Genomic DNA, 72,089 nt, shown 5'->3' on the forward strand with positions numbered 1-72,089 from the left:
ACACATGTATCCTAGATAATATTACTAACTTTCAAGTCTTTTAGGATGACCAACACATTCTGGAGCTCATTATGTACAATGACTTATTTCAAGGACAAAAAATTGATGACAAGCTTGAACAAGACCAAGAAGAAGAAGATGAAGACCAATATGACATCATAAAATTGAAAACCAACTCTATCCTAAAAGGGGTGGTAGAATTGGAGCATATTTTTTATTGAGATTCATCAACATGCCATAAGAAAACCCTCAAAGATGGGTGTGATGTTAGAGTGTGGTTGTCATTATTCCAAGAGATTGATCTGTCAATCTGCAATACAACCACTCAACTTATAGTACATAGGAGGTGGTTAAGCCCTTGTCATGAATCTTGAGGGGAGCACTGAAAAAATTTCCAAAAATCTCCCCCTTAGTGTTACCCAAGGGTATGAGGATTCAAACCTATGACCAAGCTTTGATACTACTTGTTAGAGTGGGGTTGTCATTGCACGAAAAGACTAATCTATCAATGCATGATACAACCACTCAACTTATAGTACACAAGAGGTGATTAGTCCCTTGTTACAAACCCCAAGGGGAGCATAGAAAAAATTTCCAAAGACCAAAGGAGAAATGCACTTGTATGTCAATTATGTAATAACATTAGACACACAACAAGATTTTTTAGAATGGACAAAAGAAACTTTAATAGGAATCCTATTAATAGGAGAAACAATGATATGAATAGAAAAATAAGTGAAAATGGAAGTGAGAATAGTCAAAAGGAATAAATTAAGGAACATATTGATGAATTCAATGAAGCATTTGTCAAAGCTTGTAATCCAGAGAGCTTTAGTATAGTTTTGGAAGAATAGTTCTTTAATGCATCTAAAGGGAAGTTGAAGTCATAGATTGTTTGCCACTCATCCTATCTAAATTAAGTTATTTTAGTAGTAGCAAAGCATCAATGGGTTAGAACTAATGGTAGAGAGAGGTTGGAAGTTGTGTAGTTAACAAAAGGTAAAGAACGTAAAGAGGAAGCTATGGTCAAGTGCACAAGTCTAGATATGATCATAGTGAGTAGGAATTGAGAAATCAAGCTTATTGGTAAACATTAATAGTATTTGAATTTTTGGTAGATACACATTTAATACATAGTGTGATTTGAAATGATTTAAGGATAAAAAAAAAGATTTTGTGTACCATTTGTTCATGTGAAGTGTCTTGAGTGAATTGAAGAGCAACTTGACATCAAATTGAAGTTTGAAGTGAAGGTTATGAAGTGGAAAGTTGCAGAAGCCCTAAATCACAATTTTTAATGTATTTTACAAAGTTTGAATCTATTTTTTTCAATGTTTATATTTACAATTCAATGGATAGTCAGAATGTGTATGATGTGAGTGATAGACCATGATATGTGTTTAAGAAACATCCATTTGTCTCTCTATTGGATGACCCATGGGCACATTTTTGCAAGTTCCATAGAATGTACTATATGTTGAGGATAATAAAGTTATATCCACTACAAGATAGAGAGCATACATAATGAAGAGAGTCATCAAGACTTAGGAGTCATGTGTAACAGTGGCTTGTCCTTGAAGTCTGAGTATGTGCAACTAGAAGGATTAAATTTAGTGAAATATATGTAGTATATGGAGTTTTATAATCATGATTAGACCCAAATTATTTTGAGTAGGGTACATGATGACATGTTATGGCTAGGAGATGTACAAATTGTTATTGGAAATGACCTAATTCATAAGGTCATAGGATTGAGTAATGAAGGATACAATCCTATTAATGAGAAGAATGTAAGGAAGATGGTGGAAACAAACCTGAATACAAGGTTTGACGGGAGAAACATGAAAGTAGACTACATTCAAGACAAAGGAGTAAAGCTACTAAGGAATATATTAGAGTACAAGTTCAACCATGGATCAAGGGTTAACTCAGTACTAGCTGGATTTTTGCATGTGGCCTATGAAATGGCTATGCAAGAAATGTGATATTATTAGATTGCAATTGTTGGATAACATTGCAAAGGTGAAGAAAAAAGAGAGTGTAGTTTTTATATTTAAGTCCCTACTAGCTCATTTATTCTTCTATGTAACAAAGAAGTTTCCTAGAATGAAAAATTGGGATAGAAATGAGTGCACAATGAAGATGGTGACTCAATGCTATAGATCAAAGTTAGAAAATGTTAGAGATGATAACATTGATAGGATGATAAAGAGTTTTCAAACAAAAATGAAACAAAGGTATAAAATACCTCCATCCATGGTAAAGAAATATAAGGATGAAATATGACTCATGGTGGAGATAGATAACACTTGTATGGAAACTGTGGTACCAAGGGTTAAGTTCATAGAGCCCATGGTGTTGATATTGATGTTAAGATTGTTTATTAGTGCCTCACACTTAGTCAATTAGTTAGCAACTACCAAGATTATTTGGTTGTTTGTATTGTTAACCAAAATATCTAGTTACTACCATGTTCTATAGTTGCTACCAAGTTTCAAAATCTACATTCAGTTCAGACCAAGTAGTATCTATCAAGTTCATCAATGCCAGTGCAAATCAAGCTTCATAGAACTAACTAAGTTGCATAGTATCAACTTAATTCTCTAGTGTCTACCAAGTTCACAATATTAGTGGTTTGAACTAGTGTTGACAGAACCATGCAATGTCAACCAAGTGATTTAGTTTATATTCTGAGTTTCACAAAGTTCATCAAGTCATAAGTGCTTACCAAGTTTAGACTACTTGGAAGTGATTAGTATGAATCAAGATTCTACATCTACCAAGAGAATGATGATGTTGAGCATTTAAAATGGTTTTGAGTATCAAAGCCTTACCAATTTTTTCTTTAGAATTTAAGTGCCAATAGTTGAGGCAACTTTGTGGATTTTGGTGAAAATTGTATTGTAGCTGACTCCATTGAATTATGTTTTGGATTGATATATATGAAATGTATTGTATCACATTCAAACATGATGATAAGTAAGGATATGATGAGTAGAAGTGTGAATTAAGAAGGCTACAAGAAGTACAAGGGACAAAAAATATTTATCTATCATGGCAAGGTGATCTTTATATTTTAAAGGAATCTCAAACAAAAAATCAGAGTTGTAGATCAAATATTAGTCACTGGTTCATCCTAACAGGTGTATCAGCTAAGTCCTTTAACAAGGTAGACTTAACAATCTTTTTTAAATCTCTTTTTACTGAGTGCATACTTCATTGTATGTTTTGTGAATCCTTTCACAATGTGGACCTAGTAGTCCTTATTGCTCCTAACAAGGTAGATCATCAGAAGTGATCAATTATAATCCTTAATTGGCCAACTTTATACTATAGTACTAAAGCTTGTGGGTATCATCCCCACCCCATTTTTACTTTCTATTTGGAAGGTTTCTAGGTCACCATATCTTGTGTCAAAGTATTATGAATGTTTTATTGCTTTCATTCTTTCATCCATGCAATTAGATTAGAATATTTTATGAAGGATTAATTGGTGAAATAAGTTGAACTTTTATTAGTTCCTGATTCAAACACCCCCCCAATAACCTTCCATACCTCATATTTCCAACAATTGGTATCAAATCTTTGTGTTTCTTAGTGAAAATTTTTAGTAGCTTGAGCAAAGATCATAGGAAATGGAGCTATATAGGCTAGATAAGGCTATTGAAAATGAAAAGTTGGATTCAGAATTAGCCATTGGTCATGTGAAGAAAGCAAAGGAGCAACTCTCTCAATCATTGAAAAGAAGAAAAGATCTTGTAGTAAAAATGAATGATAATCTCTACACTAAAGAAAGAATTGAAGATATTTGTCTAGAAAGAAATTTAGTTTAAGTTGATGAAGCAATCAAAGACCTATTAGAAAATAATTGCAATATTCAAGAAGAAGTTAAAAAGCTGAAAAGAGAACAAGAAATCTAGTTAGTAAGACTATGTGAAGTCATGGAAGTAAAAGACAAAGCCAAAGAAGAGATAGAAGGAAAGAACAATGAAATTTAGCATCTATCCCTTTAGCAGGAAAACTTCATTGATTATCTTACTAATGCAAATGAAGAAATCATGAATCTAAGATCATAGATCAAAAGACTACAAAACGATCTAAATACTAAAAAGAAAACCAATGAAAGAATGTTGAAACCTCAAGAAAACATGAATCAGTTGAAAGAGAAAAGTTAGTAAAGACACAAAGGCAAAGCTGGAATAGGATACATATAAGAATGTGAATCATCCAAGCAAGTAGATAAAAATAATCAAATGCCTACTTGCAATTATTGTGGTAAGTTAGGTCACACATCAAACTAATGTTGGAGTAATGGTAAAGAAAAATTAAATGGAAAGTGTTACAACTACAATAAGCATGGTCATAGAGAAAGTGAATGTAAGGAAAAACCTAAGTTTGAAGGTAAATATCACAAGTGCAAGAAACAAGGACACAAATCTTCTAAATGCAAAACCAAGATATTGAATCCAATAGAATAGATTATGAAAACAATATTTGGATGGGACTACAACACATGGTGTAGATGCCATTATGGTGGAGAATCTAGGCACATTGGAGCAAATTGTGTGAAACATAACATGAGAAAAAGAGACACCACTAGAAGATGTTTTGTTTGTACAAAACTTAGACACCTTTCCAAGAACTGTATGAACACTGGAAGAGTTGAGGATGAAAAGAAAGATAGAGCTAACAATATTAGAAAGTAGATGAGGTAGAAATGGATTGCAAAATCTTCTAAGAATGTAAGTTTAAGTCATGAAGTAGATGTCATGCAAGAGTTGGGTGACTTAAGCATCTCAACTTGAATTCCCATGGGAATAACTAGAACTGAGACTTTGAAGCAGACATCTCGCATCAGTTCTAGCCAACTAGAAGAAGATATCCATATCAACATTCAAGATGCAAAGGGATCACCGAGTGATTATAGAAATTCAAGACCTTACTGAGCTAGGTCAGGTGGTGAGACCCTGCCAAGTGAGTTTAGGATACACTAAAACATTGTGTGGACATTGAGCTATGAATGAATCTATCAAGCATTAAGGTTGAACAAAGTGGAAGATAGTCTATCACTCAATGAGAAAACATATCAAGTATTTATGGCACTTGAAAAGTCAAAATTTTTAAAAGGAAGGAAATCAAATTCATTTTTTCACCATGAATTTTTGAGAGCTATTTACAAAGAGCAATTTCTATGCTTCCAAGCAATCTGTGTGTTTTTTGCTAAAGATTTTATTGTTTTCATAAACCCTACTAAACATGGAATCTTCCAACAGAAAAACTAGGAAAGGATCTGAGATGCTGGTTTGAGGAATTAATTTGAAGGCACTACACTTCAAGTTGAGTCCAACAATTATAGAAGCACTTGACCCAACTGGAGCTTATTGACAGATTCCAACAAAGGTATTACTCATTAATGATATTCGTTCACATTTTTTTTGTTCAATACAAGAACCTGGAAACCTAAATATGGATGAATCATTGAAAAATTTATATGTGAATGGTGTGTTGAAACTCAAGCATCAACATTTAGAGACCAACGATTTAACATACATTCTTCATATGCCCCAAGATTTTCAAACAAAATGGATCTTGTTTATCCTCATTCATGTACACAATGGGAAATTATGGTTGGAGTAGCCAATTCAAATCACAAAGAAAATTATTCATAGAATCACAAGGCTCTAAATGTTGAACAAAGCTATGACTACAAAAACCCTAAGTTGGGTAGAATTGGAAAATAAGACTCTTGTTGACTGGGATGGAAGAGGACTGAAGATCAACGGTGTAACTAACATGGAGCTGAAATTTGGAATTCATGAGATTTCCCATAAGATCTATAGCTCTAGTCATCTCAATAGTGTGTCATGTGAGGCAGTTGATCTAGCTCTCAAGGTAGTGAAGAACAACATGCCCTTCAACCTTATCGAGTTAATGCTAAACCAATTCAACAAGAACATGGAGAGCATTAGGACTTCAAAGAAAAATTCATGTAAGTTTGGTTAACTCTTAACTTGTTTATTCTTCTATGTGAAATTTTTTTTCTCTTCTAAAGGTTCATTTGAATGGAGAAAAGATGTACTAGTGTTATATCATATTAATGAATATATAGTAGAAATGGGTGAAAACTTTGTTAGTATCATGGAAAACTCTTTTGATTCATTCAAGGAAATGATGAATAGAAGATATATAATACTAAAGAAACTTGTAGAAGATTACAAGGATGATGTTTGTTTCATGGTAGACTATGACAAAGTGTACATTCAAGAAGTTAGACCTAGAGTGGTGTGGGTTAAGCATCTAAGCTATGAGGTTAACATTGATGAAACCAAGGATATCATTGAGTTACTATTGAATGTACCTATGGATCCCAAGGATACATATTTTGGAACTTATGATGAAGCCAAGCCAAGATTAGAAATTGAAAAGAGAAAGGAGATGATGTGGAAGAAGATGAAGAAAATGATGAAGCAAATCAAAGAAAGTCTAAGGAAGAAGATCCAATAAGGAAGAAAGGTAAGGTTATCATAACTAGACCTACTAAACCATCTACTACAATATTCACAAGAAGATAATCAAGATCTAGAAAGAAATTGAATTTAGGTGAGGAGGATGCTGAGGAAATTATTTTCAAAAAGCCTCTGCCTACATTCCAAGAAAAGTTAAATGAAATAGAAAGAGGATCTAGAGTGGAAAACTTCCAAGAACTCAAATATGAAACTATGACTATAGATGAGAAAAAGAAAGTTGAAGACACAATGATTTCAAAATTAGGTAAATGGAAATACTCTCCTGATTAACTTGTACAACAAATTCCAAATGAGCTTATGCAAGCAATAAAGCCAAGATGGAAAAAATGGTAAGAAGATTGCTAAAGACATTTATGAACAAAATATGAGATAATTCATGTTGATTCTTAGTGACAAAGAGGTGAAAGATTCAATGAAGAAAAAAGATGAAAAGCTCACTCTTAAGTTGAATACATGTCTTATGCTGATGAAAGACAGAATCCATCATGAAGATAACTACTACAACATGGAAGAACATTTACAAACTTCATCAACTAAGTGACTTCATTGTTCATGTTAGTGATAAAGATGATGAAGATGATAAGAAAGATGATGAAAATGATGAGGAAAAATATGTGGAAACTAAAGATGTATATGTAGATGATAAGGAGAAAGAATAGGAAGCTACAGAGGAGAATCTCCCTAAGATTCAAAGTATTGAGGAAACTAACCTCAAGAAGATAGCAAAAACAATAATGACCTCATTTCCTCATTCTCTATGAAAAGCTTTAATGACATAAAGATCAAAGAAAACTTCTATTGATTTGGTTTTGATAACCACTACAACACAAAGCACCCAACCAATCTTTGCACTTGTTCAACTGAGTACCATATTGACTAAAGTGATTAACACTTCATCTACTAAGCAACAAGTGCCTCCACCATCATTAGATTTGTCTATACAGCAACAAGTTATTTCTATTGTTAGTGCAATATCTACTTTTGTTGCTAAACCCTCTATTTCTACTACTTTTATGATTCCAAGTGTACATATAGCAAGTACAAGGATAGTTGAGAGCAAGTTTCAACCTAGTACTAAATTTTTAGATAAGGATAAAGGTAAAGAAGAAGACATTGATCTAGATGAGGATATAGTTATCCCAAATTGGAATATCTCTACTTTGAATCCTAATCAATTCAATATCATAGGTGAACTATTGTAAAAGAGATCTAAGCAACACAAGCTCAGAGAAGAGAAGAGTAGATAAAACCAAGTGCTTGAAGATGTAAAGAACATATCTGTAGATGTACTAAGTGTTGAGGTTGATAGTTAACAACCTATTCTGGTTTAGTTAGCAGAAGTTGCCCAAAAATTTAATGAAGATATCAATGGACAAGAGAAGTTTCTACAAAGAGCAGAGAGGAAATTTGAGAATAAAGTATTGGAGTAGATAGCATAGAAAATTGCAATAAATCAAGTAGAATTGTCTACTATTCTCAATTCATTGGAAACATCTAAAAATAATGTTACTTCACTATTCAATAAGTCATGTGATACATCTATCTTCACCTAGGAAATCTAGGATAAACTATCTAAGATATATGAAGACTTGAAGGAAAGTGCACACCAATTGTCACTTGACCCAAGCTATAGTTCTACTCAATATTCAAAGATCAGCTATCTGAAAAATTTGCAAGCATAATTTATAATAGAAGAAGCCAGGATAAGGGCCACACTTGTAGACATCCAAGACATGATTTTGCCAAACATGGATACATTACAAAAGTTCACTGCACATTCCAAGACTCTCATCCATGACAATAACTTCTCCATAGCTGATCACACGATGAAGTTTTCAATAGAAGTACAGATTTCATTTCATGCAAGCAAGGTCTTATAGGAAAATTGGGATAAGATAATGAAATTGATTTTGAAGGTACAATTTGACTTATTGTCACATTCTGGCATCAACATGTAGTATACACCTTGGCATTTATGTTAAAAAGGGGAAGAAAATGATATATATATATAATAAGGAGGAGTATGTATATATATTGAGGAGAAGTATAATATGTGTATAAATGATATATGTATGGGGGAAGAACATAATATTATAAAAATACATGTATAGATAATCAAAAAACATATTTTACAAAAGCAATTTTTTAGAATTTTCAAAACTAGAGTATGTTATTGAGTTGAAGACACATGATGGAGATAAAAGGAATGTTTTGACATAAAAATTTTGAGTATTGAGTTTTGGATTAATGATAAGTGTTTTTGCCACTAATGCCAAAGGGGGAGATTGTTAACATTGAGGTCAAGTTTGTCCATTAGTGACTCATACCTAGTGAACTACTTAGTAGCTATCAAGCTTATCTAGCAATTTATAGTGTTAACTAAGCAATCTAGTTACTACCATGTTCTACAGTTGCTACCAAATTTCAAAATCTACATTCAGTTCATATAGAGCAGTATCTACAAAGTTTTTTAGTGATAGTGAAAATCAAGCTTCATAGTACTAACCAAGTTGCATAGTATTAAACATGTTCTCCAGTGTCTACCGAGTTTGTAGTTGCAATGATGCAAATATAGTGTTGATTGAGCCATATAGTGTCAACCAAGTGATTCATTTTATATGTTGAGTTTTGTAGTGTTCACTGAGTCACAAGTGTTGACCCAGTTTAGACTACTTGGAAGTGTTTAGTATGAACCAATTTTCCACATCTATCAATAGCATGATGATGTTGAGTGTTGAAAATGGTTGTTGAGTATCAATACCTCACTGAGTTTGTCTTTAAAACATGAGTGCCAATAGTTGACCTGTATTGTAGCCGACTCTAGTGAATTATGTTTTGGATTGGTATATTTGTAATGTGCTATATCACATCCAAACATGATGATAAGTAAGCATATGATGAGTAGAAGTGTGAATTAAGAAGGAAAGAAGCATTATAATGGAAAAAAAAGCTTTATCTATCATGAAAAGGTAATCTTGACATTTCAAAGGAATCTCAACCAAAAAATTAGAGTTGTAGATCAGAGATCGGCCACTGGTTCATCCTAATAGTTGTATCAGCTAAATCATTTAATAGGGTAGACTTAATAGTCTTCTACAAATCTCTTTACAAAGTGCATACTTCATTGTATGTTTTGTAAATCCTTTCACAAGGTGGACCTAATAGTCGTTATTGCTCCTAATAAGGTAGATCATTAGAATTGATCAATTATAAACCTTAACTAGCCAGCTTTATACTATAGTACTAAAGCTTGTGGGTATCATCCCCACCCTATTTTTACTTTCTATTTGGAAGATTTTTGGGTCACCATATCTTGTATCAAAGCATTATTAATGTTTTTACTACTTTCATTCTTTGATGCATTCAATTAGATTAGAATATTTTATGAAAGATTAATTGGTAAAATAAGTTGAAGTTTTATTGGTTTCTTATTCACACCCCCCCCCCTCTCAATAACCTTACATACCTAATATTTCTAACACATGGGATATGAGATGAGTATTGAGCTCATAGAAGGGTATGCATAGATCATACTCCAATTAAAGAAGGACACAAAGTGTTATAGATGGGGAATAGATGAGAAGAAAATGAGAGTAATTTAGTAAGAACTACACAACAAGTAGAAAAAGAAGAAAGTGGAGAAAGTAATTGATTTCATCCTTAAGGAATCAAGAATGACCCGAGAAGAATTCAATGAGGTAAAAGGCATAGCACTAGAGATCAAGGAAAGTGTGTAGTCTAAAGTGATATCAACAACCCCAATTGTTGTTGCAGGACCTTTAGAAGCTACAACCATTGAAAAATAGAGTGTAGAAATACCTTATGTCACATTTATATAAGTACAACTAGTGAGGACAAGAAGCAAGAAACCAAGAAAGTAATAAGAGGTGGAAGCACTTGTTGCATAGAGAAAATTATAGAGATTGGTGAAGGTGAAGCAAGAAAATGCACCATCACCAAAGAAAAGGGTCAAGAAGATCACTAGTGGACTAGGAAAGAGGATGAAGATGATGCAAGTAAGTGAGTCCAAGAGTTTTGAGGATGAAGGTGGAGATAGGGAAGTAGTACAAGATGCATAGGAAGGTAGAACAACAACTAGAAAGAGAGCATGGAAACCAAAGGTAGAAAATCTAAATATGGAAATAATTAATGATGACAATTTTGTATAGTTAAATAAGTATTATAATTTGTACTATAATATAGATACAATGAAGCTAGAAAATGCATGTGTAAGAAACATGACTTTGAGATATAAGAAGTTTGAGAATATTTAGAATCAAATACCTGAAGGCCTATACAATAGGCTAATAAATAGGAAGAAGAGAGTATTGGAAGAAGATCTGAATATGAGGATCTTGATGATAAATAAACTATTTGAGGTTGAGTCTAAGGAGTACTCAGATAGAATTTTGAAGGGTATTGAACCCTTTCTAAGGAAAAAAGAAGATGAATTCTTTTGATGGGAGGAAAGTATGAGGATGTAAGGAAAGAAACAAAGGATGCAATTGCAAAATTCGTGACCTCAATGCAAGAAATGAGTGCACAATAAAATCTTGATAGCCTAATATATTTACAAGTCAGTATGCCTTCTGGTAATGAGGAATAAGAAGAGGAGACACAAAAAGCACTCTCACCACCACATATTGTTATGGGTATTGAATCTATGCAAGTGGATAGTACATAGATAATTGTAGATGCAAAAGAGAATCCTTTTGTAGTATATGGAGCCAATATTATTGGAAATATTAGAAATATTACAACATATTCTAGCTCTAATCATGATAAGGAATAAGAAAGGAAGAAACATGAAGAGAAAAGGAAAGAAGAAGAGGAGAGGAACAAAGAAGAAGAGAACAGGAAAGAAATAGAAAGGTTAGTAGAAGAAAAGAGGATAAATGAAGAAAAGAAAAAGGAAGAGGAAGAGAACAAAAAGAAAGTAGAAGAAGGGGAGAAAAAGAAAAAGGAAGAAGAATAAAATAAAAGGAAAGAAGAGGAAGAAAATAAGAAGAAAGAAGAAGAAGAAGAAACGAAGAAAGCTGAAAGATTAGAACAAGAGAAGAAGAAAGTTGAGGAAGATAAGAATAAGGGAGAATAGAAAGAAGTTTCTCTTATTCCTATAGTAACTCTAGTAGTACTAGTAGCAACAATAGTATCAATACCATCATATGATGAAGATCAAAAAGGATTGATGAGCTCACTAAGAAAGTTATTTGAAAATAATAAATCAATAAAGTCTTTGGAGAAGACACTAACTGAAGTCTTGGATAGAATGTAGAAGACAATTACTACAACTGTAAAAAATCCAAAATTATAGGTAATGGCCAAGAAGTTGGTGAAAACCTTTGATGAGGAATTCACAACTCTAGTAGAAGTAGCGTTAGTGCAAGCACATGATAAACATGATGCGACACTATTTGATGTAGTGTGGACCAATGTGAGAAATGACTTAAATGAACTTGATGAAAGCATTAAAAAATTTAGAAAAATCATTGATGAAGGAGAAAGGTTGCATGGATAGTGTACATTATCATACAAGTACCTAAAAAACTTTGAGAGTCAGATAAATGGTAAGTTGAGTGAACTTGAATAATTCATTGTGAGGTTACAACTCCTAGAGACTTAAATTTAAGAATATGGTACTAAAGTGGAGAAGATTCATAGTATGATCAAAGGCTTGGAATCTCACAAGAAGGTAGGAAAGACATTTTTTAGTCTTGGAGAAATTTTGTCACCAAAGATCAACATTTTGTAGAGGTAATTGGAGGAATTTCTTGTAGAAAAGGCTTCCTATGACAAATTTTCCTATACTAACTTGAGTGCAATTAAAGTGGAATCTTATGTACTATGTGTACTAATTAGTATTTATGATATGATGAAGGAGAATTGGAAGAAGGAAGTGGAAAGAATAAAACTTGTATATGTAGATTGCTTTTCTAGAATATCAAGTTGATCAGCAATACGCCACCCAATTTCTGTTGTTATAGTTATAGACACCTTTTCCATTAAAGACAAAGGGGGATTAATATGTAAAGGAAAATTATATATTGTATATTGTATATGTATGTTGGATACAATTGTTCAATTGTGTGTTTTCTTTGATGTCACACAAATTTCATATCAGTCATCAGATAGTGCCTACCGAACTCATAAAGTTAGAAAAGCAAAGGAAAGTGTCTATCGAGCTCAGAAGGCCAACAAGGCAATGGACAGTGTCTACCAAGCCCAAAAGGTTAGTAAAGATAGCTTGTAGTGTCTACCAAGTAGAAAGCTGGTTACTGAGCCTTCAAGGTAATCAAATAAATTTAGTTCTTACTGAGCTCACTCAATAATTGAAGAAAACATGACAAAAGTAGTTCTTACCGAACTCACTCGTTAATCGAAGAAAATATGACAAAAATAGTTCTTATCGAGTTCACTCGATCATCAAATGTAATTTGGTAAAAGCAGTTCTTATCGAGTAAACTTGGCAGCCAAAGGATTTTAAGATATTGTAATGTTAATCGAGTCAAGAAGGTTAACTCTAGAAATTCCTTGAAGTAGTATTTACCGAGCAAGGTTAGCCAGTAAAGGATATTTATTTGTTTAAGAATAATATCTATAGTCGACTGTTGAATGGTTTATTGGTAAATGTAACATGTAAATGAGCTGACTTGATAACCTAAATGATATAAGTAAGAAGTCAAGTTGTGAATTCAAAAATATGAGGTGGAATAATGTGGAATTAATATGATATGAAAACTAATTGTTGTGGAAGTAGATTCAAAGGATGATCAAAGATCATTGAGGAGTAGCAGAGCCATATTTGATCAAGAAGGATCTAATGATGCTTTATCCAGCAAATTTAGTTACATCTTGTTCAGGTCAATTCATTGTTGCTTTCTAACCATTGTAGTAGTGAATTCAAATCTCTTAATAGAGTTGGTTTAATAGCCATTTTGTAAATCCTCTAACAAGGTGACAGTTCAGTTGAATTTTTCTAAAGAGCTCTAACAAGGCCACTCCTAATAGGGTGATTAAATCCTCTAACAAGGTCACACCTAATAGTGTGTATTGTAACCTTTAACAGGGTTGGCTCCTAATATGGCTCACTTTAGAAGAGTGAAAAATTGGTGACTAGTTACTTGGTGGTTTTTCTCATATTAGGTTTCCTCGTTAAATCTGGTTTCTCTTGTGTTCACTTTATTTTCAGTTACATGCATGAATTCTTGAAAAGAAAGTAATAGTTTAATTTACCGAGTTATAGCAGTTGTTTACTGAGTAAAAGCAGTAACTAGATCATTAAGACATCTAAGGGATTTGTGAATTAATTTTTGTGAGTAAATGATTCACTCCCCTCTCAATTACTCTATCTTTAGTTCCAACATATGTAATGGGGAATACATTTATGTATCAATGTAAAGGAGTGATAAGGAATGTAATGATCCATTAAAACATGAATAAAATTGTTATGTTTTGAAGGAAATTTTGTATAGTTACTTTATTTGTTTTTTATTATACATGACATCATTTTGGGACTTAGCCAATTTTTCCAAATGTTTCTGTCAATGCCAAAGGGGAAGATTTTTGACAATATGTTCAAACATATTTCTTGATAGTTTTCATTTATGGTAACATGTATTCAACATTTCATTTATGCATTTAGAGTTAGAAAATTATCTAAGTGTTAGACAGTTTGATGTAGTACAAAGATAGATGAGATGTTTATGGATGAATCATTGAGAGTTAGCTTATGAATAGTTGAGGAAAACTCTATGAAAATGTCATGATGATGTGTGCTAGTACATAGGTGTGTATAGATAGTATGGCATGAGTTATAGTTGAAATACTAGTATGAGTATATAACAGAGCAGAATAAAGTATACTAGTAATCAGAGTTGTATGGCTTAAGGAATTATTTTGGAAAAATAATAATTAATAAGTCATGATGAGCTGACTATGGGGATATTATTCTATAAGTTATTTTATATTATGTCAAGCATGTGAAGACATGAAGGTTGATAGAAAATATTTTCTATTATGTGAGGTATAAGTAAATATCTTATCTTGCACAGTAGAAGTGTAAGTTGTATGATATGTGATCTATTGTATGAACTATCTAAAAGTTATGTAAGCCTTATGTGATGTGAGATCTGATGTATTCTCAGAAGAAGTCTGAATTATAGTACTAAGAAAGTATTGTATACATACATATTCTTGTGAAGAACTAAATTGTATAACTGCATGTTAGGGCAGTTGGATCTTCTTGCATACATTGTATTTGAAACAACTCCTAATAGGGTTGAGGCTTCTAACAAGTCCTAGTCCTCTAATAAGGACTCGAGACACTATATGTATTTCATAGACTCCTAACAAGGTCAATATCCTTAACATGATATTATTGTTTAGTGAATCATGTAGTGGGTATCATCCCCACCGGTGTTTTCCCTTCACTATATAGTTTCCTTAGTTAACAAATAATGGTTTTATGAGTTCTCTATGTGCATGGTTATATTTATTGTTCAATATTGTTAATTTAATTTTATTAACGATATTTAGTTGAGGGAAAAAGTTTTTAGAATACTAATTCACCCCCCACACCTCAATATTATCTATTTCTAACATGTGACTCATACAATCTAGGTACATTAAATTATCCTAAAATGGTCAAGATTGGAAAAATGTGAAATTCCTAGAAAAGAGATGAAATGCTACACCTCCTTGTAGAATATAGAGATATTATTGCATGGAATTATGAAGAAATAAAGACTTTTGATCCCAACAACATCACATACAATATTACCTTGAAGTCTGATGCCAAACCTTTTTATAAAATGGAAAAAACCATAAATTTGATATTTGAACTACTAATAATGAAAGAATTTTAGAAATTATTGGATGCTGAAATCACTTTCCCTATTGAACACTCCACTTGGGTTGTAATCTTTTTCCTATAAGAAAGAAGAGCAAAGAGATTTAACTTTATGTTGACTTTAGGAACCTAAACTGGGCATCTTAGAGGGATAACTTATTAGCATGAATGTTGATAGTATTCCTTTGGGGGAGTATCCTAATCATTGGAGAGACTATTAGCATGATTGACATGTTGCATTCATGACTATTTTTGTCATTGATGTCAACATAGTATTATTTCTATGAAGATTGGAAGAGTAGAAGATGAAGAATGAGGTTGAATATGGACTGTGTATTGATAATAAAGTCAAGAGAATTTTAGGATATGTTATATATTGTATCTTGGTTCTATGGAAAAGTGTGCATGGAAAGATTTGAAGACATGAGAGAGTTATTCAAGAATTATAGATGATAGTGTGTAGATAGAGTACCTAATAAGCCATTTTTGATGTTTGGATTGTATCTCTTGATAGGGATAGAATCATGATGAGTGAAGTTATATAGTAATAATAGATATCCTAATTATGACATCAACAAGTATGAAAGGTCAGAGGTTGCACATTTGAGAATTTTTAATGAGTAGGAGCCAATAGTGTTTTATATTTGTAAAAAGATGTAATATCTTAATGAATTCCTATTATAATTAATTAGGAAATCCTCAAGGCAAACTCATGGAATTATTTTAAGGCTATGGTATAAAGGAAGGATGTTTTACTTGTATTAATGTATATAAATTGTGTGATAGATGAAGTACGTGGTAAATGCGAGTAAGAGATCAAAGGGATTGTTGGATGTGAAGTTGGTGATTTGGTATTGAGGTCAAAAAAGGTTTGGTCTAGTTAAAAGGATAGAAAGTAGTTTGAGTTATTTCATTTCTATTATTCTTCAAGGAATAATATAGAAATCAATTGGATAGTGAATTTGGTGGTCTTAACCTTGAAGCTATTTGGGCAATGGGTCCTTCTACCTTCTATAACTCCTAACAGGGTTGCTAGATCTCCTAATAGGGATTCAAAGTATCCTAACAAGGAATAATATATAATGAATGTATTACAATTACTCCTAAAAGAGTCCATCATATTACAAGGAACTTTTATATTAGTACATGATCATTTTGTGGGTACCATCTATTGGAATTACAATAGGAAAAGTAAACTTTGGGGGGGGGGGGGGGGGGGGAGAGGGTGTGGGTGAGGTGAATTAGTAGTTTAAAATTGGACCCATAAAACTTTCACCACACATCCATCTCATACATTCAATGAGTAAACTAAAATAACATGTAAAGCATGTACACCTAAAACATGTAAAACATATCATCAATCATACACATATGACACCAAATATAATTACCTAGAAACCCTCCACGTGAGAAGGTAAAATTGGGGTTGGGATGAGACCTACAAATATTCACTACTATAGTAATAAAGTGTATTCAATTAGGGTTACAATGTTTTGATCATGAGTCATGATCTACCCTATGAAAGGTATGCCTTGTTAAAGGCTTACAAAGACTATTAGGTTTTGCCTTATTAGAGGATTTCAACACCATGTTAGAAGTGTGCCTTGCTAAAGGACTTTAACTCACAACTAAGTAAGCACCCTATTAAAGGATTTCATACAACCTATTAGGACTACTTTATTAAGAGATTTTGACTAAAATCACCTGTTCAAATGTTTCATCTTTGATCATGTGGTTAGCACTTGATTGCTTGATAACAGATCACCTCTAAACAATGTCTTCTTGATTCTTCTTGATCAAATCTCTCCTTGGTGTATACTCTTCTCCATCCTCTATTCTACATTGTAGCTTCACTTCATGACTTCTAAGCCACCATGAATGCTCTATTTGTGCATGCAAACTATTCTCTTTGCTCCTTCTACACCTTACAAAATTGCTAAAGAGTTTAGGGTTTTTTCTCCTTATGAAGATTTAAGTGCTTAGGGTTAGGTATGAATCTACAATTGAGATTCATCCATTTTTCCATTTAATCCTTCCCATTTTTTGATTGGCTGCATGTAATTTCATAGGGTATCCAACTTGATATTTGTCCTTATCTCCAAAATATTGAAATTCAATCTTAAGTCAATTCAAAAATGGTTTACATAGTTTTTTTTATCTTCACAAACAAATATGTCAAAATTGTCTTACTCAACACCTAAAGTTTTTGATGCTCAGCATACACTATTCTTTATACTATGACTTGACACCTATATTGCTCAACATCCATTATTCACTCAGCTCTTATGTCACTTGGCATATACTATCTACTCGACACTTGAGTGACTTGGAACATGAGTGGCTCAACACTCTATATGACTCAACATGGTCTAATATATATATATATATATATATATATATATATATATATATATATATATATATATATATATATATATATATATATATATATATATATATATATATATATATATATATATATATATATATATATATATATATATATGTTGTGCTCGACATTTACTACTTGTTTATCATGAACTGAGTAAATATCTTAAGTGTGTTGACACTCACTTGTCAAAACCAATCTATTATAAAAAAAATCTCCCCCTTTTACATGAGTGTCAAAAACACTTGAGTATACATTAACATTGTTAATCTTATGAGCATAACATATCTCCATTTGGCTTATATACAAAATTTCAAAATTCAAAATTTTGTAACAACTTATATACCTCAAAAGTTGATAGCTTCCCCTGACTTAATATGTCTATTATATAACCAAAATTTTGTACTCCTGCCAAGTAAATTTATCTCTGCTAATACACTTTGACTTCATGTTCTATTTTGTTTATACTCTTTCATCTGATACTTCTCGTATTTTTACACTTTGACATCATGCTCTATTTTGTTGATACTTCTTGTATTTTGATGCTTCTCCTTATTTGCTTTCTCTCCCTCATTTCTCACTTTCTTGTGTCTCCTCCATTCTCTCATTCTTCCCAAAATATTTCTCCACCTTTATCCTATTCCCCCTTTATCTTATTCTACCCCTTTTTGACACTTATGTCAATGGGCTATACACTTATAGTGTGTTTTTCTAGAAAAGATTTATAGGCAACCAATATCATTTTGAGAATTGCATCCCAGTTCTCACATGCTACATCCAATGACTTGATTTGGATTGCTAGCTTGGCAGAAAGGTGGACTAGACCATCTAGAGTAAAAGGATTTGGTTCTTTCATCATTGAGTTTTTAGTATAGCCTACCTTCTTGTGCAAAATTTCCATATGGGGGGTGAGAGTGGCCTAGATGCTAGTTATTTTGGCCCTGATGTTGGCCTCATCTATTGTCAATATAGCAAACTGACTCTGGGTTTGAAGCAATGTTCTAAAGTACTTCTCACTCTAAGCTAGATTCATTCATATTTTGCACCTAATGTAGTAATTTGGCTCTCCAAACTCAGAATGTGACTTCTAGTCTGTGAAGAGTGATGGATTGCACAATTTAGTGTACATTGAGAATATGTTCTCAAGTACCTTCTTCACATCCTCAACCTTAATTGCTAATGCAACTTGTATCAGTGCTATATCACCTGATATTTTCTCATTCACTTTGCTTTGGAATTTATTTTCTAACCATTCAAGTAATTTGTCATTAGTATCTAGGTCTTCATTACTAACCTTCTCCACTATATCTATCAGTTGTTCCATTAATAGCTTGGTCTATCTAGAGTTGGAAAATTGAATGCATCTAAAAAGATGTCTTTATATCTTGTAGCCCCTAATTTTGCCTATGCTCCCTTCTAAGCATTTCTTGATCCATTTTCCTTGCCAAGGCTTGCTATAGTATGCCCATCTATTTGATGGTCATGGTATCATAATCATATTTTGGAAAATTTATTTCTTCATCAAGGCTCACATCTCCATATTTCTTCTTCAACCTTTGATGAACTCAAGCTTGACACTGAGATCTATAATGGAGTAGCATCTATTCTCGACTTCTAAAGAGTATGACTTGATGGAGTGCTAGATACTGATAAGATTACTAGGGCTTGAATAGTAGTTTGCTTCTTTAGTTGTGGTATCATCTCACTCTCTTTAGGCTTGACTTATTCTACCACAATGACCCAACTTGCACCTTGGTCTTGTGTTATAGGTGCAAATAATTCTATCTAACCTATTTCTTGTTGTTCTATAGTAGCAACTTGTTCTTCCATTGTGCTCTTTTCTACTGTATCAATCATGGCAATTATATCAACCTTGTATGATGTGGCTTTTGGTATCTTGACCAAAGGTTATACATTAGTGACTTTAGGGATGATAAAAGGTGGTTCTTGTGAATTCACCTTTTTCCTTTTAGTATCAGTCACTAATTTCTATAGCTCATCTAAACTTACCAAAATATGATTTTCACAAAGTTTGGCCTATAGTGTAGATTGATCTAGTATCTTCTTCAAATCATCCTCTATAAGGGGATTGATGTTTTGAGTTGTTAGATTAGAAACATAATTAATAGTTATTCTCTTAGTAGTCTCCCCTATTACATTCTAAGGACTAATAATCAGCAATTGTGTGTCTTGCACACTTTATTCTTGTTGCTACTCTTCCTTAGTTGTTGCCTTGTCATCTATTGTCATTTCTACTCATCCCTTAACAATAACTTTATTCTTATCATCTTCTTCATCATACTTGAACTGAATGGGTTCTTCCTCACCTTCCTTTGTTGTAGTTAACCCATAAGTAAGTTTCCACATCTTAGTGGTCTTCTTAACAACATCCTTAATATTATTTTGCAAAATGCCAAAGGCTCTATATTTAGGTACAAACCTAACTGCATATTTCTTCACACCCTTAGAAATGTGTGCCTTAGTCAATTTAGGCATCACTTGAGCTAGAGATGTTTCTCTAATTTGTCTCTCCAAGTTTAGTCAGTAGTGCTATTATTGCTTTCATCTATCATATAGACTCTTAGGCATTGAGTTTGCAAGTTCTAGTGGAGTTGTCTTGAGTTTTTCCATCATGGCATATATGGCCTCCTCCACTTGATTTTTCTCTACTTTACCCAAATTATAAAAATCAACATGACTAAATCCTAACAATTCTACACCATTCTTAACATTTTTACATAAATTTTCTAAATCTAACAAAGGATTATGACTCGCAACCTTAAATTGGCTTTTATCATTTGATTCTATTTTGTCTTCATCTGACATAACTTGTGCCACATACTTTCTTCTTGACCTTTTCTACTCTTGGCCTCCTTGCTCTATTGGTTTGGTCTTTTCCTTGGCCTTTTGAGTTGTTGCACATGTAATATCTCTCGTAGTAGGTGTAGTGGGCTTGGGTTGACTTGGCTTGGCTACTTTCTTAGCTTTAGTCACTGGTTGGACCTTAGCTTGCCTCTTCTTTGGTTCGGTAGGAGTAGTTTCTTCCTTGGTTTCTTCTCCCTCAGCACCCTTAGTCTCCTCCTCTTCTTGGTCTTCTCCCATACCTTGTGCAAATGATAATGGTGCTTGTGGTTGGGTTTCTTCTTCCACTTCATCCTCTTCATCCTCTTCTTCTTCTTCTTCTTCTTCCTCCTTAGCACCCTCTCCAAACTTAGCTTTCAACTTATTCACTATCTTCTCCTTTTTCTTCATGGCAGAGGTAGTCTTCAATTCTATGGTAATTTTGGACTTTACCATCTCATAGTTTCCAAATATCTTTGCACTTTCATCTACCTCTTCTATAGGTAATGCAGTAATGGCTACAGAGGCTTCATCCACATTAATTTCATAACCTAAGCATCTCAACCATCTTACCCTTGGTGTAGTAGCTTGTACATAAGTATAATCAGCATCCACTAGAAAACATACATCATCATAGTGTTTCTCTACTAGTGACACTAGTATTCTCAATCTTTCATTCATTGACTTCTTGAACTCTTCAAAATAACTTGTCATCAAGGATTCAAAATTGTCTCCTTGTTGTTCAATGTATTCACCAATATGTACTACTATTGATCTGTTGGTTTTACATCCCACAGTTCCAAATAAAGGGAATGTGTTTTGCACATAAAATAATATACATATCAATATAGAAGCAAATTTTCATTATGCACTCTTAGTCTTTCTGATTACTCCAAGGTTCTCCATCAATTGTTGCAGTTGTAGCTTTGCTAGATCATATGTGTGACATTTCTTGACAATTTTGTATCCCATATCCATAGCTATATAAGGCACACTGTTTAATCTACTAGATTGGAAAAGCTTTTGTCAAATCACCCTTATAGAAAAATCAATCAATGGATCAGTAATTGTATCAATTATCATGCCTCTTTTATTCTAAATAGCTCCAATATTCTTTTTAATCACCTCCTTTGAATCACTTCTCAGTGTCTTAGGCCAATCTAGGGTTGGTAACCAATAACCCTATGAATTATTCTCTTAGTAATTTTGATAGGTACATTATCCAACCATAATGAACCATCATGAATTCAGCTAAGCACTATCCTTATCCATTCTATTTTAAACACATTTAGAAAATTTAGGGCTCTTTTCAACCCTTTCCTCTCAACAATTTTGAACTCTTCCTTCAACATTCCATTATCATAGAGTCTTCCATATGCTTCCCTGATCTCCATACCACCAATGCGACCAATTTTACAGTTATAGCATTTTCTTACATCTTGCACCATTATCACATTCAGTGGAATCATCAACAATGCACCAAAAGGGTCTTCCTTATAAGAAATGTTAGGAATAGCTTTGAAATTGGGTTGCTTGACCTCATTACTCACTAACTAAATATTCAAAACTTCCTTTCCCTCTACATTCATTAAACTTGATTCCATAATGTCAAACCAAGTTTTACAAAATTTAAATTGTGTAGCTTAGCTCTTGATAAATACCTTATGAAATCTAAAAAAATGGTGTAGAATTACTACTCAAATCTTCTACAACTACTTTGAATGGATTTCTAGATCGCTTGCTACTCTACTCACTCTTTCTTGAATTTGAAATGATGAAAAATGAGCTAAAATTGATCAAATACCCTTCAAAAGCCTTGCAATAAATTTTGAGTGTTTACACAACTGTAATCTTGGCACTAACCAATATTAGGCTCACTTAGAAACCACTACGACCTTGACATCAACTAGCATTTCACTCAGCACACATAGGAAATATTTATGCTCAGAAAAAACAAGAAAAACCTAATGATTATCTTGAATTTCTAATAACATCTTGCATCTTTATTCATTCTAATGTAATCTTTTTAGTGCGAAGTCATTTTGGAACTAATGTATGATGTAACCTTTAAGTATCAATCCCATGTACCTCTTGATTTCCTAATTTGATGAGGTGTGATCACCTAAACCATTGGGTGAAGTGTTCCTTTCTCCATTTGATGTACTACAATCATCCTTTCTCTTCTATGTCTTGTTCATTTCTTCTCTAATGTGTTCAACATCTATCTTGTCTTTACCTTTATCAAATTCACAACTTGGCACCTTTGACCTAGTTGGACAATACCTACTAATGTGACTAGTCTTCAAACAACTGAAATGTGGTTTGGCTCAATCACCTTTGGTAGTTACCTTTGAAGTGTGTCCTAATACAATTCTTAGGAACATTTCCAGATTCTTGACAATAATAACATCTATATCTTGTATTATAATTCTAGTTATAAGAGTTTGCATTGTTCCTTACCTCTACTTGCTTGTTTGATGACCACATGGATATGGATCTGCATTCAAAAGCTTTATGTCCATACTTCTAATAGTTGTAGCAATATTCTTCAAATCTTTGTGTGTGCATGGTCCTGGTTCTATATTCATGTGCCTGATGACCTTGTTTGTTGCAATTATGATAGTGGACCATGTTCTTAGGCTTGATATTATGATTTTTTATCTTGCTCCTACATAGATTAGCAGTATTTCCTTTCTTACCACAATTATGAGAAGTGCGCTTGGAGTTCTTACCTTTTTTGTTCCTTTCTTCTACATTTTTGGATGACTCTCCTTCTTTAGTGCTTGTATATCCTAGTCTAGATGTATCATTATTAGATCTAGGGGATCTCAATAGTTGCTCAAAATATTTGATGGCTTCATTTAGTTTGTTGAAAATTTCAAAAAATTCCTTTTCCCTCTTTAGGCCACTTTGCAATTACTCATTCCACAATTTCAATGTTGTTATCTCAATGTCCTTAACATTCAGCTCATAGTTGTCATTCATCATTTGACTTATAGTATCCAATTGCATGTTGGAAATCTTGGTTAGTTCTAATGATTTCTCTTCTAGTCTGTTCACTAAAATTATTTTGTTTTCTTTAATCATAGCTTTGTCATCCATGGCTTTCTTCTTCTATTCAGTCACCTCACATAGCAGTATAGCTTGTGATTCTTGCTATAACTTGAAATTTTTGATTTCCTCAGCTTGGGCTATATTCTTTTCCATTAGATCTGCAATTGCTGCATCAAATTCATTTGAGTCTCCATCTATAACTAACTTAGTAGTGTCTATCTCTCTTTATTGTGTCATTCTCCACAATAGCAATTTCCTTCCTTCTCTTCAATGATTTGTTTAATTCTTCTCTTACTTCATTCAGTTGATTTAGAATGAGATGTATTTCAATCTCCTAGTTCTCAATAGTGTTTCCCAACTTGTAGACTTTCATTTCAAGATCTTTCCTCAAAGCTACAAAGCTTCTCTTTTAGAGAACTAGGCTCTGATATCGATTTTTAGAATTACAATAGGAAAGGTAAACTTTTGGGGGGGTGAATTAGTAGTTTAAACTTGGACCCATAAAAATTTCACCACACATCCATCTCATACATTCAATGAGTAAAATAAAATAACATGTAAAGCATGTACATCTAAAACATGTAAAATGTATAATCAATCACACACATACGACACCATATATGATTATCTAGAAACCATCCAAGTGAGAAGGTAAAACTAGGGTGGGGATGACACCCACAAATCTTTACTATTGTAGTAATAAAGTGTATCTAATGAAGGTTATAATGTTTTGATCATGAGTCATGATCTACCCTATGAAAGGTCTACCTTGTTGAAGGCTTACAAAGACTGTTAGGTCACACCTTGTTTGAGGATTTCAACACCCATTTAGAAGTATACCTTGCTAAAGGAATTTAACAGACAACTAAGTAAACACCCTATTAAAGGATTTCATACAAAATGTTAGGACTACTCTATTAAGAGATTTTGACTTAAATCACCTGTTAGAATGTCTTAGCTTTGATCATATGGTTAGCACTTGATTGCTTGATAAAAAATCACCTCTAAACAATGTCTTCTCAATCCTTCTTGATCAGATGTCTCTTTGATGTATACTCTTCTCTATCCTCTATTTTACTCTAACTGATACTATACTATATTTTCACTTCATAACTTCTAAGCCACCATGAATGCTCTATTTTCACATGCAAATATTCTAATTTCTCCTTCTAAACCTTACAAACTTGCTAAAGAGTTAAGGGTTTGTCCTCCTTTTGAAGACTTAGGGATAGGTATGAATAAATGACTAAGATTCATCCATTTTACCACTTAATCCTTCCCAGTTTTTTATTGGATGCATGTAATTGCATAGGGAATCTAACTTGAGATTCATCCTTATCTCAAAAATATTGAAATTCAATCTTAAGTTGGCTCAAAAATGGTTTACAAAGTTGTTTGTACCTTTACAAAAAAATATGTCAAAACTATCTTACTCGACATCTAAAGTTTCTAATGCTTGGCATACACTAATCTTTATACTGTAACTCATCACCTATATTTCTCGATATCTACTATCCACTTAGCTTCTATGTTACTTGGCATGTACTATATTCTTGACACTTAAGTGAATTGACACATGAGTGGCTCATCACTCACAATGACTCAGCATAGTCTAATATATACATGTTGTACTCAACATGTACTTCTTGTTCGGCATGAACTAAGTAAATAGCTTAAGTGTGTTGACACTCACTTGTCAAAACCAATCTAAGATCAACACCATCCCCACTATGGTTTTCCCTTTGATCAAGGGATTCTCTATTTAACATATATGGTTTAATTGTGTATGTGTATCTTCTTATGGTTTCTAATTATATTTTCCACATGGTTGAGGATTAATAAGGTTGATAAATGTTTTATTAGGTGGATAAATGATTCACCCCCTTCCCCAAGTCTTAGTTATCTTGGTGGACTTTACTTTCTAACACAACTATCCACTACCTTCACTCGAAAAAGTGTTATAGATTGTGAATGGATCCAAGATAATGTCATTTTTGGATGGGGAATCAAGATACAATCAAGCAATGGTGGATGAATAGGATAGATTAAAGACAAAATTCACCACATAGTGAAGAACATTCTCAATAGGTGAATACATTTTTGGCTAATCAACATTGAAGCCACATTTCAATGAGCCAAGGAAACTTTTTTCAAAAGATTGGTGAAAAAGGGCATTTCCATTTACATGGATGAACTTACTATCTTATTGAAGAACAAGCAAAATTGCATTGTAAATTTGAAACAAGTGCTTAATCAATGTAGAAAGTTTGGCATATCCCTTAGTCCCAAGAAGTTTTTGTTTGGGATTGCAAAGTTGCAACTCCTCGGACTTATCATTTATAAATTTTGTGTTTAATTGATGTAGAGTGAGAAGAAGAAATAATGAAATTATTTTTACCCAACAATCATAAATATTTAAAGACTTTCTTTAGGAAGATTAAATTCATGCAAAAACTCATCAACGGTTTTGTTGAAATAGTGTGCCCTCTCAATAATTTTCTAAAGAAACGAGTGAAAATTGAATAAACTCCTTAGGTAAAGAAATAATTAGAAGATATCAAGATAGGAATTTCTACAACTCCAGTACTTGTGAGTCCAAACTATCAATTAATATTCAAGGTCTACTCTTTTTCCTTAGAGCATGCGTAAACATTCTCATGCAAAAGAAGAATTGTGAAAATAAGAGGTCCTTTTCTTTCATGAGTTACCCTTTGAAGATATATAAAATAAATTACCCTAATTTGGATACATAATATTTTTCCTTGGTAAAAGGAATCACGAATTTTTCCACTATATACTAGGAAGAAAGGTGCATGCCATTGTACCGAACCCATAGTCAAGTCATTGTTGATGCAAAATGAGCTAGGTGAAAGGAGAGGGACACAAATGGCTATCTTGTAGGAATTTGACTTGTAAATTCAATCTATGAAGTTGGTAAGAGGACAAGGATTAACGAAGATGATTGAAAACAATGAAGAGAAGGTATATTTTATTATGTATACACAAAAGATAGAATCATATTAGATATCTAGTAGGAAAATACAATGTATAACCTTTTTCAAAAACTAATGTCCTAAGGGGATGCATAGTTCATACTATACATATTTAAAGGTGAAACTATTAGAATACTTATAATTACTAAGAGGAGATTGAATCAATTATCCAAGGTCTAGATGTACCAACTTAAAAAGGACACTTAAACTACTTCTAATCTTTAGATTCATTAGCTCGATCTCAATAGTCAACTTTTAGTAACATCAACTAGTAGTCTACTATCCTAAATATAAAAAACATGCAAAATGTAAAAAATAACAATAACTCATCGCATATAACATCCACACAAATTTGACCCTATGAAATAATGTGGAAACCCAATTTGGAAAAAGTCACCAGTAACATGTCACCAATCTTTTCACTTCTGAAGTGATCTCTATTAGGAGCCACCATTGTTAAAGGTTACATAACACACTATTAAATGTGACCTTGTTAAAGGATTTAATCACCCTTTTAGGACTTTCCTTATTAGAGGAATTTAGAACATTCTATTAGAATTCCACCTTGATAAAATGATTTACATATATTTGTTAGGTCAAACTTGATTAAAGGGTTTCAAACTGATCCAATGGTTAGAAACTAATAATAGGTTTTGATTTGAAAAACACAAATCAGTTTGCAATAACATATCTCAAATTTTCTGAAATTTTGATTAATTTGTTGGCCTTCATTGTTATCTTAGTCTCTGATTCACTTGGCAACCTTTCAAGAAATCACTCTTGACCTCTTCTAAACTCTTCTCATCCTTCTTCTTAATTTTTCCAATGAATAGTATTAATAACTACCCCAATCTTGGTTGGTTAGCCCTTTTACCTCCTTAAATAGGTAATTGTAATATTTTTCCACTTAAATATTACCGTAGATCTTAGATTTTGGTCAAATTCATTGAATCCTTCTAATATTGTATCTCCTCTTTTCTATTCTCCAAACTTCTCCTTGAATTATTTCATGAAAAAATGAAAACATAGTTTTCATTGATTTAAATGTTCTAGGTCATCCATCCTTATCTTCAACATGCTTTACATATCCTAAGAAACTAACTCTGTCAGCAAGAAATTACAATTTCTCATACACTGTTAAAATGTTGTCCCTTGGCCATCACTATTTCTGATGCTTGGTTATTACTAGTTTACTTGATCACTTCTAATTTTCCTGTTTGACACATATGATATCATCTACTATGTCTTGGTCAACACTAGCAGCACTCGACATGTATTGCAAGTTCCTTAATCTTCTTCTTTGTTTCTTGGTCAAGCCTATGCATTTGATCTATCTTTGATCACCTCTTCAAGTTTTCAGTACAACTATCTTCTTCACTTCTAGTATGATTAAATAATAACCTTATCTTGTCAAAGTCTAACTAATCAAGTTTCTTTTTGTGGTTTCTTCTTCATATCTCAACCTTTCCTCTATGAGTTTTTGTTATGACCAACTTCTTAAATGTTCTTCATCAATCAAATAGATATGACACCCAAATCAAATAAAAAATCATCTCACCAATGAGGTTTGAAATGAATGACAATAACAAAATTGTTGCAATTTTAGTTTCCAACAATCTCCATCTTTGGAATTGATGACGAAATCTCTACTTTCCATGCAATCAAAAAACTTGTACTAAATCAAGAAAATGCCTTCTATGTATAGTATTAGATCCTCATTAATATCCTTAGTTTTATTTAGATTCTAGTCCATGAAACACCTCACATTCTCCCTTTTCATTTGTTGTCTTATGATAACATATTCACAACATCTCCCTTTCTTCATCTTCATGGTAATCTCTATTTTTTTCTATATAGGTAACTATATTTCATCGTCTCCCTCTTTCTTATGGTATAAACATATTTACAACATCTCCCTCTTTGACAACATTGCCAAAGACACTTTATTTTATACACATTTTCATTTTGATATCATCATGTTAGTTTTAAATTCATCCTTTGCCATCTATGTATGACTGATACAACATTTTGTCCTTCTTCCTCATGACTATCTTAGGAAACTTCTAATGTAGGATTGTTTGCATCAACTTGTAAAATATTTTGATCACCACATTTGATGTAGAGCATCATTTCAACTTAAGTAGCCTTGTCTAGGGGAATCACCCCTAATTTACTCCTTAGATATTCATGAGAATATTTATGTAAAGATTTAGTGAATATATCAACTATTTTCTCTTTAGTGTTTACATGCTCCAATTTCACTTTTTTGTCTTGAACTAGCTCTCTCAAATAATGATACTTGATAGCAATATTCTTAGTCTTCCTGTGCATTACATGATTCTTTGATATATTAATAGAACTAGTGTTATTATAATATACAACAATAGGATCATTGATTTCTTCCTTCTCACCTTTTAACAATTGCTTGATCCATATGATATTTGAATGATTCATTACTGTTGGCACATATTCAACCTTAGTTGTTGATTGAGAAATGCAGTTATGCTTCTTTGTTGTCCATGAAATCAATCTTTTGTTCCTTTTAGATATCTCAGTATCATTTTCATCTCCATCATGTGATTCTCCTTAGGAATTATAGAAAATCTTGCAACTATCCCAACTGCTAATGCAATATCAAGTTTGTTGTGAACAACATATTGTAGCTTTTCAATCATTCATTTGTACAATATCTAGTTCACATCAATAGAATCATCATTCTTAGAAAGCATATGTCCAATGGACATAGGTATAAAAAGTGATCTTGAATCTTCCATTCCAAAAAGATTCAATATCTCCTTGATGTATTTGGATATAGTAATCAAAATGCCTTGCTTCATTTGATATTACTATTATTGAGCTATCATTTTGCATGATGTTGAATGATAGGGATCCTTTTGAATCCCTCTCTTGAAAATATGATCAAGGACCAACTCCAAGGTTCCAAGTGGGTTTTACAACTTACTGGGTTCTCTTAATTGAAGATTAATATGTATGTTTATGAGGAGGCCTTTGCTGGTTCAAACCAATCTTAGGCAATTGATTGTTGTTTGAAATGTAGCTAGAAAAGAGTTATATGAATGCAATTTATCAATGAAACTATATGTATTCCTAATTAACAAAATGTTTGAAAAGAAAGAAAAAAGATATAGTAACAAGAGATTAAAGCAAATAACTGAAAGGGAAATTCCTAATGGACATAAACCAAGGTAACAACACCTTGTGAATTAAATTCTCAAAAGATTGAGTACAAAATTAATGAAATTAGGAGTAGTGCTTCCTTAACTCCTTTGATAAAATTATTGATGGAAACTCAATATAAACCAAAAGATGTTTCATGTTTCATTAAATTGCAAGGCCACAAAAAGTGCAGTCGTGTGAGACAAGATGCTATGCAAGAACATAGATGATCCTTTCTCCAATTTGTCATAACAGTAGAATTTATTAACACAATGCAAACACTAGAACTAAAAGATTGCACAATCATAAAAATACAATAAAGCTATTGGAAAAATTATTATTCATGAACATGCATTGAAAAAAATAACACACTCTAACAAGAATAACTACATTCAAAATGAGAACACCATTAGCATACATTATTACATCAAAATAACACCCCAAAGTACATATTACATCCATGTATTTAAAAGAAATCCTATCTCTCTTTTGTGTTAGGAGTGAGAGATCTTCTAAAGAAAAATCATAGTAAAAAAACTAATAAAATAAAGCTAGTTACATAAAAATTAACTCTCTAAATGGTTCTAAGTAGGTCTCCACCCTTGTTTATAACAATTAATGGGTGCACAAGCCTTTACATGACTCAAAACAATAAAAGAATGAGAAGATAACAAGATAGAAGTCATGAGATGATCTAGTAGCTATTGGGGCTTCTAAAAATGTAAGATTGGCCTTCTCTAGGTGTTTATGGGAGTTAAATTGTCATAAAAAAGGTATTTTTGATGAATAAAATGGTCTAAAATAGCAACTAGCACTTAATTTTCAGTGCATTGCTTCTTTTTCAAATTGCTGAGGCATCTCTAAGAAAACCACACCTTGGTGACAGGATTCAAAAATCCAAAAATAATTTGAAGTGTCACTTTTCCAAAGTGAATATTTTTTAACTCCACAATTTCCAAATTGAGAATTTTTCTATGTTCACAATTTTCCAGAGTGAGAATTTTTCTAACTCCATAATTTTCTAGAGTGAGAATTTTTCTTAGTCCACAATTTTTCAAAGTTAGAATTTTTCTAACTCCACAATTTTCCAAAGTGAAAATTTTTCTAACTCCACAATTTTCTATAGTGAGAATTTATTTACTCCACAATTTTCCAATGTGAGAATTTTTCTAACTCCACAATTTTCTAGAGTTAGAATTTTTCTAGGTCCACAATTTTCTAGAGTGAGAATTTTTCTAAGTCCATAATTTTCCCAAGTGAGGATTTTTCTAACTCTATAATTTTTCTAACTACACAATTTTTCAGAGTGGGAATTTTTCTAAGTCCACATTTTTCTAGAGTGAGAATTTTTCTAACTCCACAAATTTCCAAAGTGAGAATTTTTCTAACTCCATAATTTTCCAAAACAAGATTTTTTTTTAATGAAGTGGTGCTAGAAGGAGGGCCTTTAACCATTCTACAAAAAACCCAAGTTGTCATTTGAAAATTCTATTGTTTTCAGAAGTTCAAAAATTTTCCAAGTCCGCCACTATTAGAAGGTGTGCATGTACACTGGTGCACTTTTTGAAGGTGTGTTTTTTAGAGTAAATATAAACAAGAATATTTTGACCCACCATTTACATTTTAGAAAACTTTAAGGTCTTCACTTGGTGGATTCAAGTTCTCGAGACTCGGCCATTTTTGCAAGCCTCACAATGATGGGATACAAATTTAATCATTATCATCCACTCTAAATTTTTCTTCATACATTCCCATCATTATGCATCATGGCTTTCTTCAATGCCCAAAGTTTACCCTTGAATCTAACTAGTCCATTACATGACTTGCCCAAAAATCATGAAATTTTTTTCCCATAGTTCATCTATGGATAATCACGAACAATAGAAGATCATATTAAATTTTTTGAGGAGATCTATAATTAAAACAAAATTTAGCATATGGACATGGTATTTCACCTTTTTACTTACACTTTGGGGGAAACAACATTCAATTATTACCTTAAACTACCACTAGCATCAATAAGGGATTGGAACTCTTTTGAGAGAAAGTTTTTGGCATAATTCAAGGTCTATATTGATTCAGTTATCCTACATCATCAATACATCTCAATTAAGAGGGATACCCATGAAACTATTTCAAAAATTAATCATTGCTTCTATAGGATGTATCAAAGAATGGAGTTCCTTACATTGTACCACAAAAGGCTATCATCCATATCTATTTGGGAATAATTGATTCTTTAAATTCTATTTTTCTAAGAAGGCTTCCACCTAGAGACATTGATAGCATTGAAAAGGTCTTCAAAGAGGTTGTTACATTCATGAAGTAGGTAGATACCCATGGTGGAGGGAACTTTGTGTCTTCCTTCACTTTAAATAATATAGTAGCCATACCACCATTTCTTACAGGAGTATTTTCTATGCCCAATCAAATTCCCCTATTAAATCTAGTACCTTTACTGTAACCAATTATTGTTGCTCCAATGTTGACATTTTTATATTAAGAGTATGAGCCCCAAAATACTATATTCTTTGAGAAAAAGACTTCTCCACCTGCTAAACTCAAGAAAAATGTGGCTAGGGAGGTTAAGGCCATAAAGAAGATGATGTTTCTTTTATCTAATGAAATCATAAAAATAAAGTTAAATTCCTCAAGAAACCAATGAAATAATCCAAGATAACTTGTTTCCCAAAACAATTATTCTCAAAATTAGAGCAAAAATTATGGCCTGGATGATAACATGAACACTAAGAATAATGATATTACAACTATGAGTCCAAGTGAAAATGGATATGGGTACAATGATGTTTTAGATCAACATCCCCAAATCATGGAGAAAACAAACTTTTCACTTTAGTGCAATGGTGTTTGAATCATATGATAAATCTACAAGAGGAAAAAATGATGAAGATGATCAAAAGAATTTTTTGTTCCCATTCAATGAAGAGAAAGAGCATGGGACCTTTGGGATAGATGTTTATTGCAACAATAATAAGAACACACAAAGTTTAAAAGGTAGATAGGAATATCTAATAGATAATGTCTCTCTATGGTTACATTCTACTCCTCCAGACATGGACACCTATAATACTCCAATTAATTATGAGGCTCCAACCAACATTACCCTGATAGTTCAGAAGTAATTACATGTAAAGGATGAGGTTTTGAAAATTTTTATGGATAACATAACAATAAATTTGAAGTATCTTGGAGAAGATAATAATCCAAACATCTTTTTTCTTCGTAACTATTGTCACCTCCATCAAAGGATTCATTTAGAGTTGGAATGTTCTAGTTGCCAAGGTGTAGTATCTAATGCATTAGTGTGGACAGATCAACCTATTGAAATTGTCAAAAGTAATGAAATTGTCTCAAGTTTTGATGTTGCAACAAGTTTGGATATTGCAAGAAATTTTGAGGGTGCCAAAAATTTTGAAATGCCAAAGCTCCATGGAGTTGTAAAAATTCTCAAAGTTGCAAAAGATGATGGATATGTAGAAGATTTTAAGGTGGCTAAAATTTTTTAATTGGGGAGTCATCAAGATGAAGATACCAATGATTTCTATTATGATATTGACTCCCCATAGGATAATGATAAGATACTTCCATCAAAAGAAGATATTTCATTAAATGAGATGGATATAGTGCTTAATTTGGTCTCAAGCTTGACTAAGGAAATATTTATTTATGTGTATTCTACACATATATCAGGCCATGCAATAACCAATTCATGTAGAATCCATCCATTTGGGTTCCATTCATAAGTAAGTTGTCCTAATTTTTTATTAGCTTAGAAGATTGCAATGGAAGGTAACTATAATTTTAAACATGCTTCTTTGGGATATGAGAGAGAAAACACCTTAATTAATTATATTAATGAACCTTGTAATTCAAAACGAAGGTGATAATAAGGACCATAAAAATAATGTTCTATCTTTTGGGTCTTGTTATGATAGCTATATTATATTAGCAACACTAATTTTTCCTTGTCTATGTGGAGTTGTGTATCATGAGATAAAACCACAAGAAGGAAAGATTAAAATGTGTGAGTGTACCCCTATGGTGGGGGACTCGCTAGATTAGGTGATATCTTTCCATTATCCCTCTCAATTTGATGATTTTCAATTTACATATGATGCTCAAGATAAGGAAACATGTTTTTGGATTAATCATAACCATGGAGAGTTACCACAACTTCTAATTTTGTGTGATTTGTACCCAAAATTTGAATAAAGATTGTCAAATATTTTTTTTTTTGAGTATAAAGAAGGATCAACATTTTTTTGAACTATATGGGTAGGGTTATTACTATTTCACATAATGATAAATCCACTGACAACCATCTACAATTCTTACTATTCAGTTTTTTCTGTATATATTTTTTTTGTTTTTTTTTTATAATTTTTTTTTTTTGTATTTTTAGTTAGGTGTTAGTTTTCTTTGGGTTGAGTCTATTTGTTTGATATTTTTCATCTTTTTTGCTATTTTTCATTTTTTAGTCTTTGAGTCAGGGAGTAACTATGTTTTGTCAAGGTTGTTCCCAACATGTGGTCTATCCCAAATAGTCTCAGTTTTTGGAAGAGATATTTCTTTGTCAAAGCATTTGGATAAGTATGTTTCTTGTATGGACTAAATACAAATGTTTCTCATAGGGAAAGAGGACTTTTAGCCTTAAAATTGGATTCTAGATTTATCACTCTCAACACTTTACAATTTTTTTAAAATAGTCATCTAGGTTTCTTTTTGCTAAGGGATGTAGATACCTAAATGTGATTACACTACTAAGTAATATTATTTAGTTATCTTCTAGGATATTATTGATTAAATATTTTATATTTAATTAACTAATCATCATCCCCTAGTTAATTAATTAAATTAATTATAGTCCAATTGATATAATTATGTGACAAGCCAAAGTCAAATTATCAATTAAATCCCTATTCCTCTATTAAATTAAATAATTACACTCTGCCTCTTTAATTTAATCCCACATCCCCTTTTATTAAATAAATCATTTAATAAATAGATTCCAAACCCCTAAACCATTCCTAAACCTTATCATTATCCAAATCCAACCTATTCACCTATGTTAAACACACTTAGCCAGCTAATTAACCTATCTCATTAATGCTAAGTCACTTATAATCCTAATCCCTATTGTGGCTCCACAACACATGCCCCATTTTGAACTTCAAAAATGGGGACCCCTTTTTTGGCTTACATAAGGTTTTTCGTCAAAATAGGATATCTTCCAAGGTGCCTCAAGGAGTAGAGTTTTTGTAATTTGGGTTTAGGATTCTAGTCAATTAGAGTCATTTTTATCCCCTGTCACTGGTATATTAATGTTTATCTTTTGTGTAGGTCATAATGGCATCTTCATCATCCATAACACACAAAAATTACCATGATATTGCATGTGCATTTTCAAAATAGATGCCTTGGATTTCATATAGAAGAAGCAGAAGGAGTTCAAGTATATGAAAATGTAGGGCTATAAAGAGGCCATAAATCATCAATAATATCAACAATAAGTATAGTAGAGTGCTCCTAGACCCTGTCTAAGAAAAACCCAGAAGTCATTTTCAAAACTAAGAACTTTGATTTTTGGGTGAATTGAGCACGTTGGGCACTTACTTGAAGGTACGTAGCTCCACTTTTGGTCAAGGTGCATTTTTTGAAGGTACACAAGGTTTTCATTTCAATTTTGAATATGCATAAGTTGGAAGACTCCTGAAGGTGTGTAGGGGCACAAGTGCTCAGGTGCACAAGTGCGTAATTTGATGATTAGGTGAAGGAATCATCTCGAGAAGGTGTGCATGTCTGAATATGTGGAGGTACACAATTTTAAAAGTCTTGAAGATGCCAAAAGTCCTAAAGATACTAAGGTGCACAAGTGTGCAATTTTACAAAGTTTTGAAGAGAAAAGTGAATAGGTGTGCAAGGTGTGCAAATGGGACTAAATCATTAAAAATAACAAATTAAGTAAACTAAAGTGCTCCAGACCTTGTTTGACAAAAACCAAGAAACCATTTTCAAAACATATAATTTTGATTTTTGGGTGAATTGGGCACCTTGTGCACTTCCCTAAAGGTGTACAGGTGCATAGGTGCACAATTTGAATTTTTGAGTCCTGTTAGAAGGTGCATATGTGTGCAGGTGCATAAAGATAGAAGTTTTAAAGAGAAAAGTAAATAGGTTCACAAATAGGGCTAAATAATCAAAAATATCAAAGTAAGTACACAAGAGTGATCTAAACCCCCATTTAAGAAATACCTAGAAACCATTTTCAATATTGAGAACTTTGATTTTTTGGTGAATTAAGCACCTTGCACAATTCCCTGAAGGTGCACATGTGCACAATTTGAAGATTTGTTGGATGAATTATCTTTAAAGGTGTGCAGGTGCAAATATCTAAATCATATATAGGCCCCCCAAGGTCCCAAACATTACCATGCATGACTTCCTTGTCTTCTATAGTAGATAAGATCACACTCAAACCCATGACTTTCAAGTTCCAAGGAATTCTCAAGAAGTCACACTTCATGATTTCGATAGGGAAGTGAGGGAAAAATATGAAGCTTTAGACTTATTAACTCCTCAAAAAAATCACCTTTTCCATCAAAAATTTCAAAGTGAAACATCCACACATCATTTTGGTTGAAGTTCAACTAGACTTAGATGATGAGAACTAAAAATTATGAAGTTAGAAAAAATTATACCTCTGGAAAAATTGTGGAGTTCAAAAAATTCTAACTCTAATAACTTGTGGAGTTTGAAAAATTCTAACTCTGACGAATTGAGGAGTAAGGAAAAAATTCTAACAATTGAAAAATCATGGAGTTCAAAAAATTCTAACTCCAAAAAATTGTGGAGTTAGAAAAATTAGAGCTCTAGAAAAGTGTGGAGTTAAAAAAATTCTAACTCTTGAAAATTGTGGAGTTAGAAAAATTCTAACTCTAGAAAATTGCGGAGTTAGAAATAATTCTAACTTTGGAAAATTGTTAAGTTAGAAAAAATTTGACTCTGAAAAATTATGGAGTTTCAAATAAAATTCACTTTGGAAAATTGACATTTAGAAGAATTTTTGGATTTTTGGGTCCTATCACCAAGGTCCTAAGGTGCACATGTGGATAGATGCACATGTGCACTTTTCCAAGGTGCACTTTTCTCATTGGTGCACCAACAATTTTTGAGAAAGAAGTAGTGCACCAATAGGTAACTGCTAGTTGCTATTTTAGAGCATTCCATGCACCAGAAACATATTTTGATGGTAGTTCAACTCCTAGAAATGCTTAGAAAAGGCCAAGCTTCCATTTTTAGAGCTTCTAGAGACTCCCAAATCATCTAATGACTTCTATCTTCTTATCTTCTCATTATTTTATTATTTAGGTCATGTAAAGACTCATGCACCCAATAATTGAGATAAACAAGGGTGGAGACCTACTTAGCACCATTTAGAGAGTCAGTTTGTATATAACTAGATTTTTTAAATTAGTTTTTAGCATGAGTTTGAGTTTTAATAGTTCTCACACCTAAAACAAAGGGAGGATATGATTTCTTATAAATACATTGGTGTTATATGTACTAGAGGCCATTATTTTGATGCAATAATATATGTTACTAGTGCTTTCATTTAGAGTATAGTTATTCTTGCTGGAGTGTGTTATTTTTGTGAATGCATGTTCATGAATAACAATGGAGCCAATGGTTTTATTATGTTGTTATGATTGTGAGATCTTTTAGTTCTGGTGTTTTCTTCAAGTTAACAAATTTGACTAACATACTAAGTTGGAGAAACGATCACCTTTTTTTCTTGTCCTTGTCTTGAATGAGTGCACCTTTTGTGCCCTTGTGATTTTATGAGAAGTGAAACATCTTTTGGTTATAATTTAAATCCCATCGACGATTTCATCAATGGAATTGAGGAAGTGTTGTTTCTATTTTCATTGGTTTCTTACCTAATCTTTTTGACAATTTAATTCATAGACGTGTTGTTTTCATGGTTTATATCTATTAGGAATGTCCCATTTAAGTTATTTTCTTAAATCTCTTGTCACCCTTTCCTTTTTATTTTCTTTTTAAACAATTGGTTAAAATAGGAATTCATATAGTTTCATTGATAAAGTGCATTCATCACAAAATAGAAAATACCAAAATATATCTCTTTTTTGGTTACTTTTCAAAATAACAAGCAGACCAAACATCTTATTTAAAATTGGTTCCAACTAGGAAAAGCATCCTTGTGAACATACACATTTAGCTTCAACTGAGCAGATTTCAGTAGGTCACAAGATCACTGGGAAGCTTGGAGTTGATCCTAGATTATCTTTTCAAGAGAGGGATTCACAAGGATGCCTACCATCCAACATCATGCAAAAGGATAGATCAATAGAAGTGGTGCTAGAAGGAGGACCACAAACCATTCAAATAAGAAAAACAACTTGCTATTTGAAATTTTTGCAATTTTTAGACATTCATTAAAAAAAAATTCCATCACTATCAGAAGTTAATGCAGGTGCACTTTCTAAAGGTGCATTTTTTGAGGTGCACTTTTGTAGAATAAACATAGGTTCCTATAACTCAGTCACTTTCACAAGCCTTATAGTGATAAAGGGATATCAATAATTCTACCACTCCTATTTCAAATTTCATCATCTTCCTTAGTTCCACTGGAACTTATCTCCACCTACCATTCCACCTAACCCTCCATCCATGGATTTCTTCAATGCCCAAAGTTCACATTTGAACCTAACTAGTTCATTACATGACTTGCCCAAAAATCTTGAAAAGCTTTTCCCATGGTTCATCTATGGAAAATCATGAACAAGAGAAGATAATAATAAAATTTTCAAGGAAATCTATAATTGAAACCAAATTCATCATATGTACATGGTCTATTGCCTTTTCCCTTACACTTTGGGAGAAAAAAAATTCAATTGGTACCTCAATATTCCACCAATATCAATAAGGGATTAGGCCTCTTTTGAGAACAAGTTTTTGGAACAATTGAAGATCTATATTGATCCAACTATCCTACATCATTAGTTCATCTCAATTATGAGGGATCCCACAAGAATATTTCACAATTTAATCATCAAGTCTATAGAATGTATCAAAGAATAGAGTTTCCTTATATTATACCACAAGAGGCTATCATCAAAATGTATTTGGGAAAAAGTGATTCATTAACTTCTATTTTTATAAGAAGGCTCCCACCTAGAGAAATTGATAGCTTTGAAAAGGTCTTTTAAGATGTTGTTACATTCACAAAGTAGGTAGATACCCATGGTGGAGGGAAATTTTTATCTTCCTTCACTTTGAATAATACAATAGGCATACCACTATTTCTAGCAGGAGCATCTACTATGCCCAATCAAATGTCTGAGTTGAATCTAGGACCTTTACTATAACATGTTATTGCTACTCTAATGCCAACAATTACATATTTAGGGTATGAGCCATAAAATACTATATTCTTTGAGAAAAAGAATTCTCCATGGGCTAAACTCGAGAACAATATAGCTAGTGAGGTTAAGGCCACAAAGAAGATGATTTCTCCTATATCCAACAAACTCATTATAATAAAGTTGGATTCCTCAACAAACCAAGACAATCATCCAAGACAACTTGTTGCCTAAAAAAATTACTTTGAAAATTAGAGCATAAATTGTGGCCCCTATGATAACATCAACAATGAGAATAATGGTATTATAGGTATGAGTCCAAGTGAAAATGGATATGGGTACAATGATGTTTTAGATTAGCCTCCCCAGATCATAGAGGAACAATCTTTGCAGTTTAGTGCAATGGTTTTTGAATCATATGAAAAATTTGCACAAGGACAAAATGCTGAAGATGATCAAGAGGGGTTTGTTTTCCCATTTAATAAAGAGAAAGAACATGGACCCTCTAGAATACATTTTTGTTGCAGAAATGATATGAACACACAAAGTTTGAAAATAAGAGAAGAGTTTGTAATGGATCATGTCTCTTTATGGTTGCATCCTATTCCTCCACACATGCAATTCTATAATACTCCAATGCATTATGAGGCTTCAACCAACATTACCCCAATAGTTTAGAATGATTTACATGTAAAGGATGAGGTTTTGAAAGGTTTTATGAATAATATAACAATAAATTTGAAGTATCTTGGAGAAGATCATGATCCAAACATCCTTTTGCTTCCTAACTATTATGGCCTCTATCAAAGGATACATTCAAAGTTAGAATGTGCTAGTTTCTGAGATCTAGTATCTAATGTTTTAGCATAGACAGATTGACCTATTAAAATTTTTGGAAGTAATGAATTTGTGTCAAGTTTTGATGTTGCAATAAGGCTAGATATCCCAAGAAATTTTGAGGTTGCAAAAAATTTTGAAGTGCCAAAGTTCCATGGAGTTACAAAAATTCTCAAAGTTGCAAAAGATGATGGAAATGCACAACATCCTAAGGTTGCTCAAATTTTTGAATTAGGAAGTCATCGAGATAAAGATACCAATTCTTTCTACTATGATATTAATCCCCCATTAGAAAATGATAAGAAACCTTCCTTAAAACAAGATATATCACTATAAAAGATGGATAGAGTGCTTAATTTGGTCTCGATCTTGACTAAGAAAATGCCTTTTTGTGAGTATTCTACACATATATCAGACCATGCAATAACTGAGTCATGTAGAATCCATCAATTTGGGTTCCATTCAGAAGAAAGCTATCTTGATTTCTTGTTAGCTTGGGAGATCACAATGTAGGGTAAGTATGATTTTTAGCTTGCTTCTTTGGGATATGAGGGATAAAACATCTTGATTAATTATAGTAATGAACCCTGTAATTCAAAAGGAAGTTTGATGATTGAGTTTTCTAGTCCCAAAGAGCCTAAAGGTGACAATTCATAGTTTAAAGCTAATGATGGTGATAATAAGGACCATAAACACAATGTTCTATCTTTTGGGTCTTGTTATGATAGCTATATTACATCAGTGATGCTAATGTTTCCTTGTCTGGATGGAGTTGTGTACCATGAGATAAGACCACTAGAAGGAGAAATTACAATGTGTGAATGTATCCCTATGGTGGGGTACTTGCTAGATTAGCTGATATCTTCCCATTATCCTTCTCTATTTGATGATTTTTGATTTGAATGTGAAGTTAAAGGTAAGAGAAATTTTTTGTGGATTAATCATGGCCATGGAGAGTTACCATAACTTTTGATTTTGTGTGATTTGTACCCAAAAATTTGAACCAAGATTGAACATTTTTTTCTAAGTATAAAGACAAGTTAGCTTCTTTTAGAACTATATGTATCTAAGGAAGAATCAAGTGGAAACACATGACCTCTATGAAGCAAGCTAAAGATGATTACCAAAGACTCAAAATATAAAGAATCGGTAACTTGGCAAGAGCCCTCAAAATGTATTCTCTCATCTGGTCAGATAGTGATGGACATATAGGTTGACAAAGATTTTTGATGAATGGACCAATCGATATAAATATTTTCTCCAAGTTGTTGGATACTCATGATAGACTACACCTTGAGACATCAAAGGAAATTAATACGCTAAGCAAAAACTAAGCCTAAAGATTCAATATTCCAAAGTTCTGACTTCCAAAGGACTTGAAAGCTACCTAAAATATTTGAAATTCAGTTGTCACTTGACACATGTTAGAGAATTGCTTGCTAATAAAGAGATGCCTTTGTCATTTCTTCCCTTTTGTTGGGGCTATTTGTTGTGGTTCCACAACACACATCCCATTTTTGACTTTTGCAATGGGGACTCCCTTTTTTTGGCTCATAGAAACTCATTTTTTAGAATAGGGTATCTTCCAAGGTGCCTCAATGATTGGAATTTTTGTAGTTTAGGTTTAGGAATCTGGTTAGTTAGCATCATTTTAAACCCCTAACACTAGTATATTGATGTTTATCTTTTTTGTAGGTAGACATGGCATCCTAATTATCCATAGCACAAAACAAATTATCATGGTATTGCATGCAAAATTTTAAAATAGGTGCCTTAGGATTTTAGATAGAAGAAGCACAAGGAATTCAAGTATATGAAAATGTTGGGCTATAAAGAGGACATAAATCATCAAAAATATCAATAAATTTGTACACTACAGTGCTCCCAAACCCTATCTCCAAAAACCCTTGAAATTGTTTTCAAAACTAAGAACTTTGATTTTTGGGTGAATTGATCACTTTGCACACTTACTTGAAGGTGCATAGGTGCACTTTTGGTCAAGGTGCACTTTTTGAAGGTGCACAAGGTGTGCATTGAAATTTTTAATATGCATAAGTTGGAGGACTCTAGAAGGTGTATAGGGGCGTAAGTGCGTAGGTGCACATTTTGATGATTGGGTGAAGGAATTGTCTCTAGAAGGTGTCCACATACACAAGGTGCCAAGGTGTGCATATGAGAATATGTAGAGGTGCACAATTTTAAAACTTTTGAACATGTCCAAAGTCCTAAAATGCTAAGGTGAGAAAGTGCACAATTTTACAATTTTTTGAAGAGAAAAGTGCATAGGTGTGCAAGGTGCCCAAATGACCCTAAATCGTAAAAGATTAGACAAAATAAGTATACTAGAGTGTTTCTAAAGCTCATTTGAGAAAAACCCAAAAAGAATTTTGAAAAATGAGAACTTTGATTTCTAGGTGAATTGAGCACCTTACATACTTCCTTGAATGTGCACAAGTGTGCATGTATAGATGCACAATTTGGATTTTTGAATCTTGTGAGAAGGTACACATGTGTGAAGATGTGCAAAGCTACAAGTTTTTAGAGAAAATTACATAGGTATGCAAATAAGGTTAAGTCATCAAAAAGATCAAAGTAAGTACACAAAAGAGATATAAAACCCCATTAGAGAAAAACTCAAAAACCATTTTCAAAACTAAGAACTTTGATTTTTTTGGTGAATTGAGCACCTTTTGCAATTCCCTAAAGGTGCATAGGTGCACAATTTGAAGATTTGATGATCAAATTATCTCTAAAGGTGTGCATATCTAAAACATCTATATGGCCCATGAGGTCATGAACATTACCATGAATTCCTTGTTTTCTATAGTAGCTAAGATCACACTCAAACCCATGACTTTCAAGTTCCAAGGAATTCCCAAGAAGTCACCATAGGGAAGTGATGGAAAAATATGAAGCTTTAGAATTATTAGCTCCTCAAAAGAATTACCTCTACCATCCATAAGTTCAAAGGGAAACAACCACACATCATTTTGGTTGAAGGTCAACAAGATTTAGATGATGGAAACTAAAAATTATGAAGTTAGAAAAAATTCTAGCTTTAGAAAAATTATGGAATTCAAAAAATTCTAATTTTGAAAACTTGTGGAGTTTGAAAAATTCTAACTCTAGAAAATTGTGGAGTTAGAAAAAAATTAGAACTCTAGAAAAATTGTGGAGTTAGAAGAATTCTAACTCTAGAAAATTATGGAGTTAGAAAAATTCTAACTCTAGAAAATTGTGGAGCTAGAGCTAGAAAAATTCTATCTCTAGAAAATTATGCAGTTAGAAAAAATTCTAACTTTGGAAAATTGTGAAGTTAGAAAAAATCTTACTTTGAAAAATTGTGAAGTTAGAAAAGAAATTTATTGTGGAAAATTGACACTTGGAAGATTTTTTGGATTTTTGGGTCCTACCACCAAGGTGCATAGGTGCACATGTATGCATGTTCACTTTTTGAAGGTCTTCTTTTCCAAGATGCAATTTTCTTGGAGGTGCACTGATAGTTTTTGAAGAAGAAGCAATGCAGTGATAGTTAACTATCAATTGCTATTTTAGAGCATTACATGCACCAAAAACACATTTTGACACCAGTTCAACTCCTAGAAATTTTTAGAGAAGATAAGCTTCCATTTTTAGAGCTCTTAGAGACTCTCAGATCATCTCATGGTTTCTATCTTCTTATCTTCTAATTCTTTTATTGTTTTAAGTTATGTAAGGGCTCATGCACCCAGTAATTGATATAAACAAGGGTAGAGACCTACTTAACACCATTTAGAGAATTGGTTTGTATATAATTAGATTTATTTTATTAGTTTTTAGCATGAGTTTTTATTTTAAGAGCTCTTACTCCTAAAACAAAGGGATGAGATGATTTCTTATAAATACATGGATGCAATATGTACTCTAGTTCATTATTTTGATGCAATAATATATGATATTGATGATCTCATTCTAAGTGTAGTTATTCTTGTTGGAGTTTATTATTTTTGTGAATGAATTTTCATGAATAATAATGGATCCAATGGTTTTATTTTGTTTTTATGATTGTGTGATCTTTTAGTTTTGGTGTTTATTTCTAGTTAACAAATTTTGCTAACGTATTGTGTTGGAGAAAAGATCACCTATTGTTCCTACATAGCTTCTTGTCTCACATGAGCACACTTTATGTCACCTTCTAATTTGATGAGAAGTGAAGCATATTTTAGTTATTAATGAGTTCCCATTGACGATTGCATCAATAGAATTGAGGAAGCACTACTCTTATTTTCATTGGTTTCCTACCTAATCTTTTCGATGATTTCACTCATAGACGTGTTGTTATCATGGTTTATGTCTATTAGGAATTACCTTTCAAGTTTTTTTCTTAAATCTCTTGTCATCCTTTCTTTTTAATTTTATTCTCTAATGTTTGGTTAAAATAAGAATTCATATAGTTACATCGATAAATTACATTCATAATAAAACAAAATATACCAAATATATCTCTTTTGTGGTTACTTTTGAAAATAGCAATAAGATCAAACATCTTATCCAAAATTGGTTTGAACTAGAAAAAGCATCCTCATGAACACACATTTATCTTCAATTGAGCTAACTTAGTAGGTCGTATGATCACCCAAAACCTTGGAGTTGATCCTAGATTAGCTTTCAAGAGAATGATTCACAAGGATCCCTCCTATTCAGCATTATACAAAATGGTAGCTCAACAATCCCCTCCTAAGATAAACCTAATCCCCCTCTTGAACATGTGTACAAATTTAAACAAGTGTTAAGCCTTTCTAACCAGAGCCAAAGTCAAAGTCCTTCCCCTTTTGGATACAATTGTTCAATTGTGTGTTATCTTTGATGTTACACAAATGTCATATCAATTATTAGACAGAATCTACCAAGCTTATATGGTAAGAAAAGTAAATTATAGAGTCTATTGAGCATTTTTGGAAGTTACACTATAGAGAAAGTTTCTACCAAGCTCACTTGGGCGTCAAAGGATTTTGTGGTAGAAGTTAGTCTCTACTAAGCTCACAAGATCAATGAAGGAAAGTTAGTATTTATCGAGTTCACTTGGTCTCCAAAGGATTTTACAAAGTTTGCAGTGTTTATCAAGCTTCACTGGGTTAACACTGGAAATAATTTTTGGAGTAGTGTTTATCGAGCAGGGTTGGCCAATGAAGGATTTCATTGTTTATGGAAATAAAGTTCAATTATTTCATGTAATGGTTGTAGCTAATTGATGTAATGATTATTGGTAAATGTAACTTGTAAATGAGTTGACTTGACAATTTGTAATGTTTAAATAAAAGGTCAAGTTGTGAATTCTAATGTATGAATGAGAGAGCATACAAATGATTTGATTGTGTAAAGAGGAGGTGTGAGTGAATTTTGAAGAAGGATTAGGTATCTTTGAGGAGCAACAAAGTTGTATTCAATCAGTGAGGATCTAGTGAAGTAGAATAGAGATATGTAACAACAAAGTTTAGTTGCATCTCATTCAGGTCACTTATTGTTACTTTCTCACTACTATAGTAGTAATTCCTAAATCTCTTAATAGAGTTGATTTAATAGCCATTTTTGTAAACCCTCTAACAAGGTGGATAGTTCTATTGAATTGTTCTAAAGTCCTCTAACAAGGCCACTACTAGCAAGGTGATTAAATCCTCTAACAAGGTCACACCTAATAGTGTATTTTGTAACCTTTAACAGAGTTGGCTCCTAATAGGGCTCAGTTTAGAAGAGTAAAAATTGGTAGCTAGTTACTTGGTGTTTTTTCTTATATTGGGTTTCCACATTAAATCTGGTGTCTCTTGTGTTTATGTTATTTCTTTTATGCATACATGTTATATTTTTGTGAATGCTTAAAGATCAATAATAAGTTAACATCTACCGAGTTACAGTATTTTTCTATGTGGCTATTGAGTGAAAATAGTATCTAGTTTTATATGACATCTAAGAGATCTATGGATTTGGTTTTGTGGTAACCGATTCACCCCCCCTCTTAGTTACTCCATCTATATTTTCAAAAATTGATATTAGAGGTTTCAGTGCTTGCAGGAAGGCTTTCAAGGACCTAAGCTAAATATCAGGATGTCTTACAAGAAGGAGATTCCAAGGCTTAATTGGGATAACTTTTTAGCATGGCAAGATCTCATGAGACTCCATCTAGCTTTCATTGGAGATACAAGATTGAAATATCTTGAGAAAGAATATGTAACTCCTTCTGGTACACTATCTATCAATGACATTGCTAAGAAGAAGACTCATAACACCATAATGATAGACATTGCATCTACCCTAAGCTATGAAGAATTTGATGATGTCAAGGACTACAAAAATGCCTTTAAAATGTAGAAGAAGTTACAAGATATCTATGGAGGTGACAATAATGTGAGAAGAGCTAAAGTATGAAGTCTAAGAGGAAAATTTGATTAGATGAGGATGAGAGAGGATGAAAATATTGTCAAATATGTTGAAAGAGTCAAAGTAGTTGTCAGTGCAATTGGTGCAGGAGCACCTAGGTAGGCTAAGTGTGAAACCTAGGTATTTCTTTATTTTTGGCTTGTAGTGATGCTAGCCACATCACTATTCTAATAATAGGTCCTATGTGGTCCTTAGGTGTGTTTAGGAGACTTGGCAAGACCCAAAGTGACCAAGTTGCTAGAAGTTGCTGACTATTGTCAACTAGGTGACTTAGGTCCGGAAAAGGCTAAAATGGTCTAGAAAGGTTCCAATGGCTTTGAATTGTTTATTTGAAGTCATTTTATGCATATTATATGTCTACTTTGTTTTTGTGCCAAATTTGGAGGTCTAACTCCATGTAGAACAAAAATTGCTGAAATGTTGTCATGTTGTCATGCCAACATTTTCTTGCAAAAAGCAACTTTTTGGCATTTGTGTGTTTAGAATGTCCTAACTGTTTAGAACAGTTATGGAACTGATGGAGGAGCCTTTAAAAATGTGAGGACAGCCATTTTTAGGGGGTTGGACAAGTTGGTTTTGCATTTTGTACGAATTGAGCAAGTATTTTGTTGCCAGTTTTATGCATTTGAAGGCATTTTTAATAGAGGATGATTGAATGGCCTGATTTTTGTGTTAGAAAAGTTCTGAAATATTTTTTTTAATCTTTTTGTAGTGTTGGTTTGATCATTTTAATTCATTTTCATTAGTGTAGAAAAATCTTTTTGTTCTTGGCAAGTTGCTGATCTGAACAGGGCTGCACTTAGAAAATGGGATCTTAGGGCCACTTCCCACCATTGGAAACCTCTGGTATTTTCGGATTTGGAACTAGGATCCATGTACATTATGTATCAAGAAGGAGGTCCCTTGAAAGCATCAGCAAGCATTTTTAAGGTGATGCCCTAGGCAAGCCAAATGCAACTTGGCTAGGAATCACAGTTGGAAAATGAGTTATGGAGAGGATTGAGTGTACAAATACCTTAATCCGGCTGCACAAAAAGTAATGAGAAGGTCTAACCTTGCTCCATTCCAAAGGAGAGGTCTTGGAAAGGTGTCTAAGGTGGTTTTCCATCACAATAGCGATAAAGCACTTGAAATCCTCATTTTTGGCCTAAAACTGTACTTTCATTGTATAGAAAGTTTGGAGGCTAGAAAATTATAGAATCTTGAAGTACTCTAAAAAGGGTATCCAAAAATATAATTTTTTTGTAGGGTTGTTAAGAAGTTTTTCAAGAAATCTCGTTTTCAGCTATTTAGGAGGGCTAATTCCTAGTAGCCTTTTTGGAGCAATTTGGTGTATCTTCCCTAGTAGATTGAATGCGCCTATGAAATCAGCAATGTTTAGGGTCATGGATGTTAGAAGGAGTCTAAAAAAAAACCTAGATGAAGAACTGGTACCCTTGGAGCTATAGATGGACTTGAGAGTTAATAGCGGACTGGAGCCGGCTAGTAAGAAATTTGATGTTACTTTGTTGGTGTACCCCCAACTGAAGGATTAGGATCTCTTGAGCAAGGTCCTAGTAATTATAGGGTGTGAAGAAGCCCTAGTGGGTCTAGTGAATGACCTAAGGTAGCCCTAAGAGAGAGCTTGGGGTTTGGAAGCAAGGTTGGGGTGTTACATCAGAGTGGTATCAGAGCCAGTTAAAGATTTGGGAAAGGTAGTTAATGTTGGAAGCCGCTGAAGAATCAGTAGGAGAATCCATGATGGTGACAAATGTGGAGTTAGCTAAAGAAGTTGATGAGCAAAGGCAAAGAAATCAGCTTCTTGAAGAAGCACTAGAAGAGGTGAAGCAAAAACTAGATGCAGTTGTAGAGGCAGCCAAGAAAAGAGATGAAGAAGAAGATGGGAATGGTAAAAAGGTAGCAGAGGAAGATATTGTACCTGAACCTGATCCTATCTTGCAAGAAGAGCCCTTGTTGAAGGAAATCAAAGCCTTAGGAGGTAAAGCTTTGGAAGGAGTGCCACTTTTCAATGGTAAGATGGATATTGATGCAGTTATGGATTGGTTAGAGGGTATGGAGAACCACTTTGAGTGTGAGGGTATCTCAGAGGCATAGAAGGTTAAGGTTGCTAAGTCAAGGCTTAGAGGCTCAACCTTAACATGGTGGAAGTATGTACAAGATGAAAGAGTCAGCATGGGCAAGAATCCAATTGCAAATTGGAGTGCTATGGCAAACAAAATCAAGGAGAACTTCCTACCTGAAGACTTTGAGATCCAACTCCATAAAAAGAGGCAAGGATTGAAGCAAAAAGATCTTGATGTGACCTCCTACACTAAAGAATTTCAGAGGTTGTGTTTGAGATCCAAGAAGCAAGAAGAGGAGTCACTCAAGGTGGAAAGGTATCTTGGTGGCTTGAAGTGGAACATTCAAGAGGAGCTTAGCTTATGGGCCCCTACCACTATCCAAAGATGTCATCAGCTAGCTTTGAAGGTAGAAGAAAAGAACAAGAGGAAAGGAGATTCTAACTTCAAAGATAGAGGCAAAGGTAGAAATCAGAAAAATCAAAGAGGAGGCTACCAAGGCAAAGTTAGTGATCAAAAGAGCCAAAGTGAAAGCAAACCCATGGAGCAAACTATTGACCACTCTTCAAGAGGTGGTTATAATAGAGGGAGAGGCAATCAAGGAGGATCAAGTAGGGGTAGAGGAGGTAGGAGCAGCTCTTACTTTGCAACAATGAAGTGTTACAATTGTGGTCAACTAGGCCATCCTGCCTATAGGTGCCCGGACAAACCCTCTTCCTCAAGCCAAGATAAAAGGCTAGCATATGCACAAGAAGATAATAGAAGTTGCAAGGATGTTGACATAGACCATATTGAGTCTGAAAAAGGTGAGAATCTTATGTTTAGGAGGGTGCTGATCAAGCAACCAGCTTCTAATGAGCCTAGACATAGAAGGGCATTGTTTAGGATCAAGTGCAAGATCCTAGGAAAAGTATGCAAGGTGGTGGTTGATTCTGGATCAACTGATAATGTAATATCAGAGGAGGCTGTTACAAAGCTCAAATTGAAGAAGATACCTCATGAAAACCCTTACAAGGTCACATGGCTTAACAAAGGGCAAAGCATCCTAGTGAATGAAGAAGCATGGGTGGACTTCTCAATTGAAGGATATAAAGACCACTTATTATGTGATATTTTGCCAATGGATGCTTGTCATCTTTTGCTAGGGAGACCTTGGCAATTTGATAGGGAAGTGGTCTATGATGGCAAGGAAAATACCATAACATTTAAGAAAGGAAGCAAGACCTTCAAAATTCAGTCATTGTTAGAAGGGGATGAACCACAGTCCAAGGTGCCTAATGTGCTGCTATGTGGAGAGAAAGAGTTTATTAGAGACCTCAAGCATGAGGAGAGCCAAGGATTTGCAGTCATACTAAAGGCTGCAAGTGAAGAAAAGCCAGTCCAAGAACCTTTACCAGCAGAGGTACAAGAGTTGCTTGTAAAGTATAAGGAGATTGTTAGTGATGGTACACCAGCTACCCTACCACCAAGAAGAGTTATCAGCCATCAAATTGACTTTGTTCCAGGTGCCTCACTACCTAATAAGGCACCCTACAAGTTAACCCCAGATCAGAACCTTGAAGTGGAAAGACAAGTCCAAGAGTTGATGGACCAAGGTTTGATCCAAAAGAGCATAAGCCCTTGTGCAGTCCCGGTGGTTTTGGCATCCAAGAAGGGAGGAAAATGGAGGTTTTGTACTGACTCAAGGGCCATTAACCGCATTACAATCAGGTATAGGTTTCCTATTCCAAGAATTGAAGACCTTATGGATTGTCTAGGAGGTGCTATGTATTTCACTAAGCTGGACTTGAAAAGTGGGTATCACCAAATTAGAATAAAGGAGGGAGATGAATGGAAGACAGCATTTAAGACTACTGATGGTCTTTATGAATGGCTTGTGATGCCATTTGGTCTTTCCAATGCCCCTAGCACCTTCATGAGGCTCATGAATGAAGTGCTCAAAGACTTCACAGGCAGATTTGTGGTGGTGTATTTGGATGATATCCTCATCTACAGCAAGACCAAAGAGGAACATGTCAAGCATGTAGAAGCGGTTTTGAAGAGGCTTCATGAGGAGAAGCTATCTATCAACCTTGAGAAGTGTGACTTCTTCAAGCAAGAGTTGGTGTATCTAGGCTTTGTGGTGTCTAAAGTAACTTTGAAGATGGACAAGGAGAAAGTTGTTGCTATCCTAAGTTGGCCTACACCTACCACATCTAGTGAGGTAAGAAGTTTCCACGGTTTGTCTCAATTTTATAGGAAGTTCATTAGGAACTTTAGTGGTATTTGTGCACCATTTCTTGATACCATAAAGGGGGGAGTCAAGTCCAAGTTTAGGTGGACTTTAGAGGCTGAAAAGTCATTTGATATGTTAAAAAAACAAGTAGCTACTCAACCCATCCTAAAATTGCCTAGCTTTGAAAAGTTGTTCACCTTAGAATGTGATGCAAGTGGCCTAGCAGTGGGTGGGGTGTTGAGTCAAGAAGGTAGACCAGTAGCCTTCTATAGTGAAAAGCTAAATGAGGCCAAGAAGAAATACTCATCCTATGATCTAGAATTGTATGCCTTAGTCCAGTGTCTTAGGAAGTGGAGACACTATTTGTTGCCAAAAGAATTTGTTGTGTTTACAGATAATCAACCTCTTAGCTACATCAACACACAGGAGAAGTTGAGAAATAGGCACTTGAAGTGGATGGAATATTTGCAGGCCTTCACCTTTACAATCAAGCATAAGAAAGGACAAATGAACAAGGTTGCTGATGCATTAAGTAGAAGGGTTTTAACAGTCCAAGAGATTCAGCTCCATAGCATTGGAGTGGAGAGTTTTCAGAATCTTTACAAGAATGATGAGGACTTTGCTGAAGCCTATAAGGTATGCATGGATTTTGGAAACCACTTTCATAGAAGATTTTTAGAATACACTTTGCAAAATGGGTTGGTATTTAAGGGTACCCAGTTGTGTGTACCAAGAGGTTCCATGAGAGAGAACTTAATACAAGAGAAGCATAATGGCAGCTTGAGTAGGCATTTTGGTATCAGCAAGACAATAGAACTAGTGCAAAGGTTCTATTATTGGCCTAAATTGGTCAAAGATGTAACCAAGTATGTGGAGCAATGTATGGTGTGTATGAAGGCAAAAGGAGGAATGAACAATGCAGGTCTTTACGAGCCCTTACCAATTCCTAGCAGACCATGGGATTGTGTAAGTATGGATTTCATTGTTGCTTTGCCTAAAACTAAGCAAGGGTATGATAGCATTTATGTTGTTGTTGATAGATTCAGTAGAATGGGACATTTCATTCCATGTAAGACAACTAATGATGCAAGTCATATAGCTCATTTGTTTTTCAAAGAGGTTGTAAGGATTCATGGACTTCCATTAAGCATTGTGTCGGATCGAGATGTGAAATTCATGAGTCACTTTTGGAAGACTTTATGGAAGAAGCTTGGCACTAACATGTCTTTTGGTTCAGCTTACCATCCTCAAACTGATGGTCAAACTGAGGTGGTTAATAGAACTTTAGGTAACCTTCTTAGGTGCCTAACTAAGGAGTATGGTCAGACTTGGGATGTTATCATCTCACAAGCAGAATATGCCTACAATGATAGCAAGAATAGGACTACTGGAAAGAGTCCTTTTGAAATTGTTTATGGCATGTACCCAAGAGGTGTGTGTGAACTAAGGTGTCTTGGAAACATGGATCAGATTAGTGGTCAAGCTGAAGACTTTGTACAAACCATGAAGGAGATTCAGGAGCAAGTCAAGAAGACTATTCAAGACAACACTCTAAAACTCAAAGCCAAGGTGGATGAAAAGAAGAAGGATGTTTAGTTTGCTGTTGGGGACTATGTGATGGTCCATTTGAACAAAGCAAGGCTTCAAAAAGTCATTCATACTAAGTTACAGATGAAGAGGGTAGGGCCTTGCAAAATATTGGCTAAATATGGAGCAAATGCCTGTAAGGTAGATTTACCTTCTGATTTGGGCATATCCCCTATTTTTAATGTGCAAGACTTGGTGGCATAAAAAGGTGACCCATCTCAGCTCAGTCTTGATGTTCATGAAGATCTTGAACTTGCTTCAACACCTACAAACAACAAGTTGGAAGTAGAAAAGGTGTTAGATTCAAGGGTAAAGAAGACTACAAGGCACAAGGTTTACATGGAACACCTCATCAAATGGAAGGAGAAACCAATTTTAGAGGCTACATGGGTTGCTGAGATAGAGTTCAAGAAGGTTGGCATACCTCTAGATTTGTTGCAAACTGATCCACCTTGAGTTCTTTGTTGGAGGGGGGAGTATGGTGCAGGAGCACCTAGGTAGGCTAAGTGTGAAACCTAGGTATTTATTTATTTTTGGCTTGTAGTGATTCTAGCCACATCACTATTCTAATAATAGGTCCTATGTGGTCCTTAGGTGTGTTTAGGAGACTTGGCAAGACCCAAAGTGACCAAGTTGCTAGAAGTTGCCGACTATTGTCAACTAGGTGACTTAGGTCCGAAAAAGGCTAAAATGGTCTAGAAAGGTTCCAATGGCTTTGAATTGTTTATTTGAATTCATTTTATGCATATTATATGTCTACTTTGTTTTTGTGCCAAATTTGGAGGTCTAACTCCATGTAGAACAAAAGTTGCTGAAATGTTGTCATGTTGTCATGACAATATTTTCTTGCAAAAAGCAACTTTTTGGCATTTGTGTGTTTAGAACGTCCTAACTGTTTAGACCAGTTATGGAACTAATGGAGGAGCCTTTAAAAACGTGAGGACATCCATTTTTAGGGGGTTGGACAAGTTGGTTTTGCATTTTGTACGAATTGAGCAAGTATTTTGTTGCCGATTTTATGCATTTGAAGGCATTTTTAATAGAGGATGATTGAATGGCCTGATTTTTGTGTTGGAAAAGTTTTGAAATATTGTTTTTAATCTTTTTTTAGTGTTGGTTTGATCATTTGAATTCGTTTGCATTAGTGTAGAAAAATCTTTTTGTTCTTGGCAAGTTGCTGATCTGAACAGGGCTGCACTTAGAAAATGGGATCTTAGGGCCACTTCCCACCATTGGAAACCTCTGGTATTTTCGGATTTGGAACTAGGATCCATGTACATTATGTATCAAGAAGGAGGGCCCTTGAAAGCATCAGCAAGCATTTTTAAGGTGATGCCCTAGGCAAGCCAAATGCAACTTGGCTAGGAATCACAGTTGGAAAATGAGTTATGGAGAGGATTGAGTGTACAAATAGCTTAATCCAGCTACACAGTGAGTAATGAGAAGGTCTAACCTTGCTCTAGTCCAAAGGAGAGGTCTTGGAAAGGTGTCTAAGGTGGTTTTCCATCACAACAGCGATAAAGCACTTGAAATCCTCATTTTTGGCCTAAAATTGTACTTTCATTGTACGGAAAGTTTGGAGGCTAGAAAATTACAGAATATTGAAGTACTCTAAAAAGGGTATCCAAAAATATAATTTTTTTGTAGGGTTGTTAAGAAGTTTTTCAAGAAATCTTGTTTCCAGCTATTTAGGAGGGCTAATTCCTAGTAGCCTTTTTGGAGCAATTTGGTGTATCTTCCCTAGTAGGTTGAATGCGCCTATGAAATCAGCAATGTTTAGGGTCATGGATGTTAGAAGGAGTCTAAAAAAAAACCTAGATGAAGAACTGGTACCCTTGGAGCTATAGATGGACTTGAGGGTTAATAGCGGACTGGAGCCGGCTAGTAAGAAATTTGATGTTACTTTGTTGGTGTACCCCCAACTGAAGGATTAGGATCTCTTGAGCAAGGTCCTAGTAATTATAGGGTGTGAAGAAGCCCTAGTGGGTCTAGTGAATGACCTAAGGTAGCCCTGAGAGAGAGCTTGGGGTTTGGAAGCAAGGTTGGGGTGTTACATCAGCAATCAAGGCTTCTGGAGGAGATATTGAGGAGGAAACAATTGTAAGTAAAGTTTTTAGAACATTACTTCTCATTTATGCAATTAGAGTTTTTGCAATTCAAGAAAGAAGATGTGAAGCAAATTATATGATAAATTTAGAGGCCATAGTAGAAAGATTGACTGCATTTGGGCTAGATAGCTATGATAACTATGTTCTAGCTTCTAACAACGTTGAATCAGAATTTCAAGTCAGGCTTTCACTCAAAGAAAAAGGCAAGAAGATAAAAGATTCTCAGTCAAAAATTGAAGATGAATCAGAACAAAGATCTGAAAGTGAAATATTTTAGAGGTAGAGGAAAACACAAATGTAAGGTTCCTCTAATATATTTTTCATGTGAAGAAATTGGACATATTGTTACTAGGTGCCCAAATAAGTGGAACAAGGATGAGAAAAAAGGTTACAAGTGCATTGGCAAGAAAATCTTTAAATCATTCAAGGACAAAGGTAAGAAAACATGTTTCATGGCTAAGGATTCTAATGATTCTAATCAAGAAGAAGATGAAATTGTTTACATTACTATAAAAGATGAATCTAATAATGATGAGGAAGATAAAATGACACTTATCTCTCATGTGAACAAAAATGATACATGGATTATAGATGGTGGTTGCTCTCATCATATGACTTGTGATAAAACTAAGTTTTAACAATTTGAATACTATGATGCTGGTAGTGTGAGATTTGGTAATAATGAACCTTGTTACATAAAAGGAAGAGGAAGAATCTCACTAATCAAAGAGCTTGTATGTGATAATTCCTATTGGGTTGAAGGTCTAAAAAATAATTTTTTGAGTGTGGCACAATTACTCAATAATGGATTCAAAGTGGAATTCATGCATGGGAAAGCAAGGCTGCTAGATGACAAAGGAAAGCTGATTGGATCAGGCATACAAACAAAAGGTAACTTGTTCTATCTTGAACTTGGTGAATGTTCATACTTTATTGCTCAAGTTGAAGAAAGTTGGTTATGGCATATAATGTTATGTCATGTGAACTTTGATAACTTGGTGAAAATAAGAAAATTCAGAAAGGTAAGAGGCATTCCTAGTATAAAGAAACTTGATGTTGGTCTATGCAAGAATTGTTAGATTGGTAAGATGGGAAAGACTAGCTTTAAAAGTAAGAACTATCAGTCTAAATTTTTTTTGGAAATTGTGCATACTAATTTGTGTGGACCTATTAGAATTGAAAGTTATACTGGAGAAAAGTTCTTCATTCTTTTTGTTGATGATTACTCTAGAATGATGACTGCCATGTATCTGAGAGAAATTAGAAGCATTTGAGAAGTTCAAATGGTATTTGGCCAGAGTAGAGAAGGAAACAAGGAAAAGACTAAAATGGTTGAGGTCAGAAAGAGGTGGTGAATTCATCTCCCATGAGTTCAATAAATTTTTCATTGAAAGGGGAATTAAAAGACAAGTATCAGCCCATAGATCTCCTGAGAAAAATGGAATAGCTGCAAGGAGGAATAGATCTATCATGGATTATGCAAGAAATTTAATTTTTGAAAAGAACATTTCTATCAAATACTGGAAGGAAGCTATCAACATTGAAGCTCATACCTTAAACCAAGTACAGCTGAAAAAGGACTCATTCAAAACTCCCTATGAGTTATGGTATGGGTATAAATCTAATGTAAGTTAGCTAAAAGTATTTGGAAGTAAATGTTATATTTTGAAAGAATCTAGAAAAGGTAAATTTGATGTGAAGGGTGATGAAGGCATATTTTTGGGATATTCTTGCAAGAGTAAAGCATATAGATGTTTGAATTTGTCTACTCACAATGTCATAGAAAGTTCACATGTAAAATTTGATGAGTTTGTAGAAAGGACTAAAGAAGAAAGAAAAAAGGACCCAAAATATTATAGGAGATTTGTTTTTATTGAACTTAATAAAGTGTTGGATACATCTATCAATCAGGAATCTTCTACTCCCAAGTCTTTAGTAATCAAGTTGCAGGAAGTTCAAACTAAGCTATAGGAACCTGAGTCACATTTAGATTCTATTGAGCTAATACCTACCGAGTTTGAAGGACCTGAGCAGTAGATAGAACAATTAGAATGTGAAGTTGAAATGTAAGAATATGACAATGCAATTTGTTCAAAAGGCAAGGAACCTATTCTAGCCAAGTACATCAAGAGACATCATGCACTAGATCAGATCATTGGACACAAATTTGAAGGTACTATGACAAGAAGTAAGTTAAAAGGTACTTGTTTACTTGCTAATTTTGAATCTAGAAGTGTCAAAGATGATTTAGAAAATGAAAGTTGGATTGAGGCTATGAATGAAGAGATAGAGAAAATAGAGAAGAACAAAACATGGACTCTTATACCTAGGCCTAAAGATAAAAATGTGATTGGAACTAAGTGGGTATTTAGAAATTGGTATGGTGTCAAGAAACAAAGCTAGACTAGTATGTAAAGGATATTCTCAAGAAGAAGGAATAGACTATGGAGATACTTTTTCTCCTATTGTAAGATTAGAAGGTGTTAGGACCCTACTTGCATATGCTATATACAAAGGATTTAAGGTTTATCAAATGGATGTCAAATCAGCATTTCTCAATGGTATACTGGAAGAAGAAGTCTACATTGAGTAGCCTAAAGGTTTTGTTGATCCAAACAAAAAGGACATGGTTTGCAAATTACACAAAGCATTATATGGTATAAAACAAACCCCTAGAGCATGGTATGGAAGATTGCATAACTATCTTATTCAAATTGTTTTTCAAAGAACTAATGATAACAATAGCTTGTATATCAAGGAAGGACCAAATAATAAGGTTGTTTTGGTAGAAATGTTTGTGGATGACACTTTGTTTAAAGGAAATGATGATCTATGCAAAGAATTTTTAGAGCAAATGAACAAGGAATTTTAAATGTCTATGTTTGGTGAGATTAGATTTTTTGTTGGTCTTCAAATTTAGCAGAGTAAGAATGGTATCTACATCACTCAATCTAAATACATTGAGGAGATACTAAAAAAGTTTGGTATGGAGGATTGTAAACCAGTTGTGACTCCTATGTGCACTGGACTAAAGCTTACCAAGGATGATGAATCAAGGGAGGTAGATCAGACACTATATAGATCAATGATTAGAAAGTTGTAGTATGTAGTTCATAGAAGGCCAGATATTGCTCTTGCAGTTGGTATTATAGCAAGCTTTTTAGAAAAACCTAAAGAAAATCACATGATGGCAATCAAAAGGATCATGAGATACTTGAAAGGCACTAAATATTATGGATTATGGTACAAATTTGAAGGTAATATAGATTTGAAAGTGTTTTCTGATGTAGATTGGGTAGGAAACATTGATGATAAAAAAGTACAAGTGGAGGTGCATTCTTTCTTGGAAAGATGTTGGTTTCTTGGACAAGTAAAAAGAAAAATTGTACATCCCAATCCATAGCAGAAGTAGAGTATGTTGTAGTAGCAGTAAATTGTTCTAATATTGTCTAATTCAAATAGTTATTGGAAGGCATAAAGGAGGAAATCAAAGAACCTATTGTTATGTTTTGTGACAATACAAGTGCAATCAGCATATCTAAAAATCTAGTGATGCATTCAAAAACCAAGCACATTACAATAAAGTATCATTTGTTAGAGAATTGGTGCAAGATAAGGAGATCAGATTGGAATATGTCCATATAAAGGAACAAATTTCTGACATATTCACCAATCCATTACCTATGAATGCATTCTTATATCTAAGAGGTAAGTTAGGAGTCATTCCCATATTTGAGGGTCACTAAAATGATGTTTTAGTGATGCATCAATAGGTACCAAGTTGAAGACTTTTCAGTTGATGGAGTATAATCTAAGAACATTGCATATGAATCAATACTTAAGGTACATTGCTACTCATTTGGTTTGTGTTGTCTTTGGCATGTGTTGTCGAAGAGGGAGAGTATGCTGTCATAAGCATTCTAAAATTTGAATTTGTTTGTGAAGCTATGTAATTCCTTCATAGAGGGAGATTACTATATTTAAGAAGTTTGTAGAATAAAATCTAAGAGGGACAAATGTTCTACTAGAAAAAGACTTGTTCTCAAATTTTATTCTGCTATGACATGTGCTGCCATCAATGCCAAAGAGGGAGATTGTTGGATACAATTTTCCAATTGTGTGTTGTCTTTGATGTTACACAAATGTCACATCAGTTATCAGACATAGTCTACCAAGCTTAGATGGTAAGAAAAGTGAATTACAGAGTCTACTGAGCATTTCTAAAAGTTACACTGTAGAGATAGTTTCTACCAAGCTCACTTGGGCATCAAAGGATTTTGTGTCAGAAGTTAGTATGTATCGAGCTCACAAGGTCAGGGAAGGAAAGTTAGTGTTTACCAAGTTCACTCAGTCTCTAAAGGATTTTGTAGAGTTTGCAACATTTATCGAGCTTCACTTAGTTAACACTAGAAATCATTTCTGGAGTAGTATTTACCGAGCATGGTTAGCCAATGAAGAATTTCATTGTTTAAGAAAATAAAGTATAATTATTTCATGTAATTTTTATAGCTAACTAATATAATGATTATTGGTAAATGTAACTTGTAAATGAGTTGACTTGACAATTTGTAATGTATAAATAAAATGTCAAGTTGTGAATTCTAATGTATGAATGAGTGAGCATGCAAATGATTTGATTGTGTAAAGATGAAATGTGAGTGAATTTTGAAGAAGGATCAGGTATCCTTGAGGAGTAGAAAATTTGTATTCAATCAGTTAGGATCTAGTGAAGTAGAACATAGATCTATAACAACAAAGTTCAGCTGCATCTCATTTAGGTCACTTATTGTTACTTTCTCACTATTGTAGCAGTAATTCCTAAATCTTTTAATAGAGTTGGTTTAACAATTATTTTTGTAAACCCTCTAACAAAGTGGATAGTTCTATTGAATTATTCTAAAGTCCTCTAGCAAGGCCACTCCTTGCAGGGTGATTAACTCCTCTAACAAGGTCACACCAAATAGTGTGTTTTGTAACCTCTAATAGGGTTGGTTCCTAATAGGGCTCACTTCATAAGAGTGAAAATTGGTAGCTAGTTACTTGGTGGTTTTTCCCATATTGGGTTTCCACGTTAAATCCAGTGTCTCTTGTGTTGATGTTATTTCTTTTATGCATGCATGTTAAATTTATGTGAATTCTTAAATATTAGTAATAAGTTAACATCTACCGAGTTAAAACATTTTTTGTGTGGCTACCAATTGAAAATAGTATCTAATTTTATAAGACATCTAAGGGATCTATGGATTTGTTTTTGTGGTAACTAATTCACCCCACCCTCAATTACTCCATCTATATTTCCAACAACCCCATCCTCTTACATTCCTATCCAAGGACTTTAAGGCTCTTAAAGAGCATTAATGGCTCTTTAATGCCTCTTACATCCCTCATCCACACTGCTTCCTCATAACTCCCTTTGACCACCCATTTTGACCATCTTCCCCTATCAAATCCCCTTGTGACATTTCTCACAAGGCTATGGATTTGAAGAAGCACAATCCATGTGCTTCCCCTTCCTTGCATCCTAGCACTCCCTCATATTTTCCCCATCCTCACATCATATCCATCCATCTTACCAGCCCTTAGCCTACAAATTGGACCATTTCCCTCTCACAAATCATCCACTTTTGCATGCAAACTTATAATGCTTCATTAACCATCAAAACTTATATATTAGACCCTTATTATGTCAAAATCCATTTACAACCCCATTGTTGAATCTATCATCCATCTTCATGCTTAATCACAAATCCATCATTTTAAGATTGAGCAAATTTGAGCACACATCCAGCATCATTTTGATAAATCAAAATATCAAGTTCTCACTTGGGGAGCTTACTATACTTGGTTTGCATTCCTCTATAGTGTTTCCTTTGTCATATCATATGTATTTTTGTTTTATATAGTTTGTAAATGTTAGATTAGTTTTGATGTTCTTTGTACATTAATTTCATAGCACAACATTTGCATGGTGGGATCTTGCATTTGGGTCACTTTCAATCATTTTTGCACTTACATTTGCTAATTAACTAAACTGATGTATTGTGCTTACTATTGTTATGTGTTAGGCTTTTAACTTTGTTTGTAGGTGTTTTAATCCCAATACAAGAAATGTGCTACAAATCATATCATAAATTTCCTACTAGCTAAATATAAGAATTTGGTATAACTTTGATACCATGTAAGAATTTTCCTTAGAAAGAAATCAACTAAGACCAAGAAGCACAATAACTAGCACAAAAAGATCAATAGAGTATGATCAGAATTAAAATATGATATTCAATTGATGTAATTGATATATTAGTACACTAGGAGTTAGCACATTGATAAGTCTTATAACTAGGCACATGTCCACCAAGAGTGGATTATCCTCCATTAAGCACAAGAGTTAGTATAATGATGAGAGGATAAGCATACAAAGGTATAGCACATAAAATTGTGTTGTCAACACCATGTGCTTAATTAAGAGTGCAAATAATTGTGTTGTCAACATGTAAACTCAGTTAATTATACAAACTTCAATGTTGTAGACATCATGTGCTAAATTAGAGTTGATTACTCCTATGTTGTCAACATGAAAACTCATATGAGTATGTAAACTCCAAGGTGTCTAACCTAATAAATAATAAAATAATGCATTTATCCTAAGTAAACTTAATTAAAGTGTAAATAATAATTATTTACACTAACACTCCCCTTAAGTGCAACTTAGGGGAATGCACTTAAGCTCACAAAAGCTATAATGGAATGCATAATGGGTCCCAACTACTAGGCCATGTTAGGAACCCAAGTAAAAATGCAATGAAATCACTCTGCAAATGGAGAAAGAGGGAAAACCTTGTGGAAAAAAACCTCCCCTAAAATGAGAGATAAGTACAATATAGAAAGATGCATGAATAGATGGAGTAAACAAGACCCCCCCATTATGACATACATCATGCATATAGAATTGAGAATCCCTAAATGAAATTTCCCCCTTAGTGAAGAATCTCATAATGATAAGTGCTTGAATACAAAATAAAATCAAATATTGACAAATAATGTTTCTCCATTTAGGAAGAAGATAGACCAAGTATAGGTGCAAGTATGCTTCCTATTGTGGATAGGAAGATGGAAGAGGGATCTAGATGTAGTATGCAATGGATGTTGCCTCTAAAGTTTACTCATATGTCAATAAGTCCTTGATGAATGAAGATGCCATGAACCAATCTAGTGGATGCACAAAATAAAGTGGCAAACAAGGTAACATGTTCATGGATGAAACTAAATCAAACTCCAAAGATGATGAAGTATCCTAATAGGAAGATGTAGGAAGAGAAGTAATGTAGTGTCCCCTCAATGATGTAGGCATACCCATGATAGAAGCTTCTTGATGACTAAAGAAGTTGCACCATGAAAGCTAAATGATAGTCCTCCTTGTAGGAAGAAATGGTGCCATAGGTGTAGTAGAGGATACTCCCCAACTGATAGGAACAATCCTCAAAAAATATGATGTCTGAGGAAACTGTAAGACAATCTCCAAAGATTGATATGACTCCTCATAAGTGAAAGAGTCATTCTCCATCTTCTATAAAGAAATGTCCACAAGCATGTCAGAATAATCAAGTGGTTGAGGGTCAGAGTGTGCCCTCGCAATGAGTGAAGACATCTCCTCAAAGAGAAGATTGATTTCATCAATGATATCTCCCACATCTTCAATGTGAAACTCAATGAATAGCTGACAATGTCTGGAAGGAAGTCATCCCATGAAGTTGAAGTAGGAAGATATAGTATATCCTCCTGCACTAAATCTGGAACATCTATGGTTGGAACTAGATCAGTAGAATCAATAGGAGTATTAGGATGTGTGATCTCATCTGGAGTTGGAGTTACTATAGCTGGAGTGGCTGAAGAGATAATGTCTTCTAGAAAGGGAGGAATTTTTGGATCTCCATATGCTTTCCAAAGAACCATTCAAATGTCATAAGGATACACGAACTAGTCAATGAGTTCAAAGCAAGAATGAGAGACACTGAAATAAATGACATCTAAAATTGTTTTAATAGGTGGTATATCAATGGTAGAGAGTAGTTTGTTGAAACATAGATAGGAAAATACTTCCTTATGTTCTCTTCTTAGATGATCAATGATTAAAGCACTCTATTTCTAATAGTTACTCTTTGTGAATCTCATTCTAACTCCATGAGATCAATATATGTATACACCCCCCAAAATGCAAAAAATAATCAATCAACCCCCCTAATGTATGATTTGACACTTTATAGGTAGTGTGCTTAGAATGGGCCACTTTGTCAAAATGGACTTAGTAGAGCTCTAATTTTTCTATTTACAACCTCCTTTTAGAGTTCAAATATGGAACTTTACAATGTAGCTAAGAAATACAACAAATTTGAATTAATACAATGTAAAGAATGGACCTATTTCTAAAAGTGATATTTCTATCCATAGAAGCCTATAATCTGATTGTAGATCTAGAAAGTAGACACAAAATTACACACTTTCAAAAAAAATAGAACCTAATTTGGAGTCTAGATGAGCCCGCACTAAGCAATTGAAGTTGTAAAATACAAAATTAGACAACTATAGTCAACAAAAACTACAATTTCTGACAAATTCATGCATCAAAACTAAAAAATAATAGCACCACTAAAAAATTCAAGAAATTCTAGCCAAAAAAAAAAAAAAATTGCACCTAATTTGGAGCTTGTATAACTAAGATATGGCCTCCCAAAGTCAGATTGTCAAATCAAAACTAAATCTAGAGAGGGTTCTAATTAAAAAATTGTGAGGTTAAATTTGACATCCAAATGGTCATCATAGTACTGTACTTTTCCCTATAAATAATGGTCAAATGACCATCAAATTTAGGCTCATAAAATGATGACATCAGAAAAAATGACCTCCCTAGCTAACATGGGCATGTTGTCAATGATGACATCAATAATACGAACATACAAAAAATAATATGGCACCTGCATGGGCATACAATCATTGGCTATGCATTACATGTGGCTAGAGGAAAATGAAGTTAGCGTTGAGGTGGATGCTAACTAGGACACACATTGATGTGGTAGGAAGTACTATCATGGCACCACGTGGAGTTCTGCGTTGGATCCACGTGGAGGGGTTAGATCACCAGAGCAAGGGTCATGGAGAATGTTGGGATTTAGTGTAGTGGTTGTTGGAGTTTTGTTAGATGAGGAGTCTTAGCCATGGTCAATGACTGGAGAATAGTGCCAAAAGGTTCACAGTGGGGACTAAAAGTTGAGATTCTGACATGGATTTTTAACATTAGTGGGAGGGTTATTATCCCACATGCCTTGTGCAAGTGGTAAGTGGAATGTTTAAAAACAAATGTTGTCAAGTGGTAAGACAAAGCAAGGCCACCGGGAGTGTTAATTGCATTTGGTCATAGCTTGTTAGATTGTGATTTCGTGGGAATATTTGGTGATGGCATAAAATATATGACCATGGTTGGCATATTCTGGAGGAATATTGTGAGTTTGCAAAGTATATTTTCCCTATAGGGGCAGGGATTTCACCACCTAGTTCCTACAAAAAAAATTCTCTTTAGGCCTGATGTCCTAATTTTTTTTTTTGAACAAAATGCTTTGAAAAATATAGAGAAAATAAAATTAATAGATCCAAAAATAAATTAAGCAGATCTGAAAATGATCATACCAGAATTGCAAATTTGGCCTTCGAGTGCCAATTTGCAAAATATTTTTTCTCAAATTTGACTATGGCCCAACATAGGAAAATTTATAGTCAATTTTTGTCAAATCAATGCTCTAAATGCAATGGTGAGGTCCACTTTTGCTCCATATGCTCCCAATAGCTATAGATACTCTGGATCTATGTTGAGGTGTCCTCAGAGAGGTGAAGCAAGATCATTATCCTATGGATATGAAATGATGCTCCTATGGCTCTGATACCATATAATAATTTGGTATAGCTCTAATACCATGTAAGGATTTGTCTTAGGGAAAAATCAACCAAGACCAAGAAGGACCATAACTAGCACAAAAAGATCAACATATCATGATCAAAATAACAATATGATATTTAAATGATGTAATTGATATATTAATACACTAGGAGTCAGCACACTAATAAGTCTTACAACTAGGTACATGTCCACCAAGAGTGTATTATCCTCCATTAAGCACATAAATTAGTGTGATGATGAGAGGATAATCCTACAAAGGTGGAGCATGTAAAAGTATGTTGTAGACATCATGTGCTTAATTAAGAGTGTAAATAGTTGTGTTGTCAACATGATAACCCAGTTAATTATGCAAACTCCAATGTTGTAGACACCATGTGCTAAATTAGACTTGCTTACTCCTATGTTGTCAACATGATAACTCACATGAGTACGTAAACTCCTAGATGTCTAACCTAATAAATAATAAAATAATGCATTTATCCTAAGTAAACTTAAGTAAAGTGTAAATAATTATTATTTAAACTAACACTAAACCTAAAAATATTTCATTTTCATAGACTTGTGCTTGCTATTATATGGGAAGAACTTTGTGGGAATGCAACCCCACAGATGGGGCTCGATTGAGTTCACCATAAAACTTACCTATCATGTAGCCATTAAAATTCCTTTCTCCATTTCCTCCCTCTAATATCTCTATGGGATTTCTTGACATTGTGAATAGGTTCACTTATAATATCTGCATGATTACTCTATCAAAAAGCTAGTCCAAAAAAAACCTATTAAATTTGTTGTCACTAAACCTATAGTTAATCTTGTCTGTAGGAACATCTACCATATTTGAAAGATTGATTTGTTGAAAGTTCAGCCTATAAATATTTCTTCTACGGCCCACAATTTTCTCTATTTTTTACTAGCTTGCATATCATGATCCCACTTAGTTTGACAAAATTCCCACATTGCAGAAATGTAGGTTGACTCTTGTGGGTTTATAGGTATTTTAATTATTTTATATTGACTTCTTGTAAAAGCTATGACATGTAGATATTAATTTCTATATAGTCCCTTAATTATCTAGTTGTTGGTTTATTATAGTTTTTGTGATTATCAAATTCAATCTTGAATTCCCTAAAGACAATTTAACATGTTTCCAAATGGAACGAATGACTATGTAGCGAACAAATCATGAATGCCAAGTGTTAAAAATAATGAATGTGTTGAACATTTGATTTGAGTGGTAAATGAACATTGTGGATTAAACACTTCATAATTTAGTGCTTAAAATAAATTCACACAATCTTGAATGCCTTAAAGAACAAATTGCTTGTATTCTCATCCTTTTCAAAGTTTTCATGTGAATGATTTATTATGTTGACTTGATTTACTTTGTTGACCATCATTGTTAAGTTAGAATAAACATTTGGAATAAAACTTTCCCATGATTTGAGCATGTTAAAAATAGATTCTTAAGTGGATCACATATGCAACAACCGAGTAATTGACTGCATAGATGTTATTATGAATAACTTAGTAGCTATCCTTTTATCTTTGTTGTGTTACTCATGATCTAAGAGAATATAAGGCTTCTCTAAAGTTACCTCACCTATGTGTTTTCCCTAGTAGAGGCATAAGGCTACTTGGGTTTCATCTCCAAGAGTCATTGCCCCATAGAAGGGGGGCTTCTATAATGTCTCTCATGTTTGCATTTTGAACCTTGTTATATTTTTATTCGAGAGATACTTGATATTGTTATTATATTATTTTGAGATAACTTGATTGTCAAACATTATACTTTGATTTTAGTACCATGGATGTTATACTACTATGCTATTTAGTTTTTCATATTTACATGTTGATGCTATTTTGAGATGACAATAGGTCTATGATGATGTTTGGTTATCTAGTATTTTGGACATATCTCTGATTCTATTATGTGATGGATTTCATGCTTTTGATATTTACTTCATTTTTGTTTCATTATGCTTTATATGAACCTGAGTTGTGTAAATGGATTATTTTAGTATAATTGAGTAAATGGTTAAATTAGGCATTTAATGCATTTATTGCTTTAGCTATGATATTATATGCAATTGCACCTGATCATATATTTTAGTGTGTAGGATTTATATCCCTCACAGTGACACCTAGAGATAGAGATTCAGCTATTCATATTTTACCAATGTCATCCTTTTATGGTTGATGTATCTTTACATTAATTGTTTAATTAAATCTCTCGATGATTAGTAAATTTGAATTCTTTTGCATTATGTGACTAGACCTCTATGTGTGTTTGTGCATTTAGAGGTTCACATCTTTGCAAAAGTTGTTAAGGAAATTTCTATGATTTTGGGTTTTTGGGCTTTAATTTTTATCAAATTTAATTTCAATCAACTTTTCCATAGATGAATTCCTATTTCTAGGAATAGCCTATTTCTATTTGGGTCAATTTAGAGTCCAGCTAGTCCAACTGGCTATTTTCCCTAATCAATTATTCACTCAAAAAGAGAATAAGTATGGAAAGAGGAATTTAATTATTTTGGTGTAAATAATTATTTACTTATTACACTTAAGTATTACTTAGGTTAATGCATTATTTAATTATTTTGCATTATTTTATTATTACTTTAGGTGATACATTTAGGCGTTTGTGTACTCTCATTGAGTTACACAACTCTAATTATGCACATGGTGTCTACAACACAAGAGTATGCATCATTCACTAAGTTGTCATGATGACAACATAGTTATCCACACTCCTCATTTAGCACATGTTGTCTACACCACTGATTTGCATGCTACACCATTGTAGGCTTATCCTCACATCATTGCACTTAATCCCGTGCTTAATGGAGGATAATCTATATCTGGTGGACATGTGCCTAGTTGTATGACATATCATGATGATGACTTCTATGCATTCTAGAAGCTCTCATAAGGCCTTTATATTTAGGCACTCCTAGTGTACTCTCATCCAGTTATTGAATGAATATCATCATTTTGATCATACTCTATTTATTTTGGTCTACTGTGTGCTTGTATTGAGTTCTTTAGTTCTTGGGTGAATTTTGGCCTAAGCCAAATTCTTACATGGTATCAGAGCTGAGTGAGATTCTCATCACATAGCCATTCGAGATCATTCATGCTTCAACACCTCGACACAAATTTGAAGGATCTACAAAAATTGGGAGCATCTAGAGCCAGATCTAACCTCATCGTTGCGTCTGGAGCATCAATTCGATGAAAATTCACTATAAATTTTCCTGTATTAGGTTAAAGTTAATTGTGAGGCAAATTTTTTTTGCAAATCGGAACCCAGAGGCCCCGATTTGCAATTGGGTATGATCATTTTATTTGATCTGATTATTATTTTTTGGATCTATTATTTCTCTAGTTATTTTCAAAATTATTATTTTTTTGATCTATTCCTGTGAGAGAAAAAAAATCTTGTAGTATCGGGTTGCCAGATCTTGTACTACAAATTTGGTAGAATACTGTTATTTTATTGCAAGGTGCTAATATAATTAGTGAGCCATTAATCCAATCTACATCAAGGCCTATACACCTACAAATTTCACTCACTGCATGAACTGTACCTCTTCAAATACCCGCGATCAATAGGTGACACAAATTAGGCCACATAATTTTTGGAAACAAAATCTAGTAGGGGCCACCAATCCACTAGTGGCCTTTTATTTTGTGTTCGCCGGCTCTCACTATTAAACAGTGCATTGTGCACTTACCCCATGAATGTGGGATTATTCTGCAGATCTTCAACAATGCAAAAGGAATCTGACATCATTTTAAAAATTGGCAACTACTACACCAATATTCAGCTATGAAAGTATTGATGTCCTCACTATGCATGAAACCATCATCAATACTCACAATTGGTGACACATGTCTACTCAGTGACCCCTCACATCAAACAGTCAGCATTGACTATATTGTTGGCCTCCTAGGCTAAGGGACACATATCCTGCCATGACAGCTAATAGATCTGCCAACTCATCAGACCTATTAGCTAAGTCAGCATCAACCTATCTACACTGTTAGTAGCCAACTTAGTAGTGCCTCAGCAGATACGCTATATTTTTTGTATAGTTTGTACAGTACAAAAATTCCACTTAGGCTGCCACATCATCAGTGGGGAAAATTTTTTGTTGACATCATCATATTTTGAGCCTAAAATTGATGCCCATCTAGACATCATTATAGGGCCAATTTGAATTGCTGCGATGGCCATATGATTGTCGAATTTATCACCGTATTTCACTGATGCAACCCCTCTTCAAATTAATTTTTATTTTTGCAGTCTGACTTCAAGAGGCCATAACTCACACATTTAAACTCCAAATCAGGTGCAATTTTTTTTGAAATTGGGTAAAATTTTCTAAATTTTTTAGTGGTGTAGCTATTTTTTGGTTTTGGTACACAGATTGTTTAAAAATTGCATTGTTTGGCAACTATACTTGGATAATCCTACATTTTGCAACATCAAATGCTCCGTATGGGCACATTTAGAGTTGAAAATAGGTTCTTATTTTTTTGAAAGTGCGTATTTTTTGGTCTACTATCTAGATCTGGCATTATATTGTAGTGTTGTGTGGAAAAAATTGTCACTTTCTGCAATAGGGCCTTTCTTTGCTTTATAATGCTTCAAAATTGTAGTACATTGTAAAGTTCTAGATTTGTAATCTATTAAGAGGTTGTAACAAGAAAAATTAGAAGTCCACAAAGGCCAAAATTGCAAGTGGATCATTGTAATTGCACTATTGATAAAGTGCCCAAAGCATCTATTTTGGGGGGGTTTCTTGATTTAGTGAAAAGGGGGGGTGTTCTTGGTGTTGTGTTCTCTCTTTTTTGCACTTTTATTTCATTTTCTACATTATGGACAACTTTAAGTTTCCTAAATTAACTCCTCATAACTATGCTTCATGGTCAATCAAAATGATGTATCACTTAATGCATAATAGAGTTTCTCAATATGTAGATGGTACTCTTCCTAAACCAGTAGGTGATAATGTTTTTGCAAGTGATATTTCAAATTGGGTAGCAATGGATAGAAAAGCCCTAGGTGAAATATGTTTGGGGGTAGATGATAAAATCATGTATCAAATCAAGAAATGTACTACATCCAAGCAAGCTTGGGATACCCTCGAATGGTAAAGTGTATGAAGAGGATGTGTTCAAAATTGAAGATGAGCTTGTATCCTTAGATCCTAAGTTGTATGCCTCAATATAGGACTTCATCATCAAGGTGAATGAATTAAGGAAAAAGCTTACTAATTGTGGGAACTCTATCAAAGATGGCAAACTAATCTATCTCATTCATAACAAGATGCCATTAGAATATTGCACATTTGTATCTTCTTTTAAGACCTCAAAGACTACATTAGGGTCTGCCTACAAGAAAGTCACTTTTGATGAATATGCTAACTATTGGATGATGAAGAAAAGAAGTTGAAATCAATGGGGATTCTCAAATCACCTCAGTCTAAAGCATTGGTGGCCAAAAATGAGGGTTCTCAACATTCAGCTGGACAGTTTTCAAATAAAGGAAAGGGTAAGAAGAAATGGAAGAGCAAATTTGAGGATGTAGAAAATTCAACACCACAATCAAATCAAGAAGGAAAGTCCTCGAATTCCAACAAGAAAGGGGACAACAATAAGGAGAAGAAGAAGTGTGCTTATTGCAAGAAAATGGGTCATGAAGAGCATGAGTGTTATCTCAAAAAGATTGATGAATTGACCAACATTATGAACAAACATAATGTTCCATTGCCTAATGGTTATAAGGATAAAGGATTGTCTTTAGATTCAAAGGGCAAAGGGCAAGCACTCATGTCTAATTCAAACTCTTCAAAGGAATGGATCTTTGACTCATGAGGTGCCTCACATCATATGGATTCTTCAAAGGAGGATTTTTCTTCATTGAATCACTCAAAGGTACTGGACATCTTCATGGGGAATGATAGAAAAATGGAAGTTGAAGGGAAAGGAAATGGGGAAATGGAAAATGGGGAGTTTCAAGAGGTTCTCTATGTTCCAAACCTAAGTTTGAATTTCCTCTCAATCTACCAAATCACACACCTTGGAGATGGATATAGAGTTGAGTTCCTTCTAAACTCAGTAAAAGTGCACAGTCTCAAAGACGATTCCTTGGTTGCACTGGGGAAAGTGAATGATCATAAGAGGTTTTACTCTTTCTCTTATTTTGTGCCCATGTCTCCTTCAAAAGCCATGTTATCTCAATCACATTCAAACATGCAATTATGGCATGAGCGGTATGGTCATCTTGATTATCGCTACCTTCAGCAACTTTGTACATACCACATGGTGAAAGGTCTACCTCAAATCAACTTTTCTAAGGGTAAGTGTTCAATAGATTCAGTGGATATGCATCCAGAGAGGAAGTTACAAAGAGGTAAGTCTTCAAGAGCAACTAGTGTTCTATAGATGGTTCACATGGTATTAGCAGGTCCTTTTGCATTCAACTAGGGTTGCTACATACTCACCTTAGTTGATGACTTTTCTAGGTTCACTTGGGTCTACTTTTTGCATAACAAAAATGAAGTGTTGGACATGTTTCTAGACTTCAAGACTCATGTAGAATGAAAATCCAAGAAATCTATCAAAGTAATACGCATGGATAATGGAAACATGGATGTGAACAAAAGACTTAAAGATTTTTACAGACATGAGAGCATTGATCTTCATACTCCTTCAACATTCAGTCCGCATAAGATACATGTTGTAGCATTGAGGATATAAACTCTTAAGTCTATGGCAAGTTGCATGATTCATGCCAAGTCTTTCAATCCATCATTATAAGTCAAAGAAATCTCTAGTGCTACTCACATTCTTAATTGTTCTCCTCATCCAAACTTAGATGGAAAAACCTCTTTTGAGGCATGGTGTGGCAGAAAACCTATTGTGACACACTTTAGAGTCTTTGGTTGTCTTGCATGGGCAAAGAGATCTTCCAAGGGTTGCAAGGCATAGTCATTTTGGCTTTGTACTTTCATTGGTTATGAAGATGGTGTGAAGGTATATAGACTTCTAGATCCTGAGACACATCAAATTTTTGTGGAGATGGATGTACATTTTGAGGAAAGTTCTCCAAGCTTGTCCTCTACTCCTCTTCACACATCATACAGTGTGGATATTGATAGTGACACTAGTGATAGTGCTTCAACAGCTTCAAACATGTGGGGTTCTATTGATAGATACAGTGAGAGGTCACTTCATCAGTTCAATCTGCATGCATACATCACCACAGTAATAGGTCCAGAATAGTAGGGTACATTTAGTCTTCTAGATACAAGTTTAGTGATAGATTTGGGGGACAGTATTCATGATTTGCCTCTTCTTTTTGATGCAAAAAATCCTTCTTCAGTTGTCACAAAGGTTCCAGACTCTTTTTTGCATTCTCTACATGATCAATCCTCCTAGGTTGAAGTGATTGTGGATACTCATGACCAGTAGTTGCCACAGGGTTCTTCATTAGTTACAGAGACAAACAATTCTTTGGGATAGGTTCTTTAGCTAGATGAGCATGTTTTAGAGACATCACTCATCCATGGGATTCTTTCCACACAAAATGGAAGCACCTCATTTGTACCCTTGGCATTGTTTCTTCCTAAGGGGAGGAACACCATTTTGTAGTCATGGATCGGCTTCTTCATTGGAGTA

The sequence above is a fragment of the Cupressus sempervirens genome, chromosome 10 (genome assembly GCF_028749045.1).
Source record: "Cupressus sempervirens isolate cs-2001-9-10 chromosome 10, ASM2874904v1, whole genome shotgun sequence".
Lineage (NCBI taxonomy): Eukaryota > Viridiplantae > Streptophyta > Pinopsida > Cupressales > Cupressaceae > Cupressus > Cupressus sempervirens.